We start from the raw sequence: 72,089 nt of genomic DNA on the forward strand, positions 1-72,089 counted from the left end.
AGCCCTACTCCCTTACTCTTATTTAAGAAGTCCAACTCCTTAGTTCATTAAATTTAACTCTTTAAATTTAACTATCTCAACGGGGATTAAAACTCCATTACACTGTGTGACCCTCAATGGTTCAGGGATACAGCTAGCCGTGGGCTCACAACTCCTTGTGACTCGGAACAACACTTTCCGACTTGCCCAACGAATCATGGTAAAGCGCCTAGCAACATCGCCCCATGATTCCCTAGGTATCACTGATAGTGCCTACAAGAACCAGTAGATTTTGGTTAGCGTACAGTACGGTCCCTTCAGCCATATATCCCGATCGAATCAACAACCATTGGTATATCGAGAGTCGCTCAAGATTCGATAACTATGCAATGCATCTTGAAGATCAAATTAGTGACATCGCATGTGCTACTAAGAAACCATTTCTTAAATCACATCAAGTACTCTGGCCAGAGATTTGTCACACTAATATCTCCTCAGATCGCATAGGATATCCACACTCGCAAGTATGTGGTGAATCCTTGACAACAATGCATTGACTCCTATATGTGTCGTAACTGTACCCAATCTCGACACCTGATGACCCCCTCAGAGTCGGTAAACGAGTCAAAGCACAGTACTAGCATATAGAGTCTCCATGATGTTTCAAGTCGTAAGGACTAATGGTGTACAACCAAAACCGCGGACTTTATCCACTCGATAAGTGATAACCACTTGGAAAGTCCGGATAGGGTAGTTCGACTATTCATCCTATGAATATCCATTTGCATGCTTCGAACATCTCCATGTTCCCTACCAATGAAACGTGGTACTCCGCATCGCAAATGCTAGTCTCAAACTCGAGCGATCCTTATCCTTATTATCGGACGGCTCAATCGACTAGGAACGGTTTTAGAATATACAGTGACTATAAGATGTATTTCATGATAGACATCTCCATGTTCTACCACATCTTACATACACTATAGTATATTCAAGGTCTTTATCAAAACAACAATAGTATATCACAATATAACAATATGAAGTAATATAAAGTCATTGCCATAAAAGTGTAAATAATATTAAACAAAAGATTGTTTATACAAAGAGTCAACAAAGCCCATAGCCACACAGTTGGCTCACTGGGCACCCACTCTTACAGAAATAATGTTTTTAATCAAGTCTGGAACAAATAAAACATCTCTCAAAAGTAACTTAAAATCGTTCTGCAAAATTAAATAAACGTCTCCCACAGCTTTGGCTTCAACTCTAGAACCATTTCCGAGCCTCAGCTGGGTCTCATCCATTCTAAGCTTGCGACTTCTTGTCATCACCTGCAAATCATTGCAAATGTGAGATCCACATCCGGTATCCAATACCCAAGAGGTAGTATTAAGTGAAACATTTATTTCAATATAAAACATACTCTTCGCAGTTCGCAACTGCTCTAGATATTCCTTGCAGTTACGCTTCCAATGACCGGGTTTCTTGCAGTGATGGCAAACATCCTTGGACTTTTCCATGTTTGAAGCCTTTGTCTTGTTCTTCTTCATGGGTCCGGTTTTCTTGGATGGGGCAGAACGTTTCTTACCCTTTGTACTTGGCCCCTTCTTAGCAGAAGAAGAGGAGCCCACCAAGAGAACCGGTTTATCCTTCTTTAAAGTGGCTTCATAAGTTACAAGCATATTGACCATCTCTTCAAGGGAGGCCTCTATCTTGTTCATATTGAAATTCACCACAAAACCGTCAAACGATGAAGGAAGAGAGAGAAGTAATAAGTCCACATTGAGTTCATGCTCCAATACCAAATCAAGCGTTACCAACTTCTGAATGAGCCAAATCACGCGTACCCCATGATCACGGACCGAAGTCCCTTCACGCATGCGACACGTCATTAACTCTTTTACAGTAGCGAACCTTTCAGCTCTCGATTGAGCCCCAAAAAGTTCTTTGAGTTGTACGTGAATGTCAGCAGCATTCACGGTATCCTCAAATAGCCTCTGGAGTTCATCAGACATCGAAGCTTGCATATAGCATTTGGCCTTGATATCATGGTCCCACCATTTATCAAGTTTGGCCAACTCTTCCGGACTTATATCAGCTGGTGCTTCCTTCGGAGGAGATTTTTCTAACACGTAGAACATCTTCTCCGAGGTCAAGATAATCTTCAACTTACGGAACCATTCCGTATAGTTTGCGTCAGTCAGTTTATTTTGTTCGAGAATAGAGAATAGTGGATTGCGCGAATTCATCTTAATGAAATACTGAAAAGAAACAGACAATAATCAGTGATTGTTTAATTAATTTATTAAGACATAAAATAGGCGAAATTTATTTTATGAATCTCACTCCCACTATTTTAACGATTTCACTACCCTCTAGTGAAAACGGAAAACTGTTTTCCTTAGTGGAAACATGGAGTCCAATTAACAAACTATGGTCCCGAATAATATCAGCCAACCATAATTTTCAAAAGGTAGAGCCCAATTGCTTCCAAAGCAACCTCCACGTTTTTACCTCATGTCCAATAAGGGCCCAATAATATGACGTCGTTTATTGTGACACGTCAAGATGACCCATCAATATTAAGTTGTGATGGACGGTCGCCATGTGGATCCCCAATAATATGAGCAAATCCCATGGGAGTTCCACCCAACTTACAACATGTGTCGATCCAATGTACAGCTTTCCGACGAACGGGCCCCCCAATAATATGAGCCGGACCGTATCCTCGGGTAGCATCTCATACATTGATCGTTGATGAAAGGTAGGAACATTTAAACAATATTTAAATTTCTTTTATTTATCTTGATATCAATTTTAAATCATATTTAAAATGAGGGATTTTAATTTTGAAAATTTGTCTCATCATTTAAAATTTGTATGCTTGCGGGATTCATACAATTTAGTCTAAACATGCATACAACGATAATATCATATATTATATTTTAGGATGATCGATTCCATTACTAATCGACCCGTGGTTGCCAATCACGAGTCTAAGTCCAATCCTAGGTGATATGCAAGTATGCAATGCAATCCTATTACATTATGCTTCCAATTTACATTTTTTCAGTCTTTATTGTCTGCTGGGCCCACCTTCGTCTTCAAATCTTCATCTCCCACTAAGTATAATGTATTTACAATAAATAACTATGACAAGTAGGGGATACATTTTAAGGGGTGGGAACGGGCCATAAACCAAGCCCACTTTTATTACATATGACAATTCATATTAGGCCATAAACCAGGCCCATTAATAAATCCAACAACAATAAAAACAAATGTAAATTCCCTAACATACACCTACAAAATTGGTCATGGTAATCGATCATCCTTATCCAATAATATTTAATTCAAAATTAATTTATTGGATAACATGCAATGGCAATTAAATTAAAAAGGATAAAATCATATTCCATATATAAAATCTTATTTTACATACAAAATCATATTTTACCTTTTTATCAATAAAATCATATTTTACATATAAAATCCAATTTTATACATAAAATCATATTTTACTCAATATTTCCATAAGATCATATCTTATCATCAATTTTACCAAAAATAATTAATTTCATAAAATCTGATTTAACGGATAAAATCTATAAATTTTCCAAAAATTCAAATTTATCCAAAAATCAATTTTAAAATTTTCGAACTCGAACAATTCGATCCGACGCCTCGTGGACCAATCAAAAACAATTTTCGATCGGACCAAAAATAGAATTTTAACATATTAAAATTTTAATTAAAAATAAAAATTAATTTTCCCGGGTCGCCCGGGACGATCCCGGGCAGCCCGTCGCTGCCCCGGGTTTTCCCATTAATTTTAAATTTTTAAAATCCTTTTGTTTCAAAAAACCAAGGCTTAAATATTTTGTACAATCGATTAATTTAATCGCTTGATCTGAGCAACCTGGCTCTGATACCACTGTTGGAAAACGGTGTTCAGATCAATCAGAATTGATACCCGGTGCAGCGGAAGTTTTACAATTTTATATGGAATGATTCCATATCATGGGTATCAAAACTTTACGATTAAATTGTGCGTGTAAAAATTAAATAACAATTAAATTTTTACCTTGAATCTCGAAACGAGATTATGGACACCAACAGATAACTCTGCTCTTGTTGTATATCCCAGGAACTGATGGACAAACAATTCTTCAATCAGGTCCACGAACAAAATTCGAATCCCTCTGATAGATTGCACTAGAAAATCTATCAGAAGTTTCTACGAAGAGAATTAACGAATTTGATCCGTTAAATCAGACTGCAAATTCGAAATTCACAGACTGGATTTCAGAGAGAAAAACACAGAGAGGGGGGCGGCCACTCTAGGTCTCAAAACCCTAGTGTTCGAAAATTATGAGACCTTGTGTCTAATTTCTGCACTGCAATAACTTATTTATAATGTGGGCTGCTAACAGCTTAGGGCACATTAGTCATAAGTTAAAGTCTGACAAGCAAAGCCTGCATATTCAGAAATTAATATAAAATTCATCGTGACTCAGATTGATAAACCAATTTCACCAATGTGCACAGAAACCATTTCTGCATCTTTTAAAGTCAAGATAAATTTTCTGAATCCGAATTCAGTGATTTCCAAAAATGCCCATCTCTATGTCATTTTAGGAAATCTTACTCTTCTACTCTAATATAAGAAGTTCTACTTCTTTGTTCATTAAATTTAACTCTTTAAATTTAACTATCTCAACGAAAATTAGAAATTCATTACTTGTGTGACCCTCAATGGTTTAGGGATACAGCTAGCCGTGGGCTCACAACTCCTTACGACTCGAAACAACAATTTCCGACTTGCCCATCGAATCATGGTAAGAGCGCCTAGCAACATCGCCCCATGATTCCCTAGGTATCACTGATAGTGCCTGCAAGAACCAATAGATTTTGGTTAGCGTACAGTACGGTCCCTTCATCCATATATCCCGATCGAATCAACAACTATTGGTAAATCGAGAGTCGTTCGAGATTCGATAACTATGCAATGCATCTTGAAGATCAAATAGTGACATCGCATGTGCTACTAAGAAACCATTTCTTAAAACACATCATGTACTCTGGCCAGAGATTCGTCACATTAATATCTCCTCAGATTGCATAGGATATCCACACTCGCAAGTATGTGGTGAATCCTTGACAACAAAGCATCGACTCCTATATGTGTCGTAACTGTACCCAATCCCGACACCTGATGACCCCAATAGAATCGGTAAACGAGTCAAAGTACAGTACTAGCATATAGAGTCTCAATGATGTTTCAAGTAGTAAGGACTAATGGTGTACAACCAAAACCGCGGACTTTATCCACTCGATAAGTGATAACCACTTGGAAAGTCCGGATAGGGTAGTTCGATCATTCATCGTATGAATATCCATTTGCATGCTTTGAACATCTCTATATTCCATACCAATGAAACGTGGTACTCGGCATCGCAAATGCTAGTCTTAATCTCGAGTGATCCTTATCCTTATTAATGGATGTCTCAATCGACTAGGAACTGTTTAGAATATACAGTGACTATAATATGTGTTTCATGATAGCCATCCCCATGTGCCACCACATCTTACATACACTATAGTATATTCAAGGTCTTCATCTAAATATCTTATAGTATGTCACAACATAATAATATGATAAAAGATAAAGTAAATGCCATTATAAAAATGTAAATTATATTAAACAAAAGATTGTTTATACATAGAGTCATAAAAGCCCTTAGCCACAAGTTGGCTCACCGGGCACCCACTCTTTCACTCGCGTTAGCCCTATTTTATCTCTCGGGACCTTGTCATTAGGAATGTTCACACCACATCGGGTTTGGAGGATAGGGTTCTCGGGACAGCGAAACAGGTTCTAGCCCGACTATTTTTTAAGAGGTGTGGTGATACCCCTGTAAGATATCCCGGGCTATCACCAAACCCGAGTGGTTGTCAAGAGATCGGTAGGAGGTTATTGACAGGTAACATGAGGGAGATTTGTGGGCAGGTGTCTAGGATTTGGTCTTCGGGTTGTGAAGCCCAGGCATGAGCAGCGCCTGGGAGGACGAAAGACGACCCGGTTATTCAAGGGACCGGGCATCTATACTTTTAGCAGTTGGAGATGGGGTCACGTTGTCCTAACGTGTGTTGAATTTCTCCATGGAAAAGTAGCTCAGGAAACACGTTGCAACAGCATGGTTTTTCCCAGAAATTACGGGAGCCGTCACTTTGCATTAAATGCTATCTCCTCGTATTTAGTGCTGTCAGACAACCCATATTGGGTAATCATTCAAGCTTCCTTGCAAATCACCTATAAATCCCAGGTCTTCGGGCCTGGCCAAGGTACGTTACCTTTACATATACATATCTACGTTTTTCCTCAATATTTCCTACCAATATATGCACTTCTTTTCCTAAGCCCCCTCAATACATCTTAAGCTGACTTAAGCATCAAAGTAGCGATGCCGAAAAGCCATCAGGCTCTTCACTTGCGAGTTTCTTGTTTTCTTGTGTGCAGAACATCCCAAAAACAAAAGGATGTTGTTCGTATTATCCGGGATCTCACCCATGCAACACCCGAGCCATAAACCTTTTTATGGTCTTCGCATCATATAGTATATAACATACAGTTTTGATATGGTAGGCTACGATATACCAACCCAACAAGCAAGATTATTTTTAGTATGCAATTAATATATTGTAAGAATAGTCAATTGTACACACCACTATTCCCACATTTCCAAAAGTGTACGGGAAAAATTTTTATGACTATTACCCCGCAACCCAGAATAGGTCTTCATCAAAATTTAAAATTTTGGTCCATCATGGGATTCCAGCTACATATCATGAACGTAAGTATTTTGTCCAGGTGATTCTGTAGTACGTCATGAATATTCTTGCATTCCTGCTCTGATATCATTTTATCACACGTTTGTCACATAGCTGTATATATATCATTTCTTCTTCTTCTTCTTTTTTAATTCTACCTAGGAACACAATATGACAAAATTGTTATAGTTGCATTGCACATGCATATTCTTATGTTATGCTTCTCTTCTCCACAAGTTCGATGTTCTTTTAAATCTAGGAGAACTGAAAATGTTGTAATTAACGTATGCATGCATCTCTATCCCTAATTTAACTATCGTCTAATCAAGTGACTTACATAATACTGTTAGACATTGTTTAGTTTGAGGTATTATTAATCTATGTATAACTTATCCCAATTAATTTCGCCTTATTTTCGTCATATTATTTATCTATTTATTAATTAATATATTTAAATCAATTAAATCAAATAAATTATAATCTATCCATCAAATCAAATAATGTATTAACTATTTTTTCTTATTTATTTTTAATTTACATTATATTACTTAACTATATGGATTACTTATCATATTACTCAAACCAAACGATGGAATTTAATAAATTATCGTGATTGAAACCATAAATCACGACAAACCAAAAACTCATGAGACAGTAAATAAATATAAATGTATACATGAATCTATTGGTTGATCATCTGACGTGAGAGTTATGGATCTTTTAAGGCAACAGAGAATTGATCACCATCTTGAGATGGGAGCATACGTGTGTATTGTATATTCTGTATTATTCGTTGTGTCTCAAGGTCGACCATGACGATATATATAACTTGAGCAGTCTTCCACACATCAAAAAAGAATTAATTGGACTGAATGTCTACATATAAAGTAGACCATACCAATTTATTTTAATACATCGAAAAACTCATAATTAATTATATCATCTTATTGGGTTCTTTATTTAGATAGCTAGCTAGCCCACATGCATTAATTAATTATGCAAGACCATAAAGTAATTCCGACAAATACTGCTTATGTCATGGATTTAAAACTAACCAAATGCATAATCATTCGACTAATAAATTAATAACAGTTAAAAATTAAATGACGTGATCATGCCTATACTATATACTTTAACACTACTCAATTCTAAGTACATCTAAAATTAAAGCATACTTTCAGGTGTGGATCCAATACTACTGATCAATTCTATTCTATTCTAACATCTAAAGCTTATACTACTCAATTCTAACATCTAAAGTATATATACAACTTACAAGAGCAATCGAAATATCTAAGATTTTAGATGTTAATTTGAAAATATATAATTCATTGATTAAAATATCTAGGGGTGTGGTTGAGCTGTGATCGATCGAGTAATATTATTTATTAGTGTCTGAACATATATATCTATATATACATGTATAAATAGCATCGGTCATTATAAACTGGTTTGAATAAAAAAAATTGATTTGTAAGTTTAATTTGTTCAAAAAAATTGCCTAAATTATCATATTGTTAGTTACCTGGTTCAAAGTAACAATATTTGCTTCTCTCATGTCTCGTCTTTTGACCAGCTAGCTGATGCCTTGACAAATCTGCTTCCTAGTTCTCCTCTGCATCTACTCTATTTCAAGATTGGTGTCTCTACGAGCTCACCATTTTGAGAGGGCCTAGCTAGTAGAGTATCTTTTATATTATCTTTTTTATATTCTATTTTATCTCTTGTATATTTTGTATATGATGTTTCCTTTTATTTTTCTTAGGTTTATTGTAGACCTGGCCAAGGGCCGGGTTGGGCCCGGACCCGGCCCGGAACTGGTCCATGGTCAACGGGCAGGTTAACTGGGTCAACGGGCCCGACCCGGAACCGGGACCGGACCGGCCACTAGGCGGTCCGGTCCCGGTTTTCCCTTAGGAAAACCGGCAACCCAGCGGGTCCAACCCGCCGGGTTGAACGGGTCCGACCCGTCGGGTTGGAACCGTCCAACCCGCCGGGTTGGACACGTGGCGCCCATCAGGGCGCCCAGATCCAACGGCCACTAGCAAGTGGCCGTTGGATCATTCAACGGCCACGATCTTGTGGCCGTTGTCGACCCGCTCGACCCGGCGGGTCGACCGGCTAATTTTTTTTTTTAAAAAAAAAAAATCCTACTTTTTATGATTTTATCTATAAATACCCCCAACCTCCTTTCATTTTGTTTACACAATTCTCTCTTCATTCTCTCTATTCTCAATTTCTTTTAATTTATTGAATTATCAAAAATATCAAGTTTCGATTATTGGTTTATTGTCAATTGTTGATTTATTTTCATATTTATACAATTACAAATGTGCGGAGCGGGATCAAATTGTAGGGGTGACAAAAGAAAAGGAAAGGAAAAGAGCATCATACCACCCGAGGTCGAGTATCCTCAATTCAATGTCGATAGATTTGATCTTGAATATTCCGATGATGAAATTCAAGAAATTCGACAAGAGGCGCAACAAAGACAACAAGTTGAACAACCACCACCACCACCACGTCATCATGCAAGTCAAGAAAGTATGAACGATCCGGCGGCCTCTCAAAGACAAACTTGAGCGGTGCCTCGCCCGACATCCGATATCTTTACCAAACACTTCGACAAGATGACGCTTCCCTCCGGTGATTTGCAAGCCAAATGCAAATATTGTTCAAAATGTTACAAATTTAAACAAGGAGGTGGTTATGGAACTTTGACGCGGCATATCGAGAAAAATCATCCAGTGGAAATTGGTATTGATCGTGGTCAAACTCAAATTCCGGCATTCTCTTCTCAATCGGGTAATGAATCTCAACTATTTAAATATAACGAAGCTAGATTTAGAGAAGAAACGGCTAAATTTTGTGCGGTTGAACAACTTTCTTTTAGTTTTAGCGATAAATTATCTTTTGAAAATTGTCTTTCTACAAGTGCAAATCCTTCTATTAGACGTATTCCAAGAAATAGTCTCAAACGCACTGAAAAAGTTAGTCGTTGATCAAAAGAAAGAATTAATTAAGGAATTTTATAGTTTGAATAATAAAGTTTCTTTGTGTTCCGATATTTGGAGTGATCATTGGCAAAGTTGTTCATATATGGGTATTACATGTCATTGGATTGATAATAATTGGAACATTTAAAAAAGGATGCTTGCATATATATGTTTCAACGAATCACACACGGCACAAAATATTTCGCAACTTATATTTGTTATTTTAGAAGAAAATGGTCTAACTACCAAAGTTTTTTCAATGTCTTTTGATAATGCTAGTGCAAATACTTCTAGTATTAGTGAGCTTATTGAAATATATAAGCCATCACTAGGTGGCAAATTTTTTCATATTAGATGCACATGTCATATTTTAAATTTGTGTGTTCAAGATGGACTAAAAAGTTTAGGCATACATATTCAACCAATTAGGAACGTTATTCATTATTTATGGACGCATCCTCAAGTTATGAAGCAATGGGGAAAATTTTGTAGAGTAAATGGTATGAAGCCTAAGCTGTTTGCACGAGATGTTCCAACTCATTGGAATTCAACATATAAATTGTTATTATCCTCTTTTAAATATAAAGATTTATTATGTACATTTTTTCATCAATTTATTCAAGCTCGTGATATTTATTTGTTTTTAAATCAATGGAACATATGCACTAGTATTTGTGAAATTTTAAAAGTTTTTAATGATGCTAGTGACCAATTATCCGGTGTTTATTACCCTATTTCACATTTAGTTTTAACACATTATTGCAACATTGCTTGTATTTTTCATGAACATGTTAATTCTAATGATAGTGTTTTATCTCAATGTATTCTCGTCATGAAAGAAAAATGGGAAAAATATTTTTTGGTCATTCCTGAAATTTTTTTATGTGCTTTTGTTTTAGATCCTAGACTTAAATTAGATGGCTTAAGCGACATGTTAACATTGTATTATGAATCTTTGGAGCCTATTGCGGAAACGATTCCTTCTATCTCATTGATTTTGTTTAATATTAAAACTCATTTACTTGATATTTATAATGAATATAACATCAAATATGGTGGACAAATTATTTCACATGAAACACAATCCACTGCAACTAATAATGTTTCTTCTAAATTTACTAAAGCACAACTTTTATTAAGGGAACGGACGAAACGTCCACGAGGATCCTCAAGTTCCAGTCAGGAACTTGAGAATTATTTTACCACTACTTTTGATTTTAGTGATACAGATGAGGAAAAATTCGACATTTTGAGATGGTGGTCGCAAAAAACACAAATATATCCAATTTTGAATATAATGGCAAAAGAAATTCTAGTTTGTCCGGTTTCAACAGTTGCAGTGGAGCAAGCATTTAGTATTGGAGGAAATACATTGGACGAGAGACGTTCTAGCTTAAGGACGGAAAACTTGGAAGCCCAATATTTGCTCAATGATTGGTCAAAAGCCGCTACTCGAACACAACATATTCAAAGTGATGAAGAAGACCAAGATGATACCGAAGGAACATCCGGAACTACGACGGGAGGAAATGCGAGTGAAGTAGAATAAAATGTAATAGATTTGTAATATTAAGTCATAAGATATTAAGATGTTGAAATTCTAATATATTTTTTATTTAATAAATGTAATAGATTTTCATTATGGAGATATGAAATATTTGATTGAGATTATTTAAAGAATATGTCTTACTAAAAATTTGTTTAAAAATTTAAAAATAAATAAATTTCGAAGGTGCAGTGCCCCAGCACTGCCAGCGCTGCCCCTTCGAATTTAATTCGAAGGTTTAGCGCCCCAGCGCTGCAAATTAAGCGCTGGGGCGCTGCACCTTCGAATTTAAATTGAAGGGGCGGCGGCGCTTGGCGGGCCGGTTAAGGGTTGGCTAAATGCCAACCCGGACCCGGCGGACCCGGACCGTGGCCAGATCTAGTTTATTGTATATAAACACATCATGTATTCATTATTTGAGATATATAAAAATTTTATTTTCCATCAATTCCTACATGATATTGGTATATATTTTCTTATATTGTAATTTTTAATATAGTATATAACATATGGTTTTTTATATGGTAGGCTTATACCAACCCGACAAGCAAGATTCTTTTTAGTATGCAATTAATATATTGTAAGAATAGTCATCAACTGAAGAAAAATTTGATAAGAACTTGAGATCTTATCAGTGTAAATCGAGTTTTTATCTTAGGCGATTGATAAGTCCTAACTTGGATCGGGTGTATTACAAGACATTGTAATATCCAAAGTTTTCTAGCGTATCTTTTCCGTGAGAAAGAAGGGATGACGTAGGAGATTGATCTCCAAACATCCATAAACATATTCATTTACGTTATTGCATTACACTACTCTCCATATTTATCACCTAGCTTAGTGAGAACTGTTTCCGCACTATTCAAGTAGTTCTTATTTATCTAGGAAGTTAAAAGAAAAATCGGTTGAGTAGACTAACATTTGCTCAATCACCGTGTCTTTTAAAGTAAAATTTTATAAGTGTGTATTTACCTCACACCCTCTCTTCTACCCACATATTTGATCCCCAACAATTTTTGTATGATATTGATATATATTTTCTTATAATGTAATTTTTAATATAGTATATAAGATACGGTTTTTGATATGGGCAGGATACGATATTCCAACCGCAGATACGGACAAGCAAGATTCTTTTTAGAATATTGCAATTAATATATTGTAAGAATAGTCAATTGTAGCCACCACTATTCCCACATTTCCAACAAATGTACGGGGAGAAATTTTATGACTATTACCCCGCAACCCAGAATAGGTCATCATCAAAATTTAAAATTTGGTCCATGCATCATGAGCTAGGATTCCAGCTACATATCATGAACGTAAGTATTTTGTCCATGCCAGTGATTCTGTAGTACGTCTCATGAATTTTCTTGCATCGCTGCTCTGATATCATTTTATCACACCTTGTCACATAGCTGTATATATATATCATTTCTTTTTCTTTTTTTTTTTAATCCTACCTAGGAACACAATATGACAAAAATTGTTATAGTTGCATTGCGCATGCATATTCTTATGTTATGCTTATCTTCTCCACAAGTTCGATGTTCTTTTAAATCTAGGAGAACTGAAAATGTTGTAATTAACGTATGCACGCATCTCTATCCCTAATCTAACTATCGTCTAATCGAGTGACTTACATAATACTGTTAGGAATTTAATAAATTATCGTTATTGAAACCATACATCACGACAAATTAGGAATCCATGTCGAATTAAAAGAAAGTAAATAGATATAATTATATAAATGCATACATGAATCTATTGGTTAATCATGTGACGTGAGAGTTATGGATCTTTTAAGGCAGGAAAAAATTGATCACCTTACTCGATCTTGAGATGGGAGCATATGTGTGTATTGTATATTCTGTATTGTTCGATGTGTCTCAAGCACCATGACGATATATATAACTTGAGCAGTCTTCCACATATCAAAGAAGAATTAATTGGACCGAATGTCTACATATAAAATACATAATTAATTATATCATCTTATTGGGTTCTTTATTTAGATAGCTAGCTAGCCCACATGCATTAATTAATTATGCAAGACCATAAAGTAATTCCGACAAATACTGCTTATGTCATGGATTTAAAACTAACCAAATGCATAATCATTCGACTAATAACAGTTAAAAATTAAATGATCATGCCTATACTATATACTTCAACACTACTCAATTCTAACATCTAAAGCCTATGCTACTCAATTCTAACATCTAAAGTATATATACAACTTACAAGAGCAATCGAAATATCTAAGATTAATTTAGATGTTCATTTGAAAATATATAATTCATTGATTAAAATATCAAGGGGTGTGGGCATGTGATCGATCGAGTAATATTATTTATTAGTGTCTGAACATATATATCTATATATACATGTATAAATAGCATCGGTCATTATAAACTGGTTTGAATATAAAAAAAATTGATTTGTAAGTTTAATTTGTTCAAAAAAATTGTATTAATTTATCCGAGTTTGAATATGACCTGCGACATATATAGTACAAAATCAATACAAAGATGAAATATTTCAAACAATAACCTCTTGAATTTAAGAAAATTTGGACCATTTCACATGTTATACCATATATATGTATAAAGATCCCAATTAATTAAAAACTTGTAATCTTTCTCACTGACAATATATCAGAGAATTTATTGGAAAGAAGACCATATTTAAGTATGGAAAGTGGACCACGTACGTACATATTATAATTTTTGTGTGTGTGTATGTATATTAATATGGTCCCAATATTAGTCGGCAATGTGCTAGCTGGTCGATGCTCTCCCAAATCTGCTAGCTATATTCATTTTCCCACTTATTTTTATCTGAAAAACAAGAATAAATTACCGATCGAGTTGGGAGCGTCAAAATTTCTCTTAATATAACCTCTCAGGTACCCTGTAATGTCGAAGTAATGGGAAATATTATGTCAAAAAAGATAAGAGTAAAAAACCCTGTAATGTCTTGTCTTCTCTTTGAGGAAGAAAACCAATATATATATATATATATATATATATAATAAACAATTCACCGTTATTTAAAATGTTAAACAAATATATATCATTTTCGTTTTTTACGTACGTACCACAATGATGTGAGTCAATATTATATATCATATAATCCTCATTCTCATATCATTCTTGAGTTGGTTACGAAACATATGATAACACGACAAAACATGCTGATACAGCGCACGTGATGTGTAAAGTAATTATTTTAGGAGTCATCAGTACTATATGACAAAATAATTGAATTAAGCATTAGATTCATATGTTAATAGAAATTATAGGCTACGTTTGTTTCACATGAGAAGGGTTTATATATTGTTGGTCGGTCATATCGCTGTTACTTTCAAATAAAATTCGAAAACAACCAGGCATTTAGTATAGAATTTAACTAAAACCAGTATATTTCATGAATAAAATCCAAATAAATATTCTGTACAACTCAAAATTTCCAAATAAGGAATAAAATTTTGCGAAAACGTCTTACAACTTAAAAAATCAGTATAATAACTATAAAATCTCAAAATAATATCTCTTCATCACCATCTCCAAGACATGAATTGTTCTCAATTTCTTCGACTTGATCTTCATTCTTATCTGGGGAGGAAAGTAAGAGATGAGTGTTTTGGGAAACACTCAGCAAGTGGGGGATACTTGTACACCAAAATACAGAATACATATATACACAAAAATGGTTCTGGACATGTCTCAGGACATGTCACAAGACGGGTCACAACATGGGTCAAAACACGATAGCAACAGAATTCAAAGCAGGGAATACTATCGCATCAGAAACAGAACAAAAACATATAGATGGCACTGAAACTCCATTTCATTATTCATGGTTTGGTTTTTGTCCCCTATATGTTACTCCTCTAAGGGGCGAAGATTCCGTTTTATATCCACCGAAGGGGGCCATAGGTACGATTTTATACCCATCGTACAGGGCCATAGGTATGGTTTTATACCCACCATACTACAGGGCCATAGCATATCATATTTTCTCCACTTCAAAGTCAATTCATAACAGTGCCATTTCGAAGGTTCAAAGCATAATAAAAGAATGAAAGACTTGTTGGACATATACAAAACAAAGGACTCGACACATGATGTACAATGGATTTCGAAACTGAATAACTATTGTGCAAAGCACGAACAATCCAAATAGAACGAAGCTATTCATAACAAACATGAACGAAATAGTGTACGACCAGATTTTAACACAATACATAATATTTTAAAAAAACATATATAAGCCCACTTACCTTGATTCACATGAAAATAAGGGGATTCAATTGACTGTTCTTTGGCCGAAACTTTGTTTGAAATTGGGTAGCAATTCCTTGCTCGATTCTTGGGCAGACCTTGGCTTTAAGACTAGACGGAATTCATATCACCCCAACTCTTATTTGCTCGAATTTCTAGAGGAGTAAGTCTTGTATTTGGTGTGTTCATGCCTTTACCTTGGTGTGGTATTTATAGGGGAAATAGGGTAGATGGAAGGTTCCCACTTAATTGGCCTTGATGGTCACATTCTATGGTTCTTATTAAGGGTCATTAACCTTGATTTATGGTCTTTTAATAGCCTCATAATTGCTGAATAATCACCCATAAATTGGTTAATTATGATGGTCAAATGGGGTTACAAGATTATAAATTCTAGTAATTGCAAATTAATTATGAAATTAAAATCCTTTAACATTAAATAAAACTACGAAAGAATATATGAATATATATATATATTTATGGAAATATATGTTTTAAAATCGATTTCAAATGTATATATATATATATAAGTATTCTAGTATGTTATAAATTTTCACGGGTATTACATTCTCCCCTCCTTATAAAAAGTTTCGTCCTCGAAACTTGACAAATAATTTGTTTAAAATCAAAAGGGGAATGTACATATAAATAATATGCAATATATTTGAAATATTTTTTCACTCGAAATAGTTGTAGAAACATTTTCTAATAGCAAAAATTTGTATCTATTGAATTTTTATTATATATATCTATATATATATAAAATTATTTCATCTTATTCCGATATTTCAATAGTAAAAAAAATCTTGGAGTCAAACTATAAGCTAAACATGTTGATCTATAACCCCATAATATCAAATTAACCTAAACTTCAACAATCAAGACTTAAAATCCGTATCTATAATGTAATGGATGCTAGCTTCCAAATAATTTTGTATAAATTCGAAATCATAACTTAAATATTTATATCGGTCATGTACCTAAATAATAGTCCCAAAACCGAGTCGAACATAAATCTAAATAACCATTCTCAAATTTTCTACTAACCTTAAAAATAATACTAGTTCCCAAGTGGTTCATTCTCATTCTAGATCTTAATTTCCCATCAAGATCATGAACCTGGTTTTGCTCTGATACCATTTCTGTCACGTCCCGATCCTGGGGTCGGGTGACATCGCCGTTGCTTTCAAATAAAATTCGAAAACAACCAGGCTCTTAGTACATAATTTAACTAAAACCAGTCTATTTCATGAATAAAATCCAAATAAATATTCTGTACAACTCAAAATTTCCAAATAAGGAATAAAATTTTGCGAAAACGTCTTACAACTTAAAAATCAGTATAATAACTATAAAATTTCAAAATAATATCTCTTCATCACCATATCCAAGACATGGATTGTTCTCAATTTCTTCGACTTGATCTTCATTCCTATCTAGGGAGAAAAGTAAGGGGTGAGTGTTTTGGGAAACACTCAGCAAGTGGGGGATACTCGTACACCAAAATACAGAATACATATATACACAAAAATGGTTCTGGACGTAACATGTCTCAGGACATGTCACAAGACGGGTCACAACATGGGTCAAAACACGATAGCAACAGAATTCAAAGCAGGGAATACTATCACATCAGAAACAGAACAAAAACATATAGATGGCACTGAAACTTCATTTCATTATTCATGATTCATTTTCTGTCCCCTATATGTTACTCCTCTAAGGGGCGAGGGTTCGGTTTTATACCCACCAAAGGGGACCATAGGTACGATTTTATACCCATCGTATAGGGTCATAGGTACGGTTTTATACTCACCGTACTATAGGCCATAGGTACGATTTTATACCCATCGTATAGGGCCATAGGTATGGTTTTATACCCACCATACTACAGGGCCATAGCATATTATATTTTCTCCACTTCAAAGTCAATTCATAACAGTGCCGTTTCGAAGGTTCAAAGCATAATAGAAGAATGAAAGACTTGTTGGACATATACAAAACAAAGGACTCGACACATGATGTACAATGTATTTCGAAACTGAATAACTATTGTGCAAAGCACGAACAATCTAAATAGAACGAAGCTATTCATAACAAACATGAATGAAATAGTGTACGACCAGATTTTAACACAATACATAATATTTTAAAAAAACATATATAAGCCCACTTACCTTGATTCACATGAAAATAAGGGGATTCAATTGACTATTCTTTGGCCGAAACCTTGTTTGAAATTGGGTAGCAATTCCTTGCTCGATTCTTGGGCAGACCTTGGCTCTAAGACTAGACGGAATTCCTATCACTCCAACCCTTATTTGCTCAAATTTCTAGATGAGTAAGTCTTGTGTTTGGTGTGTTCATGCCTTCACCTTGGTGTGGTATTTATAGGGAAAATAGGGTAGATGGAAGGTTCCCACTTAATTGGTCTTGATGGTCACATTTTATGGTTCTTATTAAGGGTCATTAACCTTGATTTATGGTCTTTTAATAGCCTCATAATGGCTGAATAATCACCCATAAATTGGTTAATTATGATGGTCAAATGGGATTACAAGATTATAAATTCTAGTAATTGCAAATTAATTATGAAATTAAAATCCATTAACATAAAATAAAACTATGAAAGAATATATGAATATATATATTTATGAAAATATATGTTTTAAAATCGATTTCAAATGTATACATATATATAAGTATTCTAGTATGTTATAAATTTTCACGAATATCACAATTATCACACCCGAGTGTTTGAATGCAATCCTCTTCTACACTCTATCTTACCATTTGTCCTACGCATTTAAATTTAGTAACTAAATACCTCATATTAACTATTAGTTATTAATATCCTTTCATTTATTTTATTTATTTTAATGCAAAAATATCTAGTATTTATGGAATGTTGAGATATAATAAGAATTATTAATTTATAAGATGTTGCTTTAAATAATTTATTTATTTAAAAAAAAACATAAGAATATAATAATATCTATATTTTTAATACATATGATGTGGACACGTACATATTAAAATTAAAATTATGGTATTAATTTTTGTAACTAAATTTGCTCAAAAAAACTAAATTAACTTTTATTGCAATTAAACCTATAATGAACAGTTTATAATAAATATTTATTGATTTTTTTAATTAATTTTGAAAAAAAAAATCATACATCACATTTAAGTTGTATTACAATAATATCAAATTTTCACTTCAATAATATCACTATCCGTTTTATGTTTTATAAAATATAATTACGGACACTATGATAAAAACAAAATAACAAATTACAAAGTAAAACTATAATTTGGCTATACGCTACCAAATTTAAGAGTCCAATTATTTATAGTTTTTAAATAAGATAAAATATTTCAACATTATCTAATTTAATAGTTTTTATTATATTTCAATATTCTATAGAAATAAAAGAATTTTCCCTCCCAAAAGACATTTCCAAAAAATAGTAAAGATATCATAAAATTTAAAAATACAAATAATATATTATTCAATTTAAAATTAAAGATAGAAGTAATATTGAATGTTTAAAAAATAAGTTGATATTATAAGTGATAAAATATTTTATTTAAAAATTTTAGAATATAGTTAAAAATACGATTTAATTTAAACAAAACTTAAAATATCTTTTATCGTGATCAAACAAAATTTAAAGTTTAGCTTTAACGTTGGTTATTTTGCCAATATATAAATTAAATAGCTATATGTACAACGAAATTTGTACATCAAATCTTACAACACAAAAAATTCAATACAAGAATTTGATATATAAAATTCTCACGATACATTAAATACAAAATATCGCAATAAAATAGCAAAATCTCACGATATTATTGTTGTAAATATTATTGTAGACGATATTTGTTGTACCTTTAGCATTATATATATATATATATATATATATATATATATATATATATATAATTTTGATCCCCTGCACCCTAGGGTGAAGGAAAACTGTGTGCGACCACTAAAACCCGGTAGTGGGTTTCAGTGGTGCAAAAAAACAAAAACAAAAACCACTAAAACCCACTACCGGGTTTTAGTTAGTGGTCGCACACAGTTTTCCTGCATCCTAGGATGCAGGGGATCGGAGCTATATATATATATCCCCTGCATCCTAGGATGCAGGAAAACTATGTGCGACCACTAAAATCCATTAGTGGGTTTTAGTGGCGCAAAAAAAAAAAAACAAAAACCACTAAAACTCACTATCGGGTTTTAGTGGTCGCACACAGTTTTCCTGCACCCTAGGATGCAGGGGATCGGAGCTGATATATAATTTTGATCCCCTGCACCCTAGGGTGCAGGAAAACTGTGTGACCACTAAGTGCAAAAAAACAAAAACAAAAACAAAACCCACTACCGGGTTTTAGTTAGTGGTCGCACACAGTTTTCCTGCATCCTAGGATGCAGGGGATCGTAGCTATATATATATATATATATATATATATATATATATATATATATATATATATATATATATATATATATAATTTTGATCTCCTGCATCCTAGGGTGCATGAAAACTGTGTGCGGCACAAAAAAAAAACAAAAACCACTAAAACCCACTATCGGGTTTTAGTGATCGCACACAGTTTTCCTGCACCCTATGGTGCAGGGGATCGGAGCTGTATATATATATATATATATGTATATATATATATATATATATATATATACATATACTAAAAAAATAAAATTAGCATTTTTCGCCTAAAGTTTCTTTCCAAAAATTAGTAAAAATATTATTGAATTTAAACTTATAAATAAATATAATATTTAAGATTAAAAAAAAAGATGATAATATGTTGGACCTCACAGAGTTTTGATATTGACAAAATTTAGTCTACCTCACAGATCAACTGACTCTGTCCAGAGCCGAGAACAAAAGACGTAATCTGTACAAAACTGGCTCTCTAAGAGCTAAACTGGCCACATCAACTAAGTTGACTTTGACCAAGAGCTAAACTGAAACTATCAAGTGGTCATCAAAGAGCTTCGGACAGTTGAGCACGAGAAATAACTTCACACAAACTGCATTCAATTTAGGGAGCTAAACTGATTGAGTTCTCCTAAGCTTAAAAGGCTCGAATCCAACTGTACAAAGCAAGCTAAACTGAATCAACGAAGGTCTTTTGGATAGACTTGTACATTCAAGACAAAATGCTGCCCCGTGATCGGAACGTAGCATCGGCGTTGTAAATAATTTTAAATCGTAAAACAACAAGCCATGTAGTACATAAACAGCCTTCAACCAGTCTTTATAAATCCAGTAATGTCTTTACAATAACCAAAACATGATAATAGCGGAAGCGAAATATAAGCGATAATAAAACTAATAAGACTGCTAGCAATTCCATAAATTTAGACTTGATCACCAACCCCAGAATGCGTTTTTCTCATCATCATCCAACTGCTCTTCAGTATCTGGGAAGAAAAGTAAGGGGGATGAGTGTTTTGGGAAACACTCAGCAAGAGGGGGCCAATCGTACATGCAAATGTCGAATATACATATATATAGGAGTTCAAAGGAAGCACGTTCCAACACATGTCGCAACATAGATCAAAACAAGGCATGACTTGAAACTGAGCATCAATACATATCATGAATATCACATAAACTTAGACATAGCACTGTTATTCATCTCGTTAATCATGGCTACTGATCAGTCCCTAATTTTTACTCATCTTAGGGGGCGAGGCCTTAAACGGTTATTATAACCCACCACATCAGGGTCATATCATATCTTATCATGTTTTCGGAATTCCTTATCCACTTCTTAAGTCGAATTCTAACAGTGCATAACAAGGAGTTTCATAGAACAAACATGTACGAATTTCAAAGAAGTATGAACCAAGCCATGTACGATTGAATTTTCACAAACACGATCATGAACGTATTTAAAACATATATAGATATAAGCCCTCTTACAGTATTCGATTTATAACAAATCGTGCAGAACTTGATGTTGATGGTAAGCCTCAAACGTGAGCAGAAAACTTCTTCCACAATAGAACAGAATGCTTTCTTTGAAACTGGAACAGAAACCTTGCTCTGCTTGAACTGCTGCTATCGAACTGGTATTGCTTCTGCTAGTCCTCGAAAGTGGCAGAAGGTTGGAACTCAAAATGTGCAGAGTTTTACTCAGTTTTTGTGTTCGAAATTGGTGTGATCTCCCTGCTAAATCTGCCACTATTTATAGGTGTAAGAAACAGCTGAAGGGACTCCCATTCATGGCCAAAAACTCATATTAACAGCCATCATTCTTCATTATTGCAGCTGTTACAATCTCTTGATTTCTAGCTGTTACACTCCTTGGCTGATACATGCAACACTAATTTGCATACTCATTGTGGCTGTTACAATTCTAGCCTATGACCAAAAAACGTGGCTTCACATTCCTCCCACCTTGAGAGAAGTTTCGTCCTCGAAACTTGGATTGGGTTGTTCTTCAAAGAGAAATGGGTATAGCTTTCGCATCTTCTCCTCTAACTCCCAAGTGGCTTCCCTTTCCGTGTGATTAGACCACTGAATTTTTACGTATGGAATGGTTTTTCTTCTCAACACTTGATCCTTGGTATCCACTATTCGTATTGGAACTTCTTCATACTTGAGCTCTTTTTTCAGATTCCCTTCAATTACCAGAGGTTCAATTTCAAGGACATGACTGGGATCTGGGATGTACTTCCGTAATTGAGAAACATGGAAAACATTGTGAATCCTTGACATATCTGGTGGTAAGGCCAGTCTATACGCCAAGGTTCCTACTTTGTCCAGAATCTCGAATGGTCCGACGTATCTAGGATTCAATTTTCCAGCTTTTCCAAATCGAACAACTCCTTTCATGGGTGAGATGTTTACATACGCCTTTTCACCTGCTTCAAATTCCAACGGTCGTCTTTTCATATCAGCCCAACTCTTTTGTCGATCTTGAGCAGCTTTGAGTCTTTCCTTGATGATAGTTACTTTCTCTACCGTTTCTTGAATCAATTCAGGCCCAGTGATGGCTTTCTCTCCGACTTCATCCCAGTATAAAGGTGAGCGACACTTCCTCCCATATAATGCTTTGTATGGTGCCATACCAATACTGCTGTGGTAACTATTGTTGTAAGCAAATTCGATGAAAGGCAAGTGTTCACTCCAGTTACAACTAAATTCTAGAGCATAAGTCCTCAGCATATCCTCCAATGTTTGGATTGTTCTCTCTGTTTGGCCATCAGTTTGAGGGTGATAGGCCGTACTGAGAGTGATCTTGGTTCCCATTGCATTCTGAAAGCTTTTCCAAAATCTGGACGCAAACCTCGGGTCCCTATCTGACAAAATACTAGCAGGTACGCCATGTAATCTTACGATATTGTCCATGTACAGGGTAGCTAGTTTATCCAGGTTGTAGTTCATGCGGACCGGTAGGAAATGCGCTGTCTTTGTAAGTTTATCTACAATTACCCATATTCCGTCATGACTCTGCCTTGACTTGGGTAAACCGACAACAAATCCATAGAAATATGTTCCCACTTCCATTCTGGAATTTCCAAAGGTTGAAGTAATCCTCCAGGTCGTTGATGTTCAGCTTTGACTTTCTGACAGACCTGACATCGCGACACAAACTCAGCAACATCCTTCTTCATTCCATTCCACCAAAAATTTCCTTTTAAATATCGATACATCTTGGTGCTGCCGGGATGCACTGAAAATTTTGATTTGTGTGCCTCAGACATCACCTCATGACGAATATTATCGATGTTGGGTACACACAATCGTCCTTTCACCCACATAACTCCATTGGAATCTATTTCAAGATTTGGTGTCTTTCCTTCTCCTGCTTGCTCCCTGAGTTTTGCTAAAGAAGGATCGTGGCTTTGTTTCAATTTGACTGTTTCTCGAAGACATGGTTGTGCTGAGAGTGAGGCTAAGATTACCTTACTCATGTTCTTCCGACTTAGAGCATCAGCTACCTTATTTGCTTTTCCAGGGTGATAGCTTATTGTCAAGTCATAATCCTTCAATAGTTCAATCCACCTTCTCTGTCTCATATTCAATTCTTTTTGAGTAAACAAGTACTTGAGACTTTGATGATCAGTAAATATTTCACACTTTGCACCGTAAAGATAATGTCTCCAAATCTTTAGTGCAAAGACCACTGCGGCTAATTCAAGGTCATGCGTAGGATAATTTTGCTCATACGGCTTTAATTGTCTTGAAGCATAAGCAATTACCCTTCCATCTTGCATGAGCACGCATCCCAATCCTCCTTTTGACGCGTCGCTATAGATGACAAAATCTTTGCCTTCAGTTGGAAGTATCAATACTGGTGAAGATGCCAGCTTTTTCTTCAGAATTTCAAAGCTCTGTTCACACGTTTCATCCCAGTTGAACTTAGAGTTCTTTTGTGTGAGTTTGGTGAGAGGTATAGCTATCGAAGAAAAACCTTCCACGAATTTTCGATAATAGCCAGCCAAACCTAGAAAGCTTCGGATTTCAGTTACAGTTTTTGGTCTAGGCCAATCCATAACTGCCTCCACTTTCTTGGGATCCACAGATACTCCGTCTTTGGATATTATATGGCCCAAGAAGGTGACGCTCTTTAGCCAAAATTCACACTTCTTGAATTTGGCATAAAGTTCTTTCTCTCTTAGCATCTGGAGAGTGAGTCGGAGATGTTCTTTGTGGTCTTCTTCACTTGGTGAATATACGAGGATGTCGTCAATAAATACCACCACAAACTTGTCGAGGAACGGCTTGAATACTCTATTCATGAGATCCATAAATACTGCCGGTGCGTTAGTTAACCCAAAAGGCATCACCATAAATTCGTAATGCCCATACCGTGTCCTAAAAGCTATTTTCGGAACATCTGCTGACTTGACTTTCAATTGATGATAGCCTGACCTTAGATCGAGCTTGGAAAAGACTGTAGCTCCTTTGAGCTGGTCAAACAAATCATCAATTCTTGGGAGGGGGTACTTGTTCTTGATTGTGATCTTATTGAGTTCTCGATAGTCGATACACAACCTCATACTCCCATCTTTCTTTTTCACAAATAGGACCGAGGCTCCCCAAGGAGATGCACTTGGTCGTATTTGCTTTTTATCCAACAATTCTTGGAGTTGCTCTCTTAATTCTTTCAGCTCTGCTGGAGCCATTCGGTATGGTGCTTTTGAGATAGGTGCAGCACCAGGTACTAGATTAATTTCAAATTCCACTTCACGGTCGGGCATTACCCCAGGAAGTTCTTCAGGAAACACATCTGGAAATTCTTGAACTACAGGAATATCTTCTAATGAAAGTGCAACTTCTTCCTTTACTTCGCCTACCACTGCTAGGTATACTTCTTCGCCACTTTTCATAGTTTTCCAAGTTTGAGAAGCAGATAAAAGGGACTTCTGCTCCTTGAATTTGCCATGATAAATGACTTCGTCGAGATTTGCAGCTTTCAATTTGACATTCTTCATGCGACAATCTACTAAAGCATGGTTATTTGCTAGCCAATCCATTCCTAAAATGGCATCAAATTCTACCATGGGTAGTTGAATGAGTTCAGCTTGAAATATGTGTTCACTAATTGTCATTACACAATCTCTGTGAACCCTATGTGTTTCAATTGTTTTGCTAGTGGGAGTTGCTACTCTAAAAGGTTCCACCAGTATCTCAGGAGTAAGTCCTAACTTCTTAGCAAACCTCTTAGATATAAATGAATGTGTAGCACCACAATCAAACAATACATAAGAAGAAGTTTTGTTGATTAGAATGGTACCTGCTACAACGTCATTTGCATTCTCGACTTCTTCTTGTGTTACCGCAAAAACTCGGGCATTTGGCTTGTTCTCTTTTGGTTTATTCGTAGCAAAACTGCCTTTTGCCTCAGCTTCTTTGCCTTTGTTTTCTGGACAATCTGCAATGCGGTGTCCAGTCTTCCCACATCCAAAACAGGCGCCACTTGCTCTGCGGCATTCTCCAAAGTGTTTAAATCCACAGGTACTACATGTTTGGATTTCTTGATAGCTTGGTTTTGAAGGAGCGCTCTTGTTTGTTCCAGTAAACTGATATGGTTTCTTGAATGTCTGTTTTCCTGTTGAAGATTGCCCCACAAGAGGTCTCTTGTTCGTGTTCTCACCATCCCTTCGGTTGATATCGATCTCAGCTCGAATTGCAGCTCCCATTAAATCAGCGAAACTTGTGGCATGGTAAACTGCTAAAGCTGTCTGAATACGACTGCTCAAACCTCTTTTGAAACGGTGCATTTTCAAGACATCATCAGCCATGATAGTAGGAGCATACGTTCCAATTGAATTGAATTTTGAAGTGTATTCAACCACTGACATATCCTGAGTCTGAGTGAAATTTTCGAACTCACTTAATTTTTGCAATCTGACTTCCGCAGGGTAATACTGCTTCAGGAACACATCCTTAAATTGTTGCCACGTGATTGGACCAGCTGCTATCATAGGTGGTGACACTGCCTCCCACCACTTGGCTGCTTTTTCTTCCAAGAAGGGTGTTACTACATCCACCTTAAACTCATCAGGGATCTCGAGTAGGCGGAGTTGAGTCTCGATATTCTTGAGCCAATATTGGCCAACCTCAGGATCTGGATCTCCTTTAAAGGTTTGGGCTCGGTTCTTTCTCAGTGACTCATAATGATACTTCACCCCATGCACCTGTGGTAGTGGGTTGCCATTTGCAGGCGGGTTTCCCAACCCTTGAAGGGTGTTAGCCACAATGGCTGCTATAGCCGCCAAGTCAGCATGATTTAGGCCTAATACTTGCGGTGGCGGCGGCGGCGGCGGCGGCGGCGGCAGCGGAGGGTTCCCTTCATTGTTGTTGTTGCGGTTTCTATAGCGTGGGTTACGATTGTTGCGTACTGGTCTCTCATCCATGTCCTACATACGTAAAAGTTTCTAAGATTCTGATAGATTTATGGTTTAGAAAAATAAATTAACAAGTTGAACACATAGGTAAACAAAAGACCATTCATTGAATTTCAGAATAACAACCGAATTGAAATAACAACTGATAGTTTTGGAATTGAAAGCAACAACTGATTTGGAAATAAGTGACAAGAAATCATAGCTGAATAAAAACTAATGCATCCATACTAATCTAAGTCTATAACTTCTCCATCTCCCAGAACATCGGCGGCCACCTCCTCCACCTCAATCTCTTCCGGATCCTCCTCAGGTTCCTCCTCGGAATCCTCTTCTTGCAGTTGATTCACGGCCTGGAGTAGAATGGCATTATGATTATTCAAGTTTGCCACTGTACCCTGCAATTGCTGGACTTGAGCTTCCAGCTGTTGGATGCGATCTCGCATCTGTTGACGACGCTGCCCATGTTCTGCGCAGGACTGCTGCCTCAACTGCTTCTCATGTTCCACTTGTTTAGACAAGTGGCTAACAATACCAGACAGCTCTGCTATGGTGTCCTGTGCTGTCCCCAATCTGTCTTTCGACTGCTTATGTTCTATCTCAGCTGCCTCCATTTTTCCTTTCGTTTTGTTATGCTCTTCTTCAGACTTAATCACTTGGTTGCGCAGAGCTTCTTCACGAAAATGGTTAAGGTCCATGTCATCACGAAGATATATGTTGTCCCCCCTCACTTGCTCTAACTCATAGAAGTACTGGTTGGCCCTCTTCTCCCATTCACGCTGCTCACGTCTAGCAAGAACTACCTTAGCGCAAAGTCGAGTAATCTTATGCTTCTGGTTATCAATAACCAGTTGCTTCATGCGAAAGATGGAATGGGCACGAGTACGAGGAAAACTGGGCGCCATTTCCTGAAAGAAAACAAATGGAAAGGCAGGGCTTAGAACAAAAAAAAAAAGATATATCAGAATTCAGCAATTACACAATACATGAACAGTTTGCAATAATTACAAACGAAACGGGACTTTTCGGAAAAATTTTCTAAAAATGGAAAATTTTGAGATTTTTAATTGAGCTGACAGTATCGATTGTGAGGATCACGACACAATCGACGGAATTGGATTTCGAGTTTTTTATAAAAAGTTATAAGCATTCTAAATCTTTCCTAAAACGGCAAAAACGCGATTTCGGAGGCCTAAACGAAGGAATTCGGCCAAAATTCGAGTTACATCACGACAAAATGAAATTTTGTGGTGACTTTGGTTTGTGAGATCGTTTCGGAGGGGACTACATTGGCCCTTTGGTCTACTGTGAGAAACTGCAAAAAAATTTCTAAGGTATTCCCACCCGGATTATGAACCTGGCGGCTCTGATACCACAAAAATGTCACGCCCCGTGATCGGAACGTAGCATCGGCGTTGTAAACAATTTTAAATCGTAAAACAAAAAGCCATGTAGTACATAAACAGCCTTCAACCAGTCTTTACAAATCCAGTAATGTCTTTACAATAACCAAAATATGATAATAGCGGAAGCGAAATATAAGCGATAATAAAACTAATAAGACTGCTAGCAATTCCATAAATTTAGACTTGATCACCAACCCCAGAATGCGTTTTTCTCATCATCATCCAACTGCTCTTCAGTATCTGGGAAGGGAAGTAAGGGGGATGAGTGTTTTGGGAAACACTCAGCAAGAGGGGGCCAATCGTACATGCAAATGACGAATATACATATATATAGGAGTTCAAAGGAAGCACGTTCAACACATGTCGCAACATAGATCAGAACAAGGCATGACTTGAAACTGAGCATCAATACATATCATGAATATCACATAAACTTAGACATAGCACTGTTATTCATCTCGTTAATCATGGCTACCGATCAGTCCCTAATTTTTACTCCTCTAAGGGGGCGAGGCCTTAAACGGTTATTATAACCCACCGCATCAGGGCCATATCATATCTTATCATTTTTTCGGAATTCCTTATCCACTTCTTAAGTCGAATTCTAACAGTGCATAACAAGGAGTTTCATAGAACAAACATGTACGAATTTCAAAGAAGTATGAACCAGGCCATGTACGATTGAATTTTCACAAACACGATCATGAACGTATTTAAAACATATATAGATATAAGCCCTCTTACAGTATTCGATTTATAACAAATCGTGCAGAACTTGATGTTGATGGTAAGCCTCAAACGTGAGCAGAAAACTTCTTCCACAATAGAACAGAATGCTTTCTTTGAAACTGGAACAGAAACATTGCTCTGCTTGAACTGCTGCTATCGAACTGGTACTGCTTCTGCTAGTCCTCGAAAGTGGCAGAAGGTTGGAACTCAAAATGTGCAGAGTTTTACTCAGTTTTTGTGTTCGAAATTGGTGTTATCTCCCTGCTAAATCTGCCACTATTTATAGGTGTAAGAAACAGCTGAAGGGCCTCCCATTCATGGCCAATAACTCATATTAACAGCCATCATTCTTCATTATTGCAGCTGTTACAATCTCTTGATTTCTAGCTGTTACACTCCTTGGCTGATACATGCAACACTAATCTGCATACTCATTGTGGCTGTTACAATTCTAGCCTATGACCAAAAAACGTGGCTTCACATGTACGATGACGTCAGAGAATGTCAACGGATGGGACAAGCTAACGGTACTAATTCAAATTCAAAAGAGTCGTTGCTTTTCAAGTATAAATACTCACCTAGAGCATCAGAAATTTCATCCGACTCTTCAAATATTCTCGCATACACATACAAGCTATCAGAGGCAAACTGAATTCCTTCAGTTACTCTTTCTACTGAGAGAACCAGGAGAAGATTTCAAAATCTTATATTCAAGAGTCGAAGTACACAAGCACGCATCTGTGTATTGAAGATCAATTAGTGCCAAGTGTTGTATCAGTTGAGGTTCTGCAAAACTCATTGTAACAAGAATCAGTCATGGACTGAGTTTTTGAGTGTTTTTAGGAGTTCTGGGATAGGCAGTCTATGTAATTCTTAGTCTTGGAGTGGGTTGTTGCAAGTGTATTATAATAGTCAAAGTCTTCTAGAGTGAATACTTTCGAGGTAGAAAAAGGGGTGACGTAGGAGTGTTTGAAATCTCCAAGCATCCATAAATAAATCTGTGTATCTTCTTATTTTCAGTTTATCACTCTCATACACAGTCCATCGGATTACAAGTTCAATCTGTTAGTTGACGTCATTCCGCACTTATCTAGTTGATCAATTAACATAAACACACGAGAAGCAAAAGATTTAGTTGACTAACCCCAACTGAATCAAACTAAGTATTTTGGAGATAAACTGTCATAGTTATATCAAGAGATTAGTTCCTCTAGCAGTTTTACTTCTCCAGAACCGATCCTTTTGAGATAAACTGATCCACATCATAATATTACGAGTGATAGCATATTTTATCCAAAAATTTTAAAATATAGATAAAAATACGATTAAATTTAAAGAAAATTTAAAATAATGTTTTTGTGAACAAACAAAATTTAATTTATGTCTTTAATTAGCTAGTTGTTTGCTTACATTTCAATTATACATATATACGACAATAATTCAAAAAAAATGATATTATTAGTGATAGACTGTTGAATCCGAACTTTTGGTGATAACAAAACAATACATCATTATTATAAGAATGTGTCATCTAGATGTACTAAGAGGAACACATCCATTGATATGAAGACATCTGCCGATCTGAAGACATCTATTGATCTGAGCGCATCTGCTGATATGAGGATATCTATCGATTTATGTATGTCAACCGATCGAAGGAACGTCAACTGGCTTTATGAAATGATATCAATCGATCAAAGCCATAAGTAGCAAGTACTGATGTCAACCGAGTAAAAGTCTCAAGAAATACACTATTCTTACAAGCCGCAAGCAGTGACTAATGGACCCTTGACATGACAACATTAAATTCAAAAGGACAAGCATTTAAGGAGCCGTCTGATAAAAGGTTGCTAGTTGTACACAGCGTTTATTGTGAAGACATGTTGAATAGACAAAACGGCAACTCAAGTATAGATATTCAAAAAGTCCATCAGAATTTACTCCACTTTAAGAGGAAAATAATCTGTCGGAGTATCTGCCAGAAAAGACACCTCAAACAACGTTGAAAAAGCAGCTAAGGAAGAAGTGTGGATATCAAAGAAAAAGAGACGTTATAAAGTTGAAATATATATATCAGTGGAATACCAGAGAAGAAGAAGAAGAAGAACGAACCAACGCATAATCAAAACCTTCAATCGAAGAGCACTAAGAAATTTTCAACAGTCTATTGCTCTCTCAACCCTCGCTAAACTGAAGCACATCTGATCTTCAAGATATCGTTTCAAGGATTACTCAAATCCAAGTTGATGATTGAAGAGCACTGATCTCAGTCCAAGGATTTGAGAATCTAAGCTTTCAAAAGCTTAGTCATACACATCATCATCCGAAAAATTTTGATAAGAACTTTAGATCTTATCAGTGTAAATCTAGGAGTTTCATTTTCGACAGTGATAAGTCCTATCTTGGAGTGGGTGTATTACAAAACCTTGTAATAACTAAAGTCTTTTAGTGTATCCTTCCCGTGAGAAAGAAGGGGTGACGTAGGAGATTGAGCTCCGAACATCCATAAACAATTCTTTGCAAATCCATGTTATTGCATTGCATCATATTTTCATTATTATCACCTAGCTTAGTGAGAGTCATTTCCGCACTACCATTTAGTAGCTCTTATTAATCTAGGAAGCTGAGAAAAATCGGTTAAGTAGACTAACATTTAATTAACATCATCTCTTCAAAGCAAAAATTTTTTTAAATTGTGTATTCATCCTCTTTCTACACACACCCGATCCCCAACATAGACTATTTAATGTAAAAATTTTAAAATATAGATAAAAAAAATACGATTGAATTTAAATAAAATTTAAAATAGTTTTTTTCGTGATACAAAAATGATTTTTCCTTTTAATATGGTGGTTATTTTGCCTATATGCATATCTACATACATAGCAAATATTAAAAAATGATATTATGAATGATATGCTATTTAATCTAAAAATTTTGTAGATAAAAATATGATTAAATTTAAACAAAAATTAAATAGTTTTTTTATCGCGATCAAGCAAAATTTAATTTTTGTTTTTAATAATTTTGATTGTTTTGCCTATATGCATATATTATATATATAAAATATTCTATCTTGCTATATCAATTTTAAAAACTAAAAAATTTTATTTTAACATTTAAAAATTTTATCTTTTTTATAGAATAAAATTATTGCATATATCAAATTTATAATTATTGTATAAAATAATCACTCAAGAGAATGAATTTTTTTTTAAAATTTATAATATTTGACAGAATATTTAGATTTTTTTGCAACAAAGCAAATCAAAACAAAATATATGCATTTTTTTAAGATTTTAGAACTTATTCTGCAGAAAGAAATAATCCAAAAGAAAAAAGATTCATCAAAATAAAATGATTTTTTCCTAAATGTATACAAAATCAAAATAAATAAATAGTTTAAAAAAGTGAAAAAAAACTTCTATAAAAAATCTACACACTCATGACTATATACGTTTTCGAAAATAAAATGTCAATAGTAATCTGAAAACAAGAAAAAATATATATTTTCTCGATTTTTTTAATTCTATAAGTCATTATCATTATTTTTATACATTAAATATTTATATATTGTTGTTGTTGTTGTTGTTGTTATTATTATTATTATTATGTATTTTTAATAAAAAAAAAATTGTGCAAATATTTATTCCAACAAATAAATAAATTATTTTTTTATGACAGAGCCAATCATTGTATCATGTAGGACTTATTTTGAAGAGTCTCATTTTTATCGTTATCGGCGGTATCGAAAGTTTCGAATCACAAGAGTCTACAAATGTTGAATAATAGAAATCTTAAAATTTTGATATTTGATATAACATCTAGAAAAAAATTCAACGACAAATGTTGTATTATGAAGTTATCATTTATAAATTATTTAATTTTTTTTTCTAAATATATAATTTATAATCATTTTTTTGCATTTGGATTGTGTCATTTTAAATCTATGGATTTCAATTTATTTTTCATTGTTAAACAACTTCAGCAATGAAAACTCAAATCAATCTCCAATTTATTTTCACTTACCTGAATTTCAAATCATTCTAATATTTTAAGGATTTGAAATTCAATGTGATTAGCTCAATTATATTGTAAATAAATATAAAGTAAATTTGATTTTTTTTGTAAGTTATTTAAACAATGAAAATACATTTAAATCAATTCTTTCAAAACATTTCATATTCAAAACTCAACTTTAATTTAGTTGTATTTTAATTATTTATTGAAATGTTCATACTTATTAATTTTTAGTTTTCATAACATAAGATTAAATTTCCATGCATCGCACGTGTAATAACGTCAATAATTGAAATTCAAATCAATCTCCTATTTATTTTAACTTTATATGGTGTTTGGCTAAACTTATTAAAAATAACTTATAAGTTCTAATTAGGAGCTTTGCTGTCATGTCTTATTTTATAAAATTAGTTAAAGTATTGGTATGAACTTATCTTAAACAACATAAGTATGTTGATATGTTTGGTATTATGAGATCTTTTTATTGTCAAAATTACCAAAATATGATATACTACTGTGAAGGAAATATAATTAATTATATATATATATATATATATAGAAATAGTTTTAGAATTTTATCATAAATGTTTATATTAAAAAATAAATTAATTTTTTTATATCATGTTAATGTGAAAAATGAGTGAATGTTAATTTTTTAATTTAATGTGAAAAATGGGTGGAGGACATAACAAAATATAAAAGTATAATATGGAGAAGTATATTAAAATAAAAAATTTCTAAAAAATTAGAGATGAAACAATTTTTTTAAAAAAAATCTTATAAGATGTCAAATAATTTTATTTCGACAACTTAAAACTGTTTTTTTTTTAAAAAATCCAAAAAAAATTTAAGAGCTTATGTTCTACCAAACACCATCTAGTGACAATGAATTTAAATTTTTCAATATTCTAAGAATTTGAAATCCATTGTGATTAGCTCAATTGTAATGTAAATAAATATCAAGATGAATTTTATTTTTTTTTTGTAAATTACCTAAACAACAAAAATGCATTTAAATCCATAGATTTCAAATATTTTCATACAAACTTAACATTAATTTATTTGTATTTTAATTATTTATTCGAGCACTCATTATTACTATTTTTTACCAATAATTAAATAAAAATAACACTATGTGCATCGCACAAGTAGAATACTAGTTAATATAATAAGTGAAATAGATATTTGTGGTTAATATGAGATATTTAGAGTGCGTTTGGTTTAAGAAAGTAGAAGAAAAAAGTGCTTTTTATTTTATTTTTTTTTAAAAAAAGTGATTTTATTGTTCTAAATGTGTTTGAATAAATTTGAAGTGTTTTTAAAAGCATTTAATTAAATCAAAATAAGTGCTTTTTTAAAAACTCATATTTATAGATTTTCAAATTTTTTTTATAACTCAACTTTAAAAAAGTGTTTTCAATCTATTTATCCAAACACAAAATTATTTCAGTTTTTACTTAAAAAATGCTTTTAAAAGCCAACTTAAAAAAGCAGTTATTTTTAAAAAAAAATTGAAAGCAAACAGACTCTTAGTTGTTAAATTTAAATGTGTAGAACAAAGTGTAGGAGAAGATTGCACTTGCTCACAAGTTCGCGACTTTAAAGAAAAACAAAAACAAAAACAAAACAAAACAAAACAAAAAAGAGCCAAAATAATATAAACACAACAATATCTCATTCTAACTACTAAACAACATCTCAACAAAACCAAATTTGCAGCTCTTAACTTTCAAAAGTTGAAATCGATGGAATGGTTGGTGATTACAAATGCTAATTCAATTTCTCATCAATAGAGCTCAGGACCTACTCTACTTGCATGGACTTTGATATTACTTGTAACCTAAAATTAGTATAAATCAATGTTGTAAATGGCGGGAGGAGGTGGCGGGGAGGTCAATGACCGCCTATCATCTCGGCCGACTAGGCGGTTGAATTTTTTTAGCAATTTTTAATAGACAATTATATATAATCATGCAATGTAATTACAAATAGTCAAATTTTTGTGTAATATATGTAATTAAATAATTTTTATGCCTAAAAAAATTTCATACAATATATACAATTTAGACAAAGTGCAAATAAATATATAAATTCAAACTAACAAGATAATTAAGGTATATAAATTCAAACTAACAAGATAATTAAGGTGGTGGCAGATGGCGACGACGGCAGAAGGAGGCGGTTTGAGGCAGGTGGTGGCTGATGGTGGAAGACATTTGAAACCAAAAGTAAATACAAAAAAAAAATGAAAGGTGTATTTATTATATCCAAGTGTTTTAAAATTGATTGACTTTGACATGTTTTTAAAAATATTTGACTTTGATAATTAATTGGAATTTTAAAATCAACGACCGCCTCGACTGCTTCCGCCGACTCGACAGCTTGCTTGCCCGCCTCCGCCGCCGGATGACCTCGGACTGCCTACAAGGACCGCCTTAGACTAAGGCGGGGCAGTCGAGGGCCGCCTACCGCCTAGGCGGCCGCCTCGATCGCCATTTAGAACACTGGTATAAATTTCTAATGCTATTTAACCTATAGCTAACAAAACAACTATTCTCAATACAAGACCTAACATACAACTTAAGTCCCACAAAATATTCTCCAAAAACTTTTGCTGGACACGAAACAAAACCAAACAATGTGTTCAAAAAGCTAAACAAAGGAAAACAAAACTCCCATGGTAAAAATTATTATTGGGATGGCAAGTCATGGTACAACAATCATCCAATTTCTTGCAACAATTATGTGATACTACCATACTCCACAGTATGTTAATAAGGTCAAATAACCCAATAAAAATATATGAAAATTTTAACCCACTTGAGGCAGTAAAAAACGAGTCAAAATTCAAGTGTGATGAAATTTCCAGATCCAGCTGAATTACCAGTAAATTCAGGGCTTAAGAGCAATAGCAAGGCCTAGTTTTGGGGCATTGCTAGCTTTTGTGTCGTACTCGGCTGAAAAAGTTACGAGCGATTTAGGCCTCCATTCTCGTTGGCTCAGAATAGCAACTTTTCCATTGTCAGAGAATCTGGTCTTCACCGATGTGAGAGGATCGACCTTGTGCACACTTCCGATGCTGAAACTGTTCTCAAAGCTGGATAATCTGTGAGTCATTTCAGCTGCTATCTCTGTTCCGTTCACAGGATTTACTGAATGAAGATATGAAGCCTTAATGGTTTGTCCCTTATCAGTCCTGTCCAAGTGAAGATTGAATTTCAGCACAAGTATTGTACAAATTGTCTGGAAGGAATCAGGGTCTTTTAAGGTACAGAGGTACCCATGGACTACAGGTTTCAGCACACAAGTGCTTTAAGCAGAAAGATATATCTCAGTTCTTGAAATGCATTAAGGTTTATCCAAAAAGGTTAGCTCAAGGATTGTACTTTTGTTAGTTAAAGATGGCAAAGGTAAAGGTCAGACCTAGTTATCAAGTTGAGCAAAGGGGAAGTTTTGGCAACTGAAAAATATTTAAACCATTAGGCGACAAACCTAAAGTACAGAGCTGAAATCCAAACGACTATCGAACCTACAAAACCTTCAGAATTACTCATGCAATTGATGCCACGTTAATATAAATTTGCATAGAAAAAATTTTGTTTTTCAACTTGCCTCTGCTTGATAAATATGCCTTCAAATTTGATGCAGCAGTGCACATTTTACTTCGGTTATTGATGGTCAAATAATGTGCTTGGGTCCATGATGAGTGGGTGAGTATATATAGCATATATAATGGATTAACTGGAGTGAAGTAAGAGAATCAAGAAGGTGCAACATACAGTATAAGTGCAGCAGAAAAATCAGGCTTGTTGAAGCTTATTCCAGCATTGCACTTGGTAAAAGAAGAAGATGCAGTGTCAAAACTAATTTCACCGCCAATGGCGATATCTTTGGAGCCAAGTGCTGCAGCAACCTCCAGAAGAGGAGTTGGGTTCAGGCCAATACTGGAATTGATGGCTGCACGACGATGAAAGTAGTGCACATCAAGCTGAAAACACGAAAATGTCAGTTGAGGTTAACTGTTCCAGAACATAGTTATTTTCAGAACAAACCACAGGTACAATAATTTTCATATTCCTGAACTTATGTATAGCTAAAGTGCACGAGTTACAGGAAACCAAAGCGGAACCCAACAAGGAGACCACAGAGCGGGAAACATAACAAAGCCCAGTCAATCAGGAAAGGAATAGCTGCCCTACCGCAAGACTAATAGAACTTGCCAGAAGACTAGTAGAACTGTAGTAGTTGTAAGCAAAGTATGTCGCCCCGTCAGTACCCGTTTAAGATAATTCGACGCAAACAACTTTCAACATAGACAATATGTGACTAGGACAAACCAACTCTATAATGACTGGTTTGCTTTTGTCTTATTCCAACTATTAGTTTTTTTATGTGTGCGCATACAGAGTGAAAATAGCACTGAGACAATCTTACCGAACCATACTACTTCAATTCAGAACACACATAAAAAAACTTATTTAAAGTTTCGGATTCGAATCAATTGAAAAGCCAAGCACTTACATATTAAAATAATTAAGGGAGATAAATTAGACGAATGCATGAGTAACATACAATATGCATTTATGGCCAACTATGCATTTATGGCCAACTGGGTGGAGTAAACTTTGATAAAGCCGGAGTATAGGGATATGGAGGTGTAAAACTAAACTGGTGGTGATCTACGACGTGTAGAGACAACTATAATGCCCATGAGCAGTGAAGAGAATTTTTACAAATTTTTTGTAGTAACAATCGATGATATTTCAACTGCTATTTATGATTACAGTTTCACTCCTCCGGTCAGGACATTTTAGATTCGTTTTAACTGCAATAGACCATCTCGCTACTGTTTTCCAAATAGATTTCCCTATACTGTTTTTTTACCACTTTTTTGCTCTACTGATGCGTTTCAAACAATCACAAACAGACTAACACCAGTTCCAGAATCCTACCATAAAGGCACTTGAGTGCCAGTGGACAGAAAAATATGACAACAATTTATAATGGGAAACAACACAAGCTTATGTATTCAGAGAATTACATTGTAAGATACTAACATACTTCAAAACTGAACAGATAAGCTTAATTTTTAGACTCGACATACCTTTCCGGACTTGTTGTCGGGTACATTGAAGCTAATTGCCGCTTTTGTCCCATGTAACACATCATCTACAGTCACCTTCGTAAAAACCTGAAAACCATAGAACTCGGACATTCCATATAAGAATAGAAAAATATAATGATCTGAATCTGATAGCAACCAAGTATGGAAGAGAATTTTTCTAAATGAGTTCTGAACTACTCTCCTTAAATGAAACTACATAAACATTAAAACTCTAAGTCAATCCCAATGCTAAGAACTTTTTCTTACATTCGAATAAGTATCGACTTTCACATCAACGGTAGTCCTTCCACTTCTGTACTGCGTACTTATATCACCAACAAAAATTTGATCCTTCTTTATACCAGTAGCGGTAATTCCCTGTCAAAAATATAACTCACTAGTTAAGAAACTCACACAGTTCAGCGTCTCACACACGAAAATGTGAAGCAATTTTTCAGAATGTTATGTACATTTCAACGAGCACCAAGGTCTTCCACTATTTCAAATTAGCGTGTATTAACACAGTTTTAAACCACCTAATTTAGGACAGGGAACATTATGCAACAAATAAAAAATCAATAATTCCTCTCTTGGAGCCCAACTCCAGTAAGCCCTGCTCAACGAAGAACAGGGCCGACTTGATCATTTTTGCAATATGGATCATAATGACATAGAATACAGAAGAAACTTGAACATGAGATCCTAGTGAAATCGTTTTGACAACCAACTTAGATTTAAATACAAAATTGAATTTAGAAAGATAATACAACCATCCCAGTAGAGCTCGGGACCGACAAGATGAACTTCTGATCATAATTGTAATCTTTGGTCAAAAGATCTGCATATAAAAAATTCAAATCAATAAATTAGATCAAAAAGGTTTTCTTGCAGATAGAAAACACTAAACAGTACTCTTCGAATACTATAAGTTCAGAAAATCTTGCTAGACTACATATTTGAGCAGGGAAAAATAAAGAAAAAATTACAACAAAAAATAAACCCGAGATGATGAAGCAATCCTCAAGCAAGATATTAGCCATTGGTAACCAGGCTCGAGATCAGATAATCTTTATCCACCATATCAGAGGACATTAAAACATTTTGAGAAACTTTAATTTTTGAATAGCTACTTCCCCACAGCTTTAGTTAATGAAAAATAAGATTACAAAGTTAAACCATATGTTTTGTCTCATAGCATTATTTTTATATTGCATAACAAAATATTTACTACATCGAACAAATTGAATCGATACTATTGACAATCTAGAGGGGAAAAAAATCAGAATTATGTAAGATAAGGAGTATAATATAGTCATAAAAGGCCCTAGTTTAAAGTGTTTCACAGGAACTAGTGCATAAGCTGCTTTGGAAAAGCATTATGAGACATTTTTTCTCAAAAATAATACCTAACATATACTTGAGGAAAATGAATGGGGCAAGAGTAAATAAAAATGAGGTTAGCAACAAAGTGAATCGTGCATAGTACTCAGCAGCCCAAATTTGAAGCATCTCTTCTTAACAGGAAAAACTAAATAGATTCTGTAAAAATAAATTGATACTCTGATTCAAAAATCATTCCAGTGATTGATAACCAAACCACCATATTCATATCATATCTCTTTTCATCTTCAGGCTAAGATTAAAAAAATTATAGAATCCATCAAATCAAAGTTAACCAGAATGAATATACCAGAAACATGCAGAACTTAAAGCATATCTTAAATATAATTTCACCAACATAAATTTGTTTTTGTTGTGTGAGCTTTATGAAGACATAATATTCTTTTGAAAAACGATATCAGGACTCTCATTAACTTGGTGACATCAATAGTTACTAAACCCATGAGACACGTACTTATGCCTTGGCATAGAGCACAAATCTTGGTGTGCCTTAAAAGCTAAAGGAGCGCTTTAGGAGAGCCCCAAATTAAAGGATTTTGTGCTTCAAATGGAATCCAATACAACAGTCATTTATATTTTCCCAGTACTTTAAAGGATGTTCATAAAGTTGTTATTCAGTAGCTTGTAAATCATATAATATATGTTATCTAACACAATTTTCTTAATACATCAAATACTAAAAGAGTACAGTTTAGTGTGCTTCACTTAGATATAGCGCACACGAGCACTGTAGCGTGCTCTATGCCCTTAATAACTTTTGACAATATCAGCTTTCACAAGAATTCAAACAAGAAAAAAACTAGCACAGAGGAGCACACCAAGCAAATAATATGTATATTAAGCTGAATATATCGTACATATGAAACTTGCATAGACCTTGAAACATACCCGGGCAACAATCCAAGATCTCATAACTCACACAACCCATAAAGAAATCTAGCATTCGAACACAAATAATATTTAACAATGCACCTCTAGCACGCCTGCCAATTTCTGAATACGGGGCAGGGCTGCCCGCCATCCTTTTCCGAACAAAAAATTCAGGTTAAATCTGCAAAACGATTAGCAAAAAAGACAACTAGGCATCAAATTCCATAACCGGAGAGACACAGCTTCCCAAAACGAAGAAAAAAATGGCCCGGATTCATAAAATAAATCATCGGTAATGCAAGTAACTCATCGAGGTCAACCACAAAACCATAGGATGAACATTACGTTGATTGAAAACAGAATCCACAAACCACAAGTAAACAACACAAGATTGATATCAGAAAAACATTGAGAATCGATTAAAAAAAGGGGGGGTTTATACAAAGAAATGTTAGGCAGAAAAATATCCAACAGCAGATGAAGAAAAGATCACGTACGGCTGAAAGAAAGCAACGAGCGCCGAGACAAGCTCGTTTGAATGAACAGATGGAGAGGTTTGGTGGAAGAGATGAAAAGACTCAGGGTTTAACCTTAAAGCTGACTTGTACAGAAATGGACTGACTCATAATGTTACCTGTCGGTGATACTCAATGGATCAATTCTGAGAGCCTATTGGATGTTCGCCTTGTACTGTGTTACACGGGGGTGAACCCTGTTGCTTCATTTTGGGCCTTTACATCCTATATATGTATACCGCGCTGTGTATTACGGGACTCCCGAATCTAAATACAAGATACTACCCAAATCATGCCCGGATTGTTCAAGTTGGTGGAACATGTGATCTCTTGGTCATATCAGGAGTTCGATTCCTCTGCCAACATCTTCTTGGACTAGTCTGTCACACATGGCTTACCTAATGTGGTTTAACTGACTAGCGTAGTTTGCAGGCTATTGCATTAATTCGGGGTTTACCTAGAGCGCCCCGAAAGGTAGCGGCTACGGGTTTCCACGTCAAAAAAAAAAAGAGATACTACTCAAATCATATATTGGATGGTATATATCACAAATATAGGTTAGAAAACGGGTCGAAAAAGGTTAGAATATCTTCAATTTCGCATTGGAATTTGATGATTCTAAAATGTGAATCAATTTTTTTTTAGCCTGCTTGAAAGCTCGCAATCCATTCGTTTACAGCCTAGTTAAGGGCTAAGGCTAACATAACATAATTTTTTTTTTTTTTTTTTACAATAACATTACATAATCTTTGTTGTATTATAATAACTTCACTATTAAAAAAAAACTATTTTGGTAATTTAAGTGTTCATACAAAATCACCCTTCTTCCAAAACTATATTTACATGCATTGCTACCTAAGAAAAAGTAAAAACATTTGACACATATACCCAAGTGGCCAAATTAGTTCTAAAAATCCACATCTCCACTTTTTAATATCCAACACACACGTTCATAACACAAACCTACTAACTAACTTCTCTATTTTTTTCATAGTATTTGTTTCTTCAACATCGATCTTGAAATTATCTATCTGATTTTCAAAATAAATTTTATCTTAAAACAGTGCATGATTGTCTCTTTTTTCTCACCATATTAAGATTTTAAAAATAATATACAATTTAAATTTAAAAAAATAAAAATTTTATATATATACATGTAACGCGTGTGCATCGTGACTAGTAAATAAATAAATAAATAACAAGCCGATATTCTATGTGCTCTAACCAATAATCATATGGAACAGTTTTGTTGTTTAAATTGATTTCCTGTTCGATCGCACTCATTTTAGAATTAATCTATACAGCTACAAAAAGAATCGACATACCCAAAAAGTCAACTACGTACCCTCACACAATTACAATGTTGCCTAATGTATATGATACAATTTGGAAGGTTTCAAATCCTTAGTGGCATTGAAATACTTCAACGTCGTAATCCACTTCTCTTGAGTCTTCAGAAGATGCACGGCGACCGTCTCCGGCCATAGTTCGTGGGTACATCGCGTGGGCGGCTCCGGATAGTTGTACATCGACCATTTGGCGTTGTACCTATTTTTCGCGCGATGACCATCTCTTATCCAGTCCCCGAACGTCCTATCTTCTGGCCCTTCCAAGTGTTTTCTGGGGATATCCGACTCCCTAATCCATTCCACAATGTCCCATGAGACTAAATAGCCCATGCCCGACATGTAATGAACGAACGGGTCCATGCTAGGGCACGGGATAACGTATCCGTAGTATAGATCATTTCGCGACAAGGGTTTCAAAGAGTCGACTAGACTTTGTAGCCTGAAGTAGGAATCATCGTCCGCCTTCATAACATAATGATAAGGCGGAAGCGACGTGCCATCGGTGTCGTTTAGAATTTCGGGCAAACTCGAAAAATAGGTGTAGGTCTTGCCCTTGTTCATGTTTTCTTGGCAGTTGAGTATGATGATGTCGTTGTATCGCATGATCTCGAGTGCTACTAGAACCTGTTGATCTTCTTTGGTGAGGTTGCAAAACACGAACTTGACATCCACTCGTCCCCCGACGACCGGAGTTTGTGTGCCGTAGACGAGCCGTAGAAAGTGTCTCTTGTGGTAATGGTCGGGGAGGGTTAAGACACCGATCAATACTCTGATGTTGTCGGATGAGGATGACAAAAAATGATTAATGGATGTCATGTGAGTAATATTGAACGTGCATGGACTTAATGTTAAGATTTTATCGAATCGAATCTGATTGATAGAGGCCAAAATGCAGAGGAAGATGATGAAGAAGAAGGATGTGAAGATGAAACGATGGCCATTGAGGGATGTATTTGGCTTCATTATCTTTGCAACATGGAAATTTGAAGCTTGGACATAGTTTCATAAGATGTAAAATGTTTCTTGGTTTTAAAGGGTTTGGCTGGCAAATCAATTAATTACGTGCAAATGGAGGTGACCAAATTGACTTTTTAACCTTCAAGAATGGCAAATTAAATGTATGAGATGAGTGGGCTTAAGCCAAACGTCGGATTTACTCTATTGATCTCTTTTCTTGGCAATGTGTAATTCATGAAAGCATATAAATTTTACATGACACTGGCCATGCTTGAAATTGAAGTGATTGACTACAAATTGAAGGCGCAATTCGTGATCCAAGAACCACTTTGCCCACATGCCATATTATAATTACCATTAATCATGCATATACGTACGGTAAACCTCGTGTGGCCGTGTGGGTCAGTATATGAAAATTGCTTGCATGAATAAATATTGTTTTTCTTTTAAAAAAAAATCAAACAAGAATTTACTCAAACATGATCAAAAGAACCGTTAATCGTGCATATACGGTAACCCACGTGTGGGTTATTATTATTTTTTATTGTATATATGAGTAGAGTTGATCTGTCTCATAGATAAAGATTTGTGAGACCGTTTCACCATGGACCTACAACTACCACATTTTTAAATTTCTCTCATAATTAAAACAAGCTAGAGTAGGTCTTTTGTGAGACGATTTTATGGATATATATATATATATATTATATATATATATATATATATATATATATATATATATATATATATATATATATATATATATATATATATATCCATTAGACAAGTCTACTCGATTTCATATATGCAGTGAAAAATAATATTTTTGATATAAAAATAATATTTCTAATGGGTCGAGTCAGAGACTCATTTCACAAAATTGAAATGGTTTATTAGATAAATAAAAATTAATTAATATTTGAAAACGAAGGTGGACTACTTAATTCACCTAAGCTGTTGGACTTGTATTTAAAGTCTTTTTTCTTGAAAAGTACCTGGATAAAATTAATATATATTTTCTATTAAAAAACTACTGTTGATAAAATTTAACTTTTTTGGGGTTTTGGCAATTAACCGTAATTAAAACTGTAAAAGTTAATTAAGCACCGCAATTGTTTCAGGGCTTAAATTTGCCTCCTACTAAATCAGTGGGTTTATCTAGGCCCAAAAGGCCGACCCGTACTTCAAAAAATTGTTTGATTCAAGCAAATAATTGGGCTTATATCTGGGTCCAAATGCAGCTGCTTAGAACTATCGCTGGCAACGATATTCCAATTTCGAATACGATCATAATTTATTTATTTATTTTAAATGAAGAAATATGGGCGACTAATATACATGTCATTCAGAATCATATGTAAATACGAGGAAAAAAAGTTTGAGCTGCCGAGTAGTTGAGGATTTGATAACTTCAAGAGTTAGATCCTCCTTATCAACATTTTTTGATCGCGTCTGTTGCGGTAAACCCGACTAGCCTATGTTACGGTAAATCCGACTAGCCTGGTTTTCAAACTAGTACGTTAATTTCAGGGTTTTTTAAATGCGCACCAAAAAGTAGCGGTTGTGAGCTTCATCATCGTTAGAAAAAAAAAAAAAACATGACCCAAGAAAAATTCATCAATCTGGCTACACAAATTGTAGTGATGAAATGGTTTCCAAACACAATGCAATAATGGAATAACAATTCAAACAAGATCTCCTTCTTCGAATATTTACAATTATTTGATTTCAATCGCTATAATTTCATTTGTCAAAAAACTGACATCACTAAAATATTTTCTCATAGCATAAATCAACAAAGACATGTATATAACTTATAAGAATAATTTAATGTTTTATGGTCTAATTGAGAGGGATTTCAAGGTTATTTATGTATTAAAAAAATATTACCATCCCATAATTTTTTAAATTCTTAATTCACAAAAATAAATATATATTTTTATATAACTGAATTGACTTTCGCCCATTAATTTAAAGCAATGGTCAACTCGTAAGCCAGCTTATAAGTTATAATAGCGTAGACGGAATATAAAACTCCCTGTAATTGACCAATAACAACAGTCAACACGCGGTCCCATTTTGACTTTTTTATTTTATTATTATTTTATCTGACAAGGCAATGAAGTTAAGAAACCAATAGATGATTAGCGACGGGGTCAAAACTAAAAGAATATTTTATTTGAATCTCAAGTTTCTCAGTTGAAATATTTGTTTATTTTTCTATTTGAATTAACGAAATTAGCATTAAAAATAATAACAAGAATCCGTTGGTGTGTTTTCCACACAGTATATATAACTAAAATGGTGTGAACTTTTGTTGGAAAAACAAAAAAATGGTGTGAACTAATCTCATATTCCTTTTACGAACTTTTGGTAGTGAAAATTCCTTATTCACCGACATTTTGTTTGTAACTATCCAAATCAATTGAAATAAATAAATATTCGAAAATAATCATATGCATAACTCGTTTATGATTTATACTCAAAATTCGGATTGTACGTATGCTTGGGCTGTTTAGAACGATGGATTTCAAATCAATAGATTTCTATCATATTTAGTTTGTTTAATGTTTACAATGAAACAATGGATCGCATTTAAAGCAATGTCTCGCATTTAAAGCAATGTCTTACTTATTTACGCACTATACAAAAAATAATAATAATAAAATAAAACCGCAAATAACGACGACAAATTACATCGCTATTATTGAACCATTATTGAATGAACTTGAAATTCATCTCAATTAATATAAAAAAAACTATATATATATAATGCTAGATTTGCCATTTATGGTCTTATTTTTTAGGAAAAACTGCAAATTTGGTCATGTATGTTAGTCACTTTGCGATTTTGGTCCTCTATGTTTTCATATTTCAATTTTAGTCATGCATGTTCCAATTTTTGGCAATTTCGGTCCTTTTTATTCGAAAATGCTTACGTGGCACTGTACACGTCAGCTTCACATCAGCACTGAATTGGTGCCACGTCAGTGCCACGTCGGAAAAATGACTAAAATTGCCAAAAAAATTAAAGATAGCGGGCTAAAACTTAAATCTGAAAATATAAAGGACTGAAATCGCAAAATGACAAACATACAGGATCAAAAAACAATTTTTCCTATTTTTTAAAACAACTAAAATACATATGTAATCCATCAATCCAAACGCAACTTAGATATCTACTGACATTAAAAAAAATCTATAATTTAAATTGTCTAACCGGGTAATCACATAAACAATAATATTCAAGTCAAATAACTTGTAATTAATTAATACATTCAACTAGATGCTATCATTATTCATTAGGATAATGCATACCTTAAAAATTCATCTAATTCGTGGACATTTATCAATATATGTGAAGTCAATTAAATTTTCAATAGATCTCACATATATATTATTAAATATTAACCTTAGATATATACGTACACCCCTAGGTATTAGTACCCTATGATAGCATAAAATTTCCCCATATGATCTCATATTATTTATTTTATTATATGATCAAATATTTGAAAATAAAGTCTTCCCCAACATTAGCTTAGCCCCCATAATTTAATTAGCCGTCATGCACTCTAACACGTTGTCTTATACACCACGCTTATTTTTATAGAAATTTCTTGACATTTTCTCTCAATGACCTATAAATACTCCACGCACCAAACTCTTTATTCACAATTTTCCAAGTATCATCTCTAGTTCAAGTATAAGCTTGTACGATACATATATACATGGCGGTCGAGCGGTGGGTATTGCTTGGTAGGCTAAAAAGAGCAGTGAACAAGATCAAGATCATACTGAATCTCAACGTGAACAGATGGAAACTGGCGTCTATGATCAGCAAGAAAAGGTTCAGCTTCAGCGACAGGCCGGGATTAAGGGCGTGTATTACGGATTCAGATTCGATATCCTCTAGAGGGATCCAAAGGACGATAAGTTATCCATCGGACGATGATGTTGACAAAAGGGCTGATGCGTTCATTGCCAATTTCTACAAGCAACTCCAGATTGAAAGGCAAATCTCACTGGAGTTGAGGTATTGTAGGGGTAATAGTTTCGAAACCGTGACGTCGCCCCGAGCATAGATGTTTTGTAAATTTTTGAATCACTAAGAAACACGACATATGCTTCATTTTTTTTTATTTTATATATAATTAAGTACATGATCAGCTATAGTACTCAAGAATAAAGAAGGGAAGATGGTTTTGGGCAGCAATTTAATTGGAGTTTTGTGGGTCAAAATTGGTGGTGGGAACATCAGTTTTATCTAAGTATTTCCATCATGAATCATATGTACAAATTTTGAGTTGAATTCCGACAAGATTTTTTATGTATATATATATATATATATTGTCTTTTTATGGGTGTAAATTTTAAATTTCATTGAAAAAAGAATAAAATAATATTGAATTGTCATGATTTGCTATCGTTTCTAGTTAGCACTTTTAATAATTCTTGTATAATGTTTGTAGTTAAGAGTACGTGGGGGAATAATAAAAAGAACCTTTCTTTTCCTTTTTCTTCAATAATTATTACTTCATTATGAAATTTATGAAAACTCGTGGCATTACACTAATTTTGTGTTGATTTTTTTATACATTGTCATTTGTCAATTATAGTGCTCCATTTCATTGTACATCAGTTTAACATCCGACATTTACATGCTTAAAAAGAAATTAGTTGGACCAGAATAAATATTATTATTGATCAGTTTAATATCCGACATATATATGCTCTTATGTGATATAATATTAAACTTTTGTTTTTTAATTTCGATAAAATAATAAACAGACTGCTCCGAATTCACAAAGGACTTCTTTTTTTTTTTTAAGTTAGACCAGAATTTTTTTTTTTTCATGGATCCAGGACATTCAACATAGATCTGACAATTTTATGCAGAATTCGGGATAGACTGTCACGGATTATAATATTTTGATAATATTTTACAGAATGTCATATTTTTATTAATTGTTTTTAATTTTATATTATTTTTTTAAAAAAAAACCCCACATATTTAAAGGGTTTTTATTCAGTGTTCTGAAAGACACAGTTTATGACAGGTTAGGTGGGTCTAGGAGATGAATGCTCAGTTTAGGGTTTAGGCACCATCTTTATTTTTAGAAAATTGATGCCTCTAAGAGTCACTGAAAAAATAGGTCATATATTTAGGCGGTTTAATTTTTTTAAAATTAAAATTGAAGTTTAAAAATATTAATAAAATTTTTTAAAAAAAATGATTGCACAAATTTATGTATATTTTGTTGAAATATTTGCACATAAAAAATCTATCACATTAATATGCATAGCTGAAAATATTAATAAGAGAAAACTGAAATTTTAGTCTTTATGTTTGTCACTTTGCTATTTCGGTCCTTTATGTTTTCATATTTCGGTTTTAGTCATGCATGTTTCGATTTTGGCAATTTCAGTTCTTTTTATTCGAAAATGCATACGTGGCGCTATACACGTCAACTCCATATCAGCAATGCATTGGTGTCACATCAGCGCCACATCAAAAAAAAGACTAAAATTGCCAAAAAAATAAAGATAACAGACTAAAACTGAAATCTGAAAATATAAAGGACCAAAATCGCAAAGTAACAAATATTCAGGACTAAAAAAGTAATTTTTCCTATTAATAAAGATGAGAACAAAGAAATTTATGCATATTTTGACTTATTTTATGTATTATAAAATATTAAATATTTTTATAATTAGTTAAAATATTTAAAAAAAACGTTTTGACATCGTCTAGGCAGCCGCTAGCTAGGCACTGAACACTAGGCAACGGGTGGTCGTCCGTATAACGCCTAACGTTTTCAGAACCTTGGTTTAATTAATAAGAGGTGTCAAATGGGCTAGCTAGGCCCGTTGAGTTGGTCCGTCCCGACTTACAAAATAGGCAGGTTGAGTTGGTTTTTTCTCAACCCACCTAAAATATGAGTCGTCCCATCTAATGGTGGGTTACGACGGACTGTGAGCCGGCCTACCCCACTAGACCTTTTTAACACCTTTAATTTTAATTAATACTTCACTTCTTATTTTTTAATCAAAAATATTTTGATTCTTTTACTTCGTATTTGAATCTTATATTTTGAGTGAGATCCATTTCTTCTTGTGTGTGCATGTGTGTTACAACATTTTATTCATATCAGATACCACTGTAGGGCTGACATACCGTACCAAAATATCGAATTATCGGGATATCGTACCGAAAGTTTTCCGATATACAGAAATTTTTTTGGTATCTGTACGGTATCAATATGAATTTTTTTCATACTAAAATTTTCGAATTTCGATATCGGTACATGTATAAATTTTTTTTAATACCGGTATTTTTTATACGATATACCGACCACCCCTTCATGTGTTAGATCGAGGGCTTGCATGCCTCTTTTCCAATGTTTATATAAAAAAAAACACAATGGTAATTGCGAAACTTAAAATTTTAAACCCTGCAACTATACAAAAGTCATGTTTCATTTCAATCGTTCACTTAGAAGAGAAAATTATTGTAGATATTTTTTTTAATATAATTGAAAGGAAAAGAAAAAGAGCTTAAGTTATCGAAATAATATTTTACTCAGTTCAAACATATATATAAGCACAGATAAAACATATGAGTTTACCTTCAAAAATAAAAATAAAAACATATGAGTTTTAAAATTTTCTATATTACATATACAAATATCACGATACACTTGATGTAATATTCGAAAGCATGTTTGAATTATTTGAATTGCACTGTTAAGAGTCGATTTAGAAATGATTAAGGAATTTTCGATGATTTGATTTGATATGGCCCTGATGTGGTTGGTAATTATAACCGTTACTTTGGCCTCGCTCCTTAGAGGAGTAACATATAGGGGACTGATCAGTAAACCATGAAAAATGAGATGATTTTCAGTGCTATGTTTGCTTATTTGTTCGTATTAGATTTAACATGCTTATCTCTTTTGAAAATCGTGATTCTGTATTCATATATTCGTCAATATATTTTTGGTATTTGTTATGCTCGATCGGCCCCCACTTGCTGAGTGTTTTCCAAAAAACTCACCCCTTACTTCTCTCCCCAGATAAAAACGAAGAAGAACTTGAAGATGAAGAGCATAGTTAATATTGGGCTGATGAAAAAGGAGAAATTTAGAAGTTCTGCTATCATTTCAGTTTTTTTGTCCTTATGATGATAAGTTTTAGCTTCCGCTGATGTATTTGGTTTATGATTTTCTTTATGGGATGTAAGAACAAATTTTGTCATGAAATAAAATACTAGTTTTTTGTTAAAGTCTGTACTATGAGGCTTGCTTTTTTTTAATGTTATTTGAAAACAACGCCGATGTCGACCAACCCCGGTTTCGGGCATGACAAACAATATATTACATCAACAAAAAATCAATAAATATTTGAACAAATACATAAATAATAGTCGTCTAGCTGTTTTAGAGGCGAAAATATTTATAAAATATGTATAATCCAATTGTCGGACCATTTCTTTCTCGTCGACAATATAGCTAGCCCATAGTCTATCCTGCGACATTGTCGACCAAAGATAATTCTTAATTAACTTCAACTTCGAGAAGCTTCTTTCTATTGATGCAACTGTTGCTGGTATGGTTAACAAAATCTTATAGGCAATATAAGTATTTGGGAATAAACCATGCAGTTTTTCTAAACATTGTAGCATATTAAATGCTCTTTTTTCATTTGTTTAATAGCATCTCACGACCATCAACTCTGAACACAACTCATCACCACTAATGTCTGAACGTCCATCATGACTCAAAAATTGTTAAAGCTCTATACAAGATTTCATCAAGTTATTTAAAGGTTCACTCTTTAACTTCTCTAAATTCAACAAAAATCCAAAAATCTCTTGATATTGTTTAAATTGTTCAAACCGAACTTTAAGAGAAGATCGAGCTTGATCAATTATAAACAAAAAATATTCAACTCTAAAAGACTCTTCACCTGATCGTATCACATCATCACTGCCACTTTCATCAAATTGTTTATTTCTTCTAATGAAGCGTTTTTTCTTGAAATTTAGGTTTGATCCCCATTTCACTTGCCATTTGTGTAGCTTCAGCCATGGCACTAGCAAATCCCTGCTCTCTATACTCATCAAGAAACTGAACAAGTCCTTGTAAGAGGTTGACCGCAATATCAATATCCATATCGTCAGATTGAAGAAACTTACTCACAACCAGTGGCGGAGCCAGGATTTCTGATCTACCCGGATTAAAACTTTAAGCTCCCGAATCTTTTAATATTTTCAATTGAGCTACCCGTGCTAATACCAAACTAATCCAAAATTTTTCTAAATTTATATATAAAAAATTTGAAAAAATTTCGGGCCACCCGGGCCATAGGTGTGGCTCCGCCCTTGCTCACAACATTTATTACATGCATCAAGTTATACCAGATTACCATTCCAAGCAAGAACTTAAACTCTCAAGATCATATAGTGTCAAGGTCTCAACATCACTCTTTGTTTTAGAATCCTCGGCAACTTGCGCTATGTCAAGTAAAGCATCTCTTATATGTACATTTTGCTCCTTATGGTTTTTACACTCTCAACATGACTTTTCAACGAGTATGTGACAATGGTTTAACAGTTAAACCAAGAACATTATCTTTAAAAATTTTCCAATCTCTTTGTAGAGGATGAAAACAATGTGTAGATGTGTTGCACCACTCCGAATAATTACTTCTCTTTAGGACAACTTTCTACCATATCAACTAAGGCCAAATTAAGACTATGACAACCACATGATGTGTAAAAGCTCTAGGATTTATTTCAAGTAATTTATTTGTACACCTTTGTTTTTTCCACTCATGTTAGATCCGTTATCATACACATGTCCTCTTATATCATCAATGTCAAGCCCAACTCTAATTAACACATTCAGAAGTTCACTTGATAACCCAAGATCGGATGTGTCATCTACCTACAAAAACTCAACCCAATATTCTTCTACTTTCGGTGTATCTATTGAATTATCCACACATCGTAGCACCAAATACATTTTTTCATGATGACTTACATCTGGAGTACAATCAAGAATCACTGAAAAATATTTTTCATGTTTAAATTTTGCAATGATTGCCCTTTTCACTTTGTTTGCCAAAGTATCTATTAATTCATTCTTATTTTTGGGACTTAAATATGTATACTCAGATTCTCTTGCTTCACAACGTCGAACATGCTCCTCTATCACTGGATCAAGCTCATCAACCATTTCTATCATTTGTAAAAATAACCCATCGTTCTCGACATAAAGCTTCTCATCATCTCCTCGAAATACCAAAGTGTTTTTGGCAAGTCTTTTCACAATAGAGATTATTCTTGTTAACACTTGCCTCCAATCACTACAAAAAAAAGGGTTTTTAAAAGTGGTTTTTCTGGGGCGTTTGTAAAATCGCTCTTGAAAAGCAATCAACATAATCAGTTTTATCACAACCGCTTGTAATTTTGTACTTTTAAGTGTGGTTTATTAAATGCTCTTGTTGAATATATTTTATCACCGATTTATATGAACCGCTGCTAGAAAGTGCTCCTAATGTCGTATTTTTCTAGTGCAGTTTCTTAAACGCTCTTGCTAAATATGTTTAGCATTGTTGTATAAACCGCAGCTAGAAAGCGCACCTAATGTCATACTTTTAAGCGTGTTTTCTTTAGCGCTCTTGTTGAATATATTTTAGCACCGATTTGTATAAACCACTCCTAGAATGTGCTTCTAATGCTTTTAACCACATTTTCTTAAACGCTCTTATTGAACATATTTTAGCACCAGTATGTATAAATCATTACTGAAAAACGCTCTTAATGTTATACTTTTAAACATGGTTTTGTTGAAGCTCTTGCTGAACACATTTTAGCATCGATTTGTATTAACCGTTCCTAGAGAGTGCTCCTAGTATCTTAATTTTATGTGCGATTTGTTAAACCCTTTTGTTCACACACACACACTTTGGCACCAATTTGTATAAACCACTGCTAGAATGTGCTCCTAATGTCGTAATTTTAAGCACGGTTTCATAAAACCTCTCGTTGAAAACATTTTAGCAATGGTTTGTATAAAACCACTGCTTGAAAAAGCTCCTATTGATGTAGTCGTTATGAGCACCTTTTTATCTACTCATATTGGAGATTTTTAGGAGCAGTTTTCAAAAAACTGTTGATGTGAAACACTTTTATTGATCTAACTTTTTATGATTATTTTAAATTGTACCCATTGAATACATTTAATAACGTTTGTATAAACTGCTGCTATAAATCGTTTCTACTGGTATAACTACTAAGAATACTATTTAAATTGTCTTGGTGAATTTTAACAGCGTTTTAAATAATTTCAATGCTCTAAGCCAATTTTATTGCTCTATTTTTAAGTACTGCTTTAAAAATTGTATATATTAAATACTTTTAATATCGGTATGTATAAATCGCTGCTATATATTATTTCTCTCTATTTAACTATTGAGAACTCGACTCTTGCAAACCAAACTATCGGGTTTGTAGGAGCAATCTGAAAACTGCTCGTGCAAACCGAACAACAAAGTTAGTTTTACTTAAATTGTTCATATTGCCTTAATATTATGAATGGTTATGAAACTACTTCCATTGCAAAAAATTTAGTAACAGTTTATATCAACCGCTACTATAAAACTGCTTTTATTGATATAAGTATTAGGAGTATTCTGGAAATTGCTCATATTGAAGACATGTAACAACAATTTTCAAAGAACCGATTATGTGGATCACTTTTATTGCTCTATTGTTTAAGGGTTGATTTGAAAATTGTATCTATTGCATACTTTTTATTATTGGTCGCATAAACAAATTCTATAAACTGGTCTTCTTGATATAACTATTAGGAGCATTTCGAAAAATGTTCATATTGAAGACATGCAGCAGCGATTTTCAAAGAACCGGTGTTGTGGACCCTTTCTATTTTCTATTTTCTAGGATTGGTTTAGAAATTGCACCTATTGAACAAATTTAGTAGTGGTCTTATGAATCGCTCCTACAAACCACTCTTATTGATATGAAAATTATAAATATTATGAACATTTTTCATAACAAATATTTTTAATAATGGTTTTCACAAAACCGATGTTAGAATCCGCTTTTATTGCTTTATTTTTTGTAGGATTGGTTTGAAAATTATACCTATAGAATAAATTTTAGTATTTTTTTGTATAAACCGATGCTACAAACCACTCTCGTAGACATAACTTATTAGGAGCATTCTATAACTATTCAGATTATAAATTTTTACATCAATTTTCACAAAACTGGTGCTATGAACCTAAGGATGAAGGAAATCTGTGAGAGACTACTAAACCCACTAGTGGGTTTTAGTGATTTGTTTTTTTTGTTTTTTGTTTGTTTTTTTACACCATTAAAATCCACTAGTGGGTTTTACTTGGTGCACACGAAAATCTTACACCATAAGGTATACTTGTATTCATTTGTTAACAACAATAATATATTTGCGGTCCAAAGCAGCACGCGAAAAGTTTGACAAATCTATTTACATCTATATTATTATTATTATTATTATTATTATTATTGAGATCATATTTATTAACAAATTTTGGTGTAGTTATCTTATGGTAATTTATATTTTATATTCACCGTGGAAATTTTAGGGGTTAAAACACGAATTCAATTCAAAACGAGTCTACTCGAAAGATATCGGATTAAGGTTGGAGGTTTGGGTTCATTTTGAATGGGGTTGGACCCGAAAATAATCGTGTTCTGGTGGGGTTCGTATCAATATGGTTGACCTGAATTTTTCAAATTATTTTTTAACATATAAAATTAAAAAATATTGACTTCATTTTATATATTGTGTTTATGAGAAAAAATTATTATATATTGATATAATAAATTTTTACAATTTAAAGTTTATTCTGTTAAATTTGATTTTTTAAAAAAAAATTGAAATAGTGGATGAAACGGTTTTTTTTTAATTTTTAATTTATTAGCATATCATACCAAGAGATTATAATTTATAAGTCCTTCTTCTGTATAATTCCCAAAATACCATTTAGCCAATCAAATTTTTTTAATTTTTTTAAAAAATCAACTACTATAGTCTCCGATTCATTTTAAAAGCATGGTTTTAAAAATATTTTCAAGCAAATTTTTATTTATTTTTAACCTTATTAAATATATATAATGCTTAAAAAATAGAATGAAAGTCCAAAATTAAAACTGAATCCACAAATAACAAAATATAAATAATATATTCTATAATAATATGGAAATTTTTAATTATAATTTAAATAAATATACAAATCCTTTAACACTGTGTTTGGTGCACATGATTTGGATGAGATTTGGTGAGATTTGGATTTGCAAATATTGTTTTAGTGTTTGGTAAAATGGAATTCTAAAATATGATTGGTATTTGATGGGATTTCATTTAACTAAAGGAAGTCCTTACAAAATTGGTCGGATTTCATGGGATTTGACTTTATAAAAATAAAATAATTATTTCTAATAATAAATTTATAAACTTTAGTTATAAATTTAAGTTTTCTTAACATTTTTTTTTTCAAACTATAACTTTCCTAAAATTTATGCTATTAAATTTCAGTATGTATTTTAACTTTTTTCCAAACACCAAAATGAAATTTGAATTCCAGGATTTTAAAATCCAAATCCAATTCGAATTCCAAATCCAATTTCAAATTCTATTTTTTAGGCATCCAAACATACTATTACGAACTAAGGTTTATATGAATATGAAATTATCAATATTCTAGAAGGTGCTTTGTATATGATGTAATTTTGAATTTTTTATATCTCAATTTTTTTTAAATATGAAAATTTTATAAAATCTAAATATGATATAAGAAATTTATATAAATCATTCTTCACGGTACAATCTAATTTTTTTTAGTTGATTAGATAATGATGTTAGATTCTTCAATTTTTTTTATTTAATAGTATATTCAATTTCACAAATGCAAAAATTTGGGCGGTAGATTTTATAATTTTTACCGCCAAAATTTTCATTTCACCAATTAAATTAAAAATTATAGTGATAAAGATAATCCATCAAAGTTTCTCAAATATTCAAAAAAATCTGAAAAGATAAACATCCATTTAAAACTTTAAAGTACCTTAATCATTTTAATCTCTATAAAACTTTTGCCTTCATATTAAAGTTTTAAAATGCCGTATGAAAAGATAAACACAGTCTTTTTTTCCTCAGATTCTTCTCTTCCCTTGTCATTCACTTCTTCTATCATTAACACTGCTTTTTTTTTTTTCAACCTTTTCGAGGTAATTTATTTTTCAGCATGTGGGTACTTCCTTGCACTATCAAAATTTGTAGAACAGTCCTGATTTTATGGTTTTTTTTGAAACTTGTTCAATTGAAAATTGATAGATTATTATAATTTGTTTCATACATGGTTCCTTCGTCGCGTGTCATTTACAAACAAATTGTCGCTAGTTCATCCGGTAATGAATTTTCTTCTTTCGAGCTTTTCACGAACAAATTGTGTACGTACTAAATCATTATCATTCTTGTCATCTGTGATATTTTTAAATTTGCTGAGAATGGAGAGAAACACATCCCTCTTCCTAAAATTTTGGGAGACATGAACCATATACGAATGGGTTATTTGGAATTGATTCTCGGATCATTAAAGATCTTTTCTAGCAGTAATATTTTGATTTAGGAATTTTGCTTACGTCTCAAGCATTCTAATTAATTGCATTTGTTGGCTTTGATATATTTGGATTATGTTGACTTCGATGATAATATCAAATGTTTATATTTTAAACTTCCAGTAAATATATATTGACTTGAAAGAGTATTATTTCTACGGATGCATTCTTGGTTCTATAATTTTTTTAACCATTGGTTTTCCAACCTTATTAATTTGTGTATAAAATAATTTTACCTGTAAAATTAATTTCATTAAATTTACGATATTAGTTTCGATATACAAAATGTGAAGACCTCGGATTGCTAATTTCATCTTAGAGTAATAAATGATTAGTAAATAATTAATCATCAATTAAGGGAATACTCAAACCAAGAACCCAATTTTTTTTTAATAATTGCACCTCGCTCAATCGGTTAAATCCTACCGATCGAGCGAGAGTAAAACTCCAACTCTCGGGTTTGAGCAAAACTTGGTCTCGCTCGATCGGTAAAATTTTTAATTTTTTCGAGCGGGCTCAAATCTTTAACTTTCTGTTTGAAAAACTACAGGCCTCGCTCGATCGGTGAAATTCAACCGATCGAGCGGCCTCTCTGCCCAGAAAAATAGAAGAATTTTTTTTGCTGTCAAGTCTGAAAATCCAATCCAAAATCATCCAAAAACCAACTCAAATCATGGTTTAACAAATCTGGAACATGCATATATACATAAACTAAGTCTCAAGCATAAATCCATGCATTTAGTACATCAAACGGATAGTTAAAAAGTCATTAAACTACAAATTACACAAAGTGTCACAAGTGTACTTCAAGCCATAATTCTTCTACCAAGTTTGATGCTATTCAACTATCATACTTCAATTAAAACCCAAGTCCACACTTGCTAAATCTCTCTTTCGAGCGGTCAATGTCGTCTCTGACTAGCTCCTGCCCCCTCTGTTTCCATGCACACATACAAAACAAAACAACAACCAGATAAACTCCGGTGAGAAATCATTCTCAGTATAATCGACATATATAAGCGTTAAATAAATCATATCAACTCTAAACTTATCGACTCGAGAATAGAGTAAAATAACGTATATATCAAATAAGAATTGATTCATATATCATCTCGGTCATCAAGATTCGTAAACGATCTTGACATGGATATTCATCTATCGTAGTCATATTTGACTAGAAAATAATGTCGCCTCAGACCTTGGCAATCGAATCAATTCTATCATATCGTATCATAATAATATCGAATCAAAGATCCACTACCTGATATAGATTGACAACATCATAACAAAATCAAAATGATAAACAAGTATGTGATTTTGGCGGGACAACTCAAGAAGCTTCATTCTTGAGTTTCAAATCCCTAACTTGCCGTGTCATCTTATACCTTCTTATTTTCTTGGTTTTAAACGCTTCAAATCTAAAACATAACATCAAAACATTCATATCAAACTTCATTCCAAAATTGGTTCAAAATCATCATTAGATCTTCAATCAAAATGACTTCAAACCTTGATCACTTCTTCTTCGGTTTGAATTCAAAGTTCTTGAGTCGTTGGCCTTCAATACTAATCTGAAATTGAAGAATACCGATGCTATATCATCAACAACATCTCAAAGAATACCCCAGCTCAATCATAGGCTATCAAAACGGCCTCAAATCATAAACCGACGACGTAGCGATTGAAAATCGGGAATCGACAAAATATCGAAATCAATACCAGCTTCATAAATGTAATATAGCAGCAATATAGCATCATAAACCAACATCTCAGCAGCTATAAGTTTAACATCTAAGCTGGAAAATCATAAGAGATACAACCTCTAATCATTCTTCGATTCAGTTTCAAACATACAAGATATAAATGTTCAAGAACATGTACACATGAACTAATACTGATTGATTCAATATTCTAATTTCAAAATCTGTTAGAAACATCATAATACTTACATTAAATCGAAGCTCTCATCGTAAGGATCGCGGTTCTATTTTCGGAATTGAAATTGGATAATCGGATCAAAAGATACAAGGATTTGAAAATCAAGTTCAAAGAAGAAAATGAAGTCTCGGCACTTTGTTCTGAAATTTCTGAATGAACTATCTCATTTATACGTATGAAAGCTGAGTAAGCACTTGGGAATTAAGATATCATCAAACCAATTGCAATTTAGTCCTTAGAAACTTCAAAAATTGCAATTCAGTCCTCGGCCCTCTTTTTAATTCAATTTAAATCCTAAATAATTTAAGAATATTAGAATTTAAATCTAAACTCTAAAAATTCTCAAATTAAATATTTTTGGATTAAAATTAAATACTCTCGGATTAAATCCAATAATCCCAAACCTTACATTTCTCCCTCACTGAGGCATGAGTTCGTTCTCGAATTCATAAGCAATCCCTATAAGCAGTCTGTATGCACATAAGATAAATAATAACAGAAAACTGAATAAGAACTCAAATCAGTGGAATTACTCTGAGAATCTTTGTCTCATATCATCCTCAACTTCCCAAGTAGCTTCTTCAACTCAATGTCGATTCCACTGAATCTTCACCAATGGAATGCTCTTGTTTCGGAGTTGTTTTTTCCTTCATATCAAGTATCTGAATCGGCTGTTCAAAGTAGCTAAGAGTTTCATCTAATGCAGCTTCATCAGGTTGCAAGATATGAGTTTCATCAGGGTGGTACTGTCGAAGAATCGAGACATGAAATACATCGTGGATACCAGATAAAGATATAGGAAGAGCGAGTCGATAAGCAAGATTGCATATCTTCTCGAATATCTCATATGGCCCAATAAATCGTGGAGATAACTTTCCTCGCTTGCCAAATCTGACTGTGCCCTTGAACGTTGAAATTTTCAAGAACACTCTATCTCCCTGATCAAAAGATAACGGTCGACGTCTAATATTTGCATATCTGGCTTGTCGATGCTGTGCTGTTTTCATTCTCTGCTGAATCAACTTCACTTTCTCAGTCATATGTATGATCATATCCGGTCCCAATTCAGGTACCTCTAACACATCGTCCCAATACAGTGGCGATCGACATTTCTTTCCGTACAATGCTTCGAATGGAGCTATCTCGATACTCGTTTGATAAATGTTGTTATATGAGAACTCCACAAGTGGTAATGAATCTTGCCAGGTTATACCAAAATCAAGTACCACAACTCTAAGCATATCCTCAAGAGTTTGAATAGTTCGTTCAGATTGTCCATCGGTTTGAGGATGATAAGCGGTACTCAAATGTAAACGCATACCTATAGCTTGTTGTAGGCTATGCCAAAAGTGTGAAGTGAATCTCGGATCTGGATCAGATACAATCGACTTTGGCACATCATGTAATCGTAGCACTTCTTGAACATATAACTCTGCCATCTTATCATGACGATAGGTCATTCAATATGGAATAAAACATGTCGATTTCATCAACCTGTCAATGATCACCCAAATAGCATCACATCCTCGGGATGATCGTGGTAACTTCGTCACAAAATCCATGGAAATGTGTGTTGGAAAACGGTGATCAGATCAATCAGAATTGATACCCGATGCAGCGGAAGTTTTAAAATTTTATATGGAACGATTCCATATCGGGGTTATCAAAACTTTACGATTAAATTGTGCGTGTAAAAATTAAATAACAATTAAATTTTTACCTTGAATCTCGAAACGAGATTATGGACACCAACAGATTACTCTGCTCTTGTTGTATATCCCAGGAACTGATGGACGAACAATTCTTCAATCAGGTCCACGAACAGAAGTTTAATCCCTTTGATAGATTGCACTAGAAAATCTATCAGAAGTTTCTACGAAGAGAATTAACGAATTTGATCCGTTAAACCAGACTGCAAATTCAAAATTCACAGGCTGGAATTTTCAGAGAGAAAAACAGAGAGGGGCGGCCACTATAGGTCTCAAAAACCCTAGTGTTCAAAATTATGAGCCTCTGTTGTGTAATTTCTGTACTGCAATAACTTATTTATAATGTGGGCTGCTAACATCTTAGGGCCCATTAGTCATAAGTTCAAGCCTGACAAGCAAAGCCCGCATGTTCAGAAATTAATATAAAATTCATCGTGACTCAGATTGATAAACCAATTTCACCAATGTGCACAGAAACCATTTCTGCATCTTTTAAAATCAAGATAAATTTTCTGAATCCGAATTCAGTGATTTCCAAAAATGCCCATCCCTATGTCATTTTAGTAAATCTTACTCTTCTACTCTGATATAAGAAGTCCCACTTCTTTATTTACTAAATTTAACTCTTTAAATTTAATTATCTCAACGGGGATTAAAAATCCATTACTTGTGTGACCCTCAATGGTTCAGGGATACAGCTAGCCGTGGGCTCACAACTCCTTGTGACTCGGAACAACAATTTCCGACTTGCCCATCGAATCATGGTAAGAGCGCCTAGCAACATCGCCCCATGATTCCCTAGGTATCACTGATAGTGCCTGCAAGAACCAATATATTTTGGTTAGCGTACAGTACGGTCCCTTCATCCATATATCCCGATCGAATCAACAACCATTGATAAATCGAGAGTCGTTCGAGATTCGATAACTATGCAATGCATCTTGAAGATCAAATAGTGACATCGCATGTGCTACTAAGAATCCATTTCTTAAAACACATCATGTACTCTGGCCAGAGATTCGTCACACTAATATCTCTTCAGATTGCATAGGATATCCACACTAGCAAGTATGTGGTGAATCCTTGACAACAAAGCATCGACTCCTATGTGTGTCATAACTGTACCCAATTCCGACACCTGATGACCCCAATAGAGTCGGTAAACGAGTCAAAGTACAGTACTAGCATATAGAGTCTCAATGATGTTTCAAGTAGTAAGGATAATGGTGTACAACCAAAACCGCGGACTTTATCCACTCGATAAGTGATAACCACTTGGAAAGTCCGGATAGGGCAGTTCGATCATTCATCATATGAATATCCATTTGCATGCTTTGAACATCTCTATGTTCCATACCAATGAAACGTGGTACTCGGTATCGCAAATGCTAGTCTCAATCTTGAGCGATCCTTATCCTTATTAACGGACGGCTCAATCAACTAGGAACTGTTTAGAATATACAGTGATTATAAGATGTGTTTCATGATAGCCATCCCCATGTGCCACCACATCTTACATACACTATAGTATATTCAAGGTCTTCATCTAAACATCTTACAATATGTCACAACATAATAATATGATAAAAGATAAAGTAGATGCCATTATAAAAGTGTAAATTATATTAAACAAAAGATTGTTTATACATAGAGTCATCAAAGCCCTTATCCACAAGTTGGCTCACCGGGCACCCACTCTTTCAATCTCCCACTTGCCCTAAAGCCAACTAGTCATACTACGCAGTCCCATTGCTTCGCGATGTTTGTCAAATAATGGTCCTGGCAAGGGCTTAGTAAGTGGATCAGCGATATTGTCTGCAGAGGCCACTCTCTCGACAGTGATGTCTTCTCTTTCCACGATCTCCCGGATGATGTGGTATTTCCTCAGTACTTGTTTGGATCTTTGATGAGACCTTGGCTCCTTTGCCTGAGCAATGGCACCCGTGTTGTCACAGTACACCGGGACTGGACCAACACCTTCAGGAATGACGCCCAACTCTTGGACGAAATTCCTCATCCAAACGGCCTCTTTAGCAGCAGCTGATGCCGCAATGTATTCTGCCTCAGTGGTGGAATCCGCTGTGGTGTCCTGCTTGGAACTCTTCCAAGAGACAGCACCGCCATTGAGCATGAACACAAATCCAGATGTTGACTTCGAGTCATCCACGTCACTTTGGAAGCTAGAGTCGGTATAGCCTTCCAATTTTAGTTCTCTTCCTCCATATACCATGAACATATTCTTAGTCCTTCGTAAGTACTTAAGAATGTCCTTCACGGCTTTCCAATGCATTTGACTGGGATTGGCTTGATATTTGCTCGTGACACTCAGAGCAAATGCTACATCCGGTCTGGTAGATATCATCCCATACATGATACTACATATGGCTGACGCATATGGTACATGTGTCATTTTCTCTATCTCTTCATAAGTCTTGGGACACATGAACTTGGATAGAGAAACTCCATGACACATAGGTAGATGTCCTCTCTTGGACCCATCCATTGAAAACCTTTTCAATATTGTGTTGATGTAGGTTGCTTGAGTGAGTCCTATCATTCTCTTAGATCTATCTCTATAGATCTGTATCCCTAGAACATAGGATGCCTCACCCAAATCCTTCATCGAGAATCTACCTGATAACCATATCTTTGTTGACTGCAACATCCCTACATCATTCCCAATGAGTAAGATGTCATCAACATAAAGTACTAAGAATGTCACAGCATCCTTAACTACTTTCTTGTACACGCACGGTTCCTCCGGGTTCTTGATGAAACCAAAATCCTTTATTGTTTCATCAAATTTCTGGTTCCAACTTCTTGATGCTTGTTTGAGACCATAGATTGATCTCTGAAGCTTGCATACCTTATGCTCACTTCCCATGGATTTGTATCCCTCAGGCTGCGTCATATAGATCTCTTCCTTAATGTTTCTATTAAGAAATGCAGTCTTTACATCCATTTGACATATCTCATAGTCATACCAAGCAGCTATGGCAATAAGGATTCTTATGGACTTGAACATTGCAACTGGTGAAAAGGTTTCATCATAGTCAACTCCTTGTCTTTGAGTATAACCTTTCGCCACCAATCGTGCCTTGTAGGTCAATACCTTACCATCAGGCCCAAGCTTTCTCTTGTAAATCCATTTACACCCTATTTGAACAATTCCATCGGGAGGATCTACTAAAGACCAAACTTGGTTTGTATGCATCGAATCTATTTTCGACTGCATAACTTCAAGCCATAAATTTGAATCCGCATCAGAAATTGCTTCCTTGAAGTTTCTTGGATCACATCCAACGTCGGGTTCATCTTGATCCCCTTCAAGAAGAAGACCATATCGAATAGGAGGTCTAAAAGTCCTCTCGGATCTTCTAAGTATAGGCGTGTCCTCTGAAGATTCTTGAGGTATGGGATCATTATTTTGTATTTCAGGTTCTTCTCGAATTTCTTTGAGTTCCATCATCTCGCCTTTCTTATCCAATAAAAACTCCTTCTCTAAGAAGGTGGCATTCCTTGAAACAAACACTTTTGTTTCAGTAGGATGATAGAAATAATATCCGATTGAATTCTTCGGATACCCTACAAAATAACATAAGGTGGATCGACTATCCAACTTATCTCCCACTGTCTGCTTCACGTAAGCTAGACATCCCCAAATCCTCAAGTACGAATACTTAGGAGCTTTGCCATTCCATAACTCGTATGGTGTTTTGTTCACTGCTTTAGTGTGGACGTTGTTCAACAACAACACCGCCGTTTCAAGCGCGTAGCCCCAAAACGAAGGTGGAAGCTCAGTGAAGCTCATCATGGATCGAACCATGTCCAACAAAGTTCGATTACGACGCTCCGATACACCATTCAGCTGAGGTGTCATAGGAGGAGTCCACTGAGAGAGAATCTCATTCTCTTTCAGATAGTCCAAAAACTCGGTACTTAAGTATTCTCCACCTCGATCCGATCGAAGTGCTTTAATACTTTTACCTAGCTTGTTTTCTACTTCAGCCTTGAATTCTTTGAACTTTTCAAATGCTTCAGACTTATATTTCATTAAATATAAATACCCATACCTTAAATAATCATCAGTAAAGGTAATGAAGTAGGTGTGGCCAAATTGAGTACCAATTCTAAATGGACCACAAATATCCGTATGGATCAAATCCAATAGATTTTGACTACGCTCAGGTTTTCCTTTGAAAGGAGATTTAGTCATTTTTTCTTTCAGGCAGGACTCACAAGTAGGTAGAGAGTTAATATCAGACATATCAAACATGCCCTCTCCCACTAGCTTGTTCATCCTCCTTGATGAAATATGACCTAGCCTAGCATGCCAAAGGTTTGCCGGGTTTTGACTATCGAATTTCCTTTTGTTCGTTGTTACCGATTTATCAACATAATTTATTGGAACGTCTTTTAATTTTAAGTTATATATATCGTTTTCAAGTTGTCCATTTCCAATCAAACATTCATTCTTGTAAATATTGCAAATCCCATTCACAAAATTACAAGAAAATCCATCTCTATCATGCATAGAAATAGAAATAATGTTTTAATGAAATCTTTGGCACAAATAAAAATATCTTTCTCATAATACAACTTAAAATTGGTTTGCAAAATTAAACAAATATTTCCCATAGCTATGGATTTAACTCTGGAACCATTCCCGAGCCTTGACTAGGTCTCACCCATCCTTAGCCTATTACTTCTTGTCATCATTTGCAACTCATTGCAAATGTGAGATCTACATCTGGTATCCAATACCTAAGAAGTAGTATTAAGAAAAACATTTATTTCAATGTAAAACATACCCTTTGCAGTTCGCAACTGCTCGAGGTATTCCTTGCAGTTACGTTTCCAATGACCGGGTTTCTTGCAGTGATGGCAAACTTGTTTAGACTTGTCCAATTTTGCATGTAACATTTGGCCTTGAGATCATGGTCCAACCATTTCTCTAGTTCGGCCAACCTTTCAGCAGTTACATCAGCCGGGGCTGTTTTCGGAGAAGCCTTTTATAACACTTAGAAAATCTTTTCCGAACTTAGGACAATCTTAACTTATGGAATCATTCTGTATTGTTTGCGCCAGTAAGTTTGTTTTGTTCGAGAATTGAAACATGTGGATTACGAATATTCATCATAATGATATACTGAGATGAAACAGACAATTATCGATGATTGTTTAATTAATTTACTAAGACATAAAATATGGCAAAATTTATTTTATGAATCTTACTCCCACTATTTTAACGATTTCACTACCCTCTAGTGAAAACGGGAAACTGTTTTTCTTAGTGGGAACATGGAGTCAAATTGACAAACTATGGTCCCGAATAATATCAGCCAACCATAATTTTCAAAAGGTAGAGCCCAATTGCTTCCAAAGCAACCTCCATGTTTTTACCTCATGTCCAATAAGGGCCCAATAATATGACGCCGTTTATTGTGACACGTCAAGATGACCCATCAATATTAAGTTGTGATGGACGGTCGCCATGTGGATCCCCAATAATATGAGCAAATCCCATGGGAGTTCCACCCAACTTACAACATGTGTCGATCCAATGTACAGCTTTCCGACGAACGGGCCCCCCCAATAATATGAGCCGGACCGTATCCGCGGGTAGCATCTCATACATTGATCGTTGATGGAAGGTAGGAACATTTAAACAATATTAAAATTTCCTTTATTTATCTTGATATCAATTTTAAATCATATTTAAAATGAGGGATTTTAATTTTGAAAATTTGTCTCATCATTTAAAATTTGTATGCTTGCGGGATTCATACAATTTAGTCTAAAATGCATACAAAGATAATATCATATATTATATAGGATGATCGATTCCATTTCTAATCGACCCGTGGTTGCCAATCACGAGTCTAAGTCCTATCCTAGGTAATATGAAAGTATGCAATGCAATCCTATTACATTGAGCTTCCAATTTACATTTCTTCAGTCTTTATTGTCTGCTGGGCCCACCTTTGTCTTCAAATCTTTGTCTCCCACTAAGTCTAATATATTTACAATAAATAACTATGACATGTAGGGGATACATTTTAAGGGGTGGGATCGGGCCATAAACCAGGCCCACTTTTATTACATATGACAATTCATATTAGGCCATAAACCAGGCCCATTAATAAATCTAACAACAATAAAAACAAATGTAAATTTCCTAACATACACCTACAAAATTGGTCATGGCAATCGATCATCCTTATCCAATAATATTTAATTCAAAATTAATTTATTGGATAACATGCAATGGCAATTAAATTTAAAAAGGATAAAATCATATTCCATATATAAAATCTTATTTTACATACAAAATCATATTTTATCATTTTATCAAATAAAATCATATTTTACATATAAAATCCAATTTTATACATAAAATCATATTTTTTACTCAATATTTCCATAAGATCATATCTTATCATCAATTGTACCAAAAATAATTAATTTCATAAAATCTGATTTAACGGATAAAATCTATAAATTTTCCAAAAATTCAAATTTATCCAAAAATCAATTTTAAAATTTTCGGACTCGAACAATTCGATCCGACGCCTCGTGGACCAATCAAAAACAATTTTCGATCGGACCAAAAATAGAATTTTAACATATTAAAATTTTAATTAAAAAATTAAAAATAAAATTTCCCGGGCCGCCCGGGACGATCCCGGGCAGCCCGCGCCCCAAAAGGGGATCGGGCCGGGCAGCGACCAATCGCTGCCCTTGGGCAGCGATCCAATCGCTGCCCGTGTTTTGCCCGTCGAAAAATTTAATCTTAAAATTTGTTTTGTTTCAAAAACCGAGGCTTAAAATTTTTTGTACAATTGATTAATTTAATCGCTTGATCTGAGCAACCTGGCTCTGATACCACTGTTGGAAAACGGTGATCAGATCAATCAGAATTGATACCCGGTGCAGCGGAAGTTTTAAAATTTTATATGGAATGATTCCATATCGGGGTTATCAAAACTTTACGATTAAATTGTGCGTGTAAAAATTAAATAACAATTAAATTTTTACCTTGAATCTCGAAACGAGATTATGGACACCAACAGATTACTCTGCTCTTGTTGTATATCCCAGGAACTGATGGACGAACAATTCTTCAATCAGGTCCACGAACAGAAGTTTAATCCCTCTGATAGATTGCACTAGAAAATCTATCAGAAGTTTCTACGAAGAGAATTAACGAATTTTATCCGTTAAACCAGACTGCAAATTCAAAATTCACAGGCTGAAATTTTCAGAGAGAAAAACAGAGAGGGGGCGGCCACTATAGGTCTCAAAAACCCTAGTGTTCGAAATTATGAGCCTCTGTTGTGTAATTTCTGTACTGCAATAACTTATTTATAATGTGGGCTGCTAACATCTTAGGGCCCATTAGTCATAAGTTCAAGCCTGACAAGCAAAGCTCGAATGTTCAGAAATTAATATAAAATTCATCGTGACTCAGATTGATAAACCAATTTCACCAATGTGCACAGAAACCATTTCTGCATCTTTTAAAATCAAGATAAATTTTCTGAATCCGAATTCAGTGATTTTCAAAAATGCTCATCCCTATGTCATTTTAGGAAATCTTACTCTTCTACTCTGATATAAGAAGTCCCACTTCTTTATTCACTAAATTTAACTCTTTAAATTTAATTATCTCAACGGGGATTAAAAATCCATTACTTGTGTGACCCTCAATGGTTCAGGGATACAGCTAGCCGTGGGCTCACAACTCCTTGTGACTCGGAACAACAATTTCCGACTTGCCCATCAAATCATGGTAAGAGCGCCTAGCAACATCGCCCCATGATTCCCTAGGTATCACTGATAGTGCCTGCAAGAACCAATAGATTTTGGTTAGCGTACAGTACGGTCCCTTCATCCATATATCCCGATCGAATCAACAACCATTGGTAAATCGAGAGTCGTTCGAGATTCGATAACTATGCAATGCATCTTGAAGATCAAATAGTGACATCGCATGTGCTACTAAGAAACAATTTCTTAAAACACATCATGTACTCTGGCCAGAGATTCGTCACACTAATATCTCCTCAGATTGCATAGGATATCCACACTAGCAAGTATGTGGTGAATCCTTGACAACAAAGCATCGACTCCTATGTGTGTCGTAACTGTACCCAATCCCGACACCTGATGACCCTAATAGAGTCGGTAAACGAGTCAAAGTACAGTACTAGCATATAGAGTCTCAATGATGTTTCAAGTAGTAAGGACTAATGGTGTACAACCAAAACCGCGGACTTTATCCACTCGATAAGTGATAACCACTTGGAAAGTTCGGATAGGGTAGTTCGATCATTCATCGTATGAATATCCATTTGCATGCATTGAACATCTCTATGTTCCATACCAATGAAATGTGGTACTCGGCATCGCAAATGCTAGTCTCAATCTCGAGCGATCCTTATCCTTATTAACGGACGGCTCAATCAACTAGGAACTGTTTAGAATATACAGTGACTATAAGATGTGTTTCATGATAGCCATCCCCATGTGCCACCACATCTTACATACACTATAGTATATTCAAGGTCTTCATCTAAACATCTTATAGTATGTCACAACATAATAATATGATAAAAGATAAAGTAGACGCCATTATAAAAGTGTAAATTATATTAAACAAAAGATTGTTTATACATAGAGTCATCAAAGCCCTTAGCCACAAGTTGACTCACCGGGCACCCACTCTTTCAATGTGATCCCATTTCCATTCAGGAATCGATAAACTCTGCAGTAGACCTCCAGGCTTATTTCTCTCTGCCTTCACCTGTTGACAGTTCAAACATTTAGATACAAATTCAGTCACATCAAACTTCATTTGTTTCCACCAGTACTGATTCTTCAAATCATTGTATATTTTTCCGCCTCCAGGATGTACACTGAATCTACTACTATGCGCTTCTTTCAGTATCTGCTGTTTCAAATCAGAAACATTCGGAACCACAATTCTGTTATTCACATATAATAAATCATCAGTACTAACCTGATACTCGAATCGATGCCCTGATCGGACCATTTCCATCGACTTCTGAACATTCAAATCAGATTTCTGTGCTTCTTTAATTCGATTCAGTAATTCAGGCTCAACACTAATAGCACAAACTCTCATCGGTCTCATATATGTCTCAACTATATATCCAGAAATACAACAATCTTCAATCAAATGAGATATACCTACAGTAGACAAGGATAAATCACATACCTTCCTACTTAGGGCATCTGCTGCTGCATTTGACTTCCCTGGATAATATTTGATTTCACAATCGAAGTCTTTCAATAAGTCAAGCCATCTTCTTTGTCTCATGTTCAGCTCAGATTGTGAAAACAGATACTTCAAACTCTTATGATCAGAAAATATTTCGAACTTCTCACCGTACAGATAATGTCGCCAAATCTTCAGTGCAAATACAATAGCTGTCAATTCAATATCATGAATTGGATATCTGACTTCATGTGGTTTGAGTTGTCGAGAAGCATAATCACAATAAACAACAAAATCACCAGTACCTGAAGGGATTGTCAAGACTGGCGCACTAGTCAACCTCTTCTTCACCTCAAGGAAACTAGCTTCACAAGCTTCAGACCAAACAAACGGTGCATTTTTCTATGTAAGCTGAGTAATAGGCCTCGCAATGGACGAAAAATCTCTGATAAATCGACGATAATACCCGGTCAATCCCATAAAACTTTGGATTTCTGGCACAGATGTCAATCTAGATCAACTGATCACAGCTTCAACTTTTCTTGGATCGACAAAAATACCGTCTCCTGAAATAATATGACCAAGAAACACGACTTTCTGCAACCAAAATTCACATTTAGACAACTTGGCATACAATTTCTCTTCTCGAAAAGTTCTCAAAACAATTCTGAGGTGTTCAGCATGCTCACACAGATTCTTAGAGTAGATCAAAATATCATCGATAAATATAATCACAAAGTCATCAAGATATTTTTGAAACACTCTATTCATCAAACCCATAAATACTGCCGGGGCATTGGTCAAACCAAAAGGCATAACGATAAACTCATAATAATCATACCTCGTTCAAAAAGCAGTCTTCGATACATCTTCATATCTCACCCTCAATTGATGATAGCCGGATCTCAAATCAATCTTCGAATATACTGACGAACCGTGAAATTGATCAAATAAATCATCTATACGAGGTAAAGGATATCGATTCTTTACCGTTGCTTTATTCAATTGCCAGTAATCAATACATAATCTCATCGATACATCCTTCTTTATGACAAACAATGCCGGAGCGCCCCAAGGAGAGACACTCGGTCTGATATATCCTTTGGCTAAAAGATCTTCAAGTTGATCTTTCAGTTCTTTCAATTCAATTGGCAGAATATGGTAAGGTGCTTTCGATATCGGATGTGTACCTGACTTCAATTCTATACTGAAGTCTACCTCTCGAAACGGAGGCAATCCTGGAATCTCGTCAGGAAAGACGTCAGCAAACTCACTAACCACTGACAAATCAGTAAATTTCGGGCTAGCTTTCAATACATCAACTGCATTGATAAGAAATCTCTCTGCCCCTTTCTGCAATAAATCAGTCATAGAAAGAATAGATATCAAAGGAATTTTTTCTCGTGAACCCTTACCATAGAACTTCCACTCGTCAGCCATCTCCGGTCTGAATCTCACAATCTTTTGAAAACAATCAACTGTAGCTCTGTACTTGGTTAACATATCGATACCGATAATACAATCAAAATCAGATAAACCAAGAACAATACAGTCTAGCTCAATTTCATTACCTTCATACCGCAGTATACAATTTTTGACAGGCTTCACAGATACTATACCTTTTCTCAACGGTGAAGATATAGATACTACATCAGTTAATGGTTCGACAGGTAATGAATGCAATGCAGCAAATTGTTTAGAAATGAATGTGTGTGAAGCACATGTATCAACTAATACGTAAGAAGGATAACCATAAATAGAGCAGTTACCTGCTATCACATCATCAGGTGCCGCCTAAGCCTGTTCTTCGGTCAATGAAAAAACTCTGGCGTGTTGTCTTGAAAGTTGATTCACTGTCTGATCTCCTCCTTCTGCTCTACCCTGTGATGCTGGCTGTGGTTGGAACGAATGAACAAAGGATCCTTGTCTTCCAGACTGTGCTACTGGTCTAGACAATCCAGTACCCTGTGCACTGCCAGAACCACGCTGTGGGCAAACTCGTGCAAAATGACCTGTCTGATTACAAATATGACAGCTTCCAAACACTCCTCGACATTGTTCACTAGTGTGATGGCCCCCACACTTAAACAGTAAACATCAGATCTTTTTCCAGCCCTAGACTGTCTGGATCCACTCGAACTAAAAGAGTTACTACCTGATCATTTAAACTGTTTTCCTTTCCCCTTAAATAAATTTTTCTTACCACTACTGTTACCTCCTGCATCAAATCGAGGTCGTGGTGGAATTTGTGGCTGCTCTTGCAATTGTTTCATCAGCTGTGGCACAAACTGTACTCCTCGTTGCCTCAGTATACCTGCTTCAGCTCCTTTTGCACGATTAAGAGCATCGGCCAAGTTGTTTGGTCGTCCCGCATTCACTAGAGTAAAAACATTTGGATTCAGCCCGTTTATAGACTGATCAGCTTGAGCTTCATCACTTGCAGCAATATGCGGAGCAAAATTTAGTAGGCTGGTGAACTTTGCAACATATTCTTCGATATTTAATTGCCCTTGTTGCAAACTTGCAAACTCTGCTCCCTTGTCCTTGCGATAAGAAATAGAACAGAACCGTTGATAGAAAGCAGTTTTAAATACAGACCATGTGATAACTGTACCTCGGTTTTCAAATGTTCTT

General features: G+C 34.5%; 4 protein-coding genes across 4 annotated transcripts; 1 reads left to right on the top strand and 3 right to left on the bottom strand.

The window, feature by feature from the left end:
* Nucleotides 1-23,106: 23,106 nt before the first annotated feature.
* On the bottom strand, nt 23,107-26,541 carry LOC140889767 (uncharacterized). Its single transcript, XM_073297494.1, has 3 exons — nt 24,684-26,541; nt 23,726-24,434; nt 23,107-23,644 (listed from the first exon to the last, which is right to left on the bottom strand). The coding sequence occupies exons 1-3, from the start codon at nt 26,539-26,541 to the stop codon at nt 23,107-23,109; spliced, it is 3,105 nt and encodes a 1,034-aa protein (XP_073153595.1).
* Nucleotides 26,542-35,346: 8,805 nt separating this feature from the next.
* LOC140890621 (mitochondrial outer membrane protein porin 6) lies at nt 35,347-40,682 on the bottom strand. The gene is made up of 7 exons (XM_073298536.1): nt 40,557-40,682; nt 40,162-40,240; nt 38,559-38,626; nt 38,056-38,166; nt 37,789-37,875; nt 36,464-36,672; nt 35,347-35,880 (listed from the first exon to the last, which is right to left on the bottom strand). The coding sequence occupies exons 2-7, from the start codon at nt 40,208-40,210 to the stop codon at nt 35,577-35,579; spliced, it is 828 nt and encodes a 275-aa protein (XP_073154637.1). The 5' UTR covers nt 40,211-40,240; nt 40,557-40,682; the 3' UTR covers nt 35,347-35,576.
* A 1,259-nt stretch (nt 40,683-41,941) lies between these two features.
* Nucleotides 41,942-42,886, bottom strand: LOC140889768 (hydroxyproline O-galactosyltransferase GALT3). Its single transcript, XM_073297495.1, has one exon. The coding sequence runs from the start codon at nt 42,884-42,886 to the stop codon at nt 41,942-41,944; it is 945 nt and encodes a 314-aa protein (XP_073153596.1).
* A 3,725-nt stretch (nt 42,887-46,611) lies between these two features.
* On the top strand, nt 46,612-46,965 carry LOC140889770 (uncharacterized). Its single transcript, XM_073297496.1, has one exon. The coding sequence runs from the start codon at nt 46,612-46,614 to the stop codon at nt 46,963-46,965; it is 354 nt and encodes a 117-aa protein (XP_073153597.1).
* The last annotated feature ends 25,124 nt before the right edge of the window (nt 46,966-72,089 follow it).

The sequence above is a fragment of the Henckelia pumila genome, chromosome 3 (genome assembly GCF_033568475.1).
Source record: "Henckelia pumila isolate YLH828 chromosome 3, ASM3356847v2, whole genome shotgun sequence".
Taxonomy (NCBI): Eukaryota; Viridiplantae; Streptophyta; class Magnoliopsida; order Lamiales; family Gesneriaceae; genus Henckelia; species Henckelia pumila.

Coding starts and splice junctions, on each gene's coding strand:
- LOC140889767 (XM_073297494.1), bottom strand. CDS start 26,541: ATGGATGAGAGACCAGTACGCAACAATCGTAACCCACGCTATAGAAAC. Junction 24,435..24,683: donor TGTGAAAAAGAAAGATGGGA/GTATGAGGTTGT, acceptor ACGCACCGGCAG/TATTTATGGATCTCATGAAT. Junction 23,645..23,725: donor ACTGATCATCAAAGTCTCAA/GTACTTGTTTAC, acceptor CTTGACAATAAG/CTATCACCCTGGAAAAGCAA.
- LOC140890621 (XM_073298536.1), bottom strand. CDS start 40,210: ATGGCGGGCAGCCCTGCCCCGTATTCAGAAATTGGCAGGCGTGCTAGA. Junction 38,167..38,558: donor TCCCGAGCTCTACTGGGATG/GTTGTATTATCT, acceptor TATTTTTGACAG/GGAATTACCGCTACTGGTAT. Junction 36,673..37,788: donor CCGACAACAAGTCCGGAAAG/GTATGTCGAGTC, acceptor TCGTGTTTTCAG/CTTGATGTGCACTACTTTCA.
- LOC140889768 (XM_073297495.1), bottom strand. CDS start 42,886: ATGAAGCCAAATACATCCCTCAATGGCCATCGTTTCATCTTCACATCC.
- LOC140889770 (XM_073297496.1), top strand. CDS start 46,612: ATGGCGGTCGAGCGGTGGGTATTGCTTGGTAGGCTAAAAAGAGCAGTG.